This window comes from Lotus japonicus, chromosome 1, assembly GCF_012489685.1.
Source record: "Lotus japonicus ecotype B-129 chromosome 1, LjGifu_v1.2".
NCBI classification, from domain to species: domain Eukaryota; kingdom Viridiplantae; phylum Streptophyta; class Magnoliopsida; order Fabales; family Fabaceae; genus Lotus; species Lotus japonicus.
This window is the reverse complement of record NC_080041.1, coordinates 93591376-93652825: the sequence shown is the minus strand read 5'-3', so window position 1 is coordinate 93652825 and position 61450 is coordinate 93591376. Positions and strand designations below refer to the sequence as shown.

General features: G+C 35.0%; 5 protein-coding genes across 12 annotated transcripts; 4 read left to right on the top strand and 1 right to left on the bottom strand.

The window, feature by feature from the left end:
* The first annotated feature begins 10399 nt into the window (after positions 1-10399).
* On the top strand, positions 10400-19216 carry LOC130727934 (protein root UVB sensitive 5). 2 transcript variants are annotated; one of them, XM_057579247.1, is made up of 15 exons: positions 10400-10584; positions 11103-11162; positions 11324-11478; positions 11784-11884; positions 12357-12415; positions 12544-12590; positions 12676-12754; positions 12847-12919; positions 14623-14712; positions 15508-15567; positions 15665-15778; positions 16661-16721; positions 16808-16926; positions 17658-17750; positions 18513-19216. In XM_057579247.1, exons 1-15 carry the CDS (start codon positions 10439-10441, stop codon positions 18741-18743), a joined length of 1488 nt encoding a protein of 495 aa, XP_057435230.1. In that variant the 5' UTR covers positions 10400-10438; the 3' UTR covers positions 18744-19216. The 2 variants fall into 2 exon arrangements, with proteins under 2 accessions (XP_057435230.1, XP_057435231.1); XM_057579248.1 differs by having other exon boundaries at positions 17890-18653.
* A 16112-nt stretch (positions 19217-35328) lies between these two features.
* On the bottom strand, positions 35329-38949 carry LOC130727933 (high mobility group B protein 1). The gene is made up of 8 exons (XM_057579246.1): positions 38794-38949; positions 38047-38134; positions 37726-37845; positions 37589-37646; positions 37454-37498; positions 36987-37067; positions 36822-36905; positions 35329-35806 (listed from the first exon to the last, which is right to left on the bottom strand). The coding sequence occupies exons 2-8, from the start codon at positions 38106-38108 to the stop codon at positions 35735-35737; spliced, it is 522 nt and encodes a 173-aa protein (XP_057435229.1). The 5' UTR covers positions 38109-38134; positions 38794-38949; the 3' UTR covers positions 35329-35734.
* A 2402-nt stretch (positions 38950-41351) lies between these two features.
* Positions 41352-44577, top strand: LOC130727931 (uncharacterized). 4 transcript variants are annotated; one of them, XM_057579241.1, is made up of 5 exons: positions 41352-41624; positions 42313-42535; positions 42600-42687; positions 43143-43308; positions 44168-44577. In XM_057579241.1, the coding sequence occupies exons 2-5, from the start codon at positions 42370-42372 to the stop codon at positions 44282-44284; spliced, it is 537 nt and encodes a 178-aa protein (XP_057435224.1). In that variant the 5' UTR covers positions 41352-41624; positions 42313-42369; the 3' UTR covers positions 44285-44577. The 4 variants fall into 4 exon arrangements, with proteins under 4 accessions (XP_057435224.1, XP_057435223.1, XP_057435227.1 ...); XM_057579240.1 differs by having other exon boundaries at positions 41363-41600; XM_057579244.1 differs by having other exon boundaries at positions 41370-41624; positions 42615-42687.
* Positions 44578-46120: 1543 nt separating this feature from the next.
* Positions 46121-50071, top strand: LOC130727930 (protein yippee-like). 4 transcript variants are annotated; one of them, XM_057579238.1, is made up of 7 exons: positions 46125-46283; positions 46524-46681; positions 48472-48515; positions 48907-49015; positions 49129-49184; positions 49313-49430; positions 49789-50071. In XM_057579238.1, the coding sequence occupies exons 2-6, from the start codon at positions 46586-46588 to the stop codon at positions 49395-49397; spliced, it is 390 nt and encodes a 129-aa protein (XP_057435221.1). In that variant the 5' UTR covers positions 46125-46283; positions 46524-46585; the 3' UTR covers positions 49398-49430; positions 49789-50071. The 4 variants fall into 4 exon arrangements, with proteins under 4 accessions (XP_057435222.1, XP_057435221.1, XP_057435219.1 ...); XM_057579236.1 differs by lacking the exon at positions 49789-50071 and having other exon boundaries at positions 49313-49683; XM_057579237.1 differs by lacking the exon at positions 49789-50071 and having other exon boundaries at positions 46127-46283; positions 46582-46681; positions 49313-49683.
* Positions 50072-50622: 551 nt separating this feature from the next.
* LOC130712540 (F-box protein At2g26160-like) lies at positions 50623-51756 on the top strand. The gene has a single exon (XM_057562372.1). The coding sequence runs from the start codon at positions 50623-50625 to the stop codon at positions 51754-51756; it is 1134 nt and encodes a 377-aa protein (XP_057418355.1).
* The last annotated feature ends 9694 nt before the right edge of the window (positions 51757-61450 follow it).

Here is a 61450-nt window from a genome sequence, read left to right as displayed (position 1 = left end):
TTTCATAAAAAATTAGTTTCACTCAATTCGGAATTCTTTAGAGAGAGTTATGCTCTCTACAACACAGCCTGTTAGGGTGTCTACGGGGAGAAACATAATGAACTTGCAGATAATTCTGGTACTGAACCAGAAATCCAAAAATTATGAAAATATTACCCAATATAACCTTATGAGTTAGTTTTCATACAAAATTGGTTTCACTCACTTCGGAATTCTGTAGAGAGAGTTATGCTCTCTACAGCACAGACTGATATCTGCGGGCAGAACATAACCCAATTTTCCCCAGAACCTCAATTTCGCTCAAAATCAATTTTGCTCACCACATCTTAACACTCAACACAGTCTCTCAGTTCTTAATTTTCAAAGAAGTTGGGGGTTCCTTCATGTTAAACTCAACCTCTGTTATTCTACAATTATACAAGGTAAATTCAAACCCTTACCTTCTATGACACCGGTACAAAGCCTCATAGACCCTTTTCTTCTTGAAGATCAAATTCTAGGTTTTCTCCATCTTTTCTCCTCTCCTTCACCTTTCACGTGTTTCTCTGTTCTGCTGCTTCTCTAATCTTAATTTTCTTTCTTTTCTTCTACTTATATCACTCCTAACCCTAAACTAGTAATATTAGCGGGCTCCACTCCATATATCACAATAAAATCCAAAAATATTATTTATCTATATCACATAATTATTTAATAAAATCACTTAATGACCTTATCATCTAATTAAATCACATAATCATCAAATTAAATCACATAAATTCTCAAATTACCATATAACATAATAATTAAAATAAAATAATAAATAACCTAATAACGAAAAGTGGGGTGTTACACAAGTCAAATCTACAAGATCGTATGCCCAAGAGAAGACTACATTGACTGAATACATTCATCGTTTATCTCAAGATGACCGATGAAAGTGTTTTCTAGAGAATGAGCGTCATCTTCAAATTAGAAAATATCTCTGACATTCTTGGAGAGGAAGTCAAGTGCAAAAGGATCACGTGATACTCTACTAACCAAGGAAACAAGTACAACATTGTCACAATCGAGTTTCTTCCCTCTATCTCTCTCTCTCTCTCTCTCTCTCTAAAGGAATGGAACAAAGTTCAAGTGCTACCTACCGGTTGACAAGATACATCTTTGTGGTAACAAGTCTTAGTCAAAGGGTACAATGCATTTTATGCACCTGACGAAAGGACTGTTTGATCAAACGGCTAGAACTTGTTGAGCTCTACACGCTCCAATAGCTCTAAACAAACCCTAGAAGCACTTGAAGTACAAAAGGAGGACTTGAAGATTTTCAGAAACAAGAATTATCAACGCAAGAACTTTTTCTCTAACTTAGAAATCTCCATCAAGGAAAAATCGAAAAAGTCCTCACATCGTCGAAAAGAACAAACCTTAAGAGTCAAGCCTTTACATCCTATTCTCTCTAGATCTATACTCAAAGTATTTCTCAGAGTCAAATCTACTTTGTAGTTACCGTGCTCATAAATTTTCTACTGTCCCTCTTGTGAGAAGAGAAATTTGTAGAAGCAAACAATATTGAGAAATATTGTAGGAGAAGTCCTTGATAATACTTGATTAAGGAGAAGTCATTGATAATACTTTGTTAGGATAAGGCCTTGAGAATACTTGTAGGAGAAGTCCTTGAGAATACTTGTAGGAGAAGTCGTTGATACTTGATTAGTGAAATCTTGCTATAGCCAAAGATTGAACGTAACCTCATCGTTTAGGGGTGAACCAGGTTAAAAAGCATGTGTCTCTATCATTAACTATTCTGCTCTTTTATCCGCTGCACTAAATGTTTGTGAAAAAGCTTTTAAAAATAATAATATTTTGAAAAGCAAAGTTTTATAAGAACACAATTCAAACCCTTTCTTGTGTTATTTCATTACATCTCACAAAATATTTGTTAAGACATCAGGCCTATGGCACTTCGAAGATCGACCATGACATCTTCAAATTCTCTTCCACCAATCATGGCTTGGATTATCAACTGGAAATCAAAGTTCTTTTCCTGACTAGTACCTTCCTCTTCTTCCAGGTAGCTTAGGAAATTCAATCGAAATTTTTCGAGCTTGCTACTCAATTGATACAGAGCCTCTTTTCCTTCAATACAACTTCCCTGTAGAAGATGAATCTTTCTCTTTCATCGATGCAGAGTAATCTCATATTCATACTCCATCGCTCGAGCCTAGAATTTAGTCAAGCTGACTGGTGGCATTTGTTGGATTATACACTGGTAGCTTAATTTAATTATTACTCCCTCCGTCCCTAATTATAAGCTAACATTGAGACTTTTTTTGTGTCACTAAATATAAGCTAACCTTGCAAAAGTTAATATTTCTTTCCATATTCACCCTTGCATTTATTGGTAGTGGAGCACCACCATTAGTAGTACAATGATGAAAAAGTGTTATCATAAATAGGGGTAAACATAGAAAGTTGTACATTTTTTTTGAAAACCAATGCATCAATTAAGGCTTTCTTAATAAGTGTGATTTTTACAACTTTAGCTTATAATTAGGGACGGAGGGAGTACATCATAAATATGCAAGAGATACCTATATGATTACACAGATAGAATTAACCCACTAGAATGTATTATATTATCTTATTAGATCCAGTTCATCTCCAGGTTCAGTGGATGAGTCGTTTATGCATGAATAAGAATTAGGGTTAGAAACTTTGTAAGTGCTTCCTTTGAGGGCTTATAGATAGAGTGTGAGATGCTCAACCCCTAGTTTGATACTATGCTCATACTCTTGGCTCCGCTAGCACATCGAGCCGCAAAGATTTTCTAGTCGGAGCGTTCGCGTGGACTTTTGTAGAGACGAAGCTGCTACGTACTGCTTCGTTTCTCACGTCTTCAACATGTAATCCTTATTCCCTCTTGCGTGTTTGTTTGTATGAAATTTGAAATATGATTGTGCAATCCCATTTCCATATATAGAATTCTTATTCGTGTGCGGTAATCAACTACATGATTCTTTTCGGCACCCTTATCAATGACGCATGGAAGGAGGTTCCATGTAGGATCGCATCTCTGATCATTTTAAGAATCTCTTACGTTCCTAGACAAAGCTGAACTGCAACTTCTCTATGGAAGTGTGGTAAAAAATTACTCAGAGGTTCATCCCTCCTCTACCTAATTACTTGGTCAACGCACATTTCTTTGATGCATGTTTTGGCTTTGGATGCTTTCTTATAGTTTGTCTAGAAAATCCATGAAAGAATAGCTGAGTGAACTCTTCTCAATCTTCAACGGAAATGCGATAAGGGATTTGAACTAGCTCAGAGCATTTCCCTTCAATGGAGACAAGAAAGTTTTGCAAACTAGAGCATTTGCTTCATTTGAGCCCACAAATCCCATGACTTCCATACGTCCAACAAAGGAGTTCACATGCTGTTCAAACTCACCTTTCTTAGAACGGAATCAACTTACAATTTTTCGAGCTTTCCTCGTGATATTTCCAAGGATCGAATTTCTTCAGTGAAAGTTGTTCCGTAGGTAGTTTTGTATCCTTCTTCCTCAACGAAAGGGTAAGCTCTCATCTTGAAATCCTCCGCTCAGTTTAGCACCGCCCGGCCGTGGAACCGCTACCCAACGTCTTTTTTGTAGTAGTGGGAGTTCATCTTCATCTACAGAAGACAATCTAATGCTCAAGTCAGTGAGAGAGTAAGGAGAGAAACTCTGAGTCTTAGAAGTAATCAAAGTTGTGCTAGAATGAATAACATATTTTTGAATCGAACGACCAAATTGTACTTGTTTTTATAAACTCGGGGCACATTGTCATTACCTATGCATGTCCAAGGAAAGTCCTTATGAAGGAGCTTTTGAGTGCATGGTTAGCCATGGACCCCATTTCCTTACACGTTGTATCTCAGCCCTCACAAGGTCACTCAAACTATTCTCTTTCTCCAATACTCATATGTTTTTCCTAATTTAGAATTCAAGGTTTGTGTAAAAAAAACTATATTAATAATCAAATAATACCCATTGTTTAAAAATTTTACAGTTGTGTTATAAATTTGGTGCTAATATAATATTATAAACTAAAATATTAATTATGATTAAACTTGTATATGATAGTTTTTGCAAAATTATATATATATATATATTTGGTTGAGTTATTTTTTTATGCTCAATCAAAAAATGTAAACATATTTAGTTATATATAATTAAATTTATGATTCTATTGTAATGACTTGCAATTACCAAATACAATATACAAAACATCATTATCTTGTTATATTGTATTACGTTCAATTCATTTCTGTTCACTCTTACCGTTACCAAATGTTATTATGTTCTATAGTTAAGTGATATGCACAAAATTTAAGTGAAATAATTGTACGCAGTGACGGATTGAGGAATAATTTTGGACTGTGGGGGCAATATACACCTATAAACTTGTAAAATTAAATCAAAATATAACATATTACTATTAACATTTTGAAATACATCTTAATTATTCTCTAGGTCGCCTAGATCACTCACCTTGATGGACCAATATGATATTTTATAAAAATATATAAAATTTTGTGAAATTTTTTACCTTACTTATCTTAAATTCTATTAGTCTATTTAGGATGAAGTTAAATCATTCTCATAGATGATTCAGACAATTTCTTATTCCCTATGAATTTTCATATTACCAAACTTCATACAATTTTGAAAAATCGGCTCAATATTCTCCAAGCAAAGCAGAAAAAGGAAAATTGGATTGTGAAAAAGGGGATACCACCAAGATTAGTTATTGTCATGAAAACAAAAATGACAAATTATTAGCAACAAAATTCACTCTAATGGGACTAACTTATTCAAAACATTTTTTTATATGCAATTTAACTTTTTCTGTAAACAGGTTTCATAGATTTTTCATAAATAATTTCACCAAATTGAATAAAAAAACAATACCACCAAAGCAATCATAAGTGTTTTGTTTCTATATATAAGCAATTCCAATTTATTTATTTCATTATTAATTATGCAGTGTAATTGTATTAAAAAAAAAGACGTGTCGCGCGCGTAATACCAACCAGGAAATGGAAAGCAAGTGGTTAATTGAAGAAGTGAGTTGGGTAGTTAGAACTGTACTACTATAGATAAAAAAACATGAAAAGCAAAGTTCTAATTTAGTATATCTGTACGTGTAAGTTCTTTTTTTTTGAAAGTGTCTGTACGTGTAAGTTACTACTTATCAATTTTTGTGATACATATGAAATACGAAATGAGGTGGTTTTTAGAGGGGGAAATTTGGATTTTTCAACAGTGTTAGAATTGATTAAGTGGAGATCTTGGCTCTGGAACAAGTCAAATCTGCATAATTTCAGAAATTCTCTATTTAAGTGGTATAATAACCCTGTCTTATGTGTTCAAGGACTCTAATTTGTGGAGGTGGGTAGCGTGGACTTGCTTGTTATATTTGTGGGCATGGGATGGTACCATATTACCTTGCTGTTTGCTGCTTTGGACTTATGCAGAAAGAACTTTCTCTTTCCATAGTGGTGGGAAGTCTGATCCTTTGATTGGTACCTTATTTTATTGTAATGGGTCACTTATATTGGGTTTCATTCTCGTTGGGGTAGCTCATGGTTCTAGCACCTATTCCTTGTGTAACATCAGGTGGTTGGGATCAATACTTTTAGTATGTTTTTTCCTTCTAGTATGTTTCTCAGTACTTTTTGGGTTGTAGTATTTTGGCTACTTCTCATCATTCTTTTGTATTTGGATTTAGCACTTCTTGTGCTGAAATTAAATACAGTTTGGCTTATAAAAAAAAATATGAAATACGAAATTTATATCTACTAATTAATGTCTTGGTCTCCCCGCTGTTTATATTTGAGGTCTTTGTCCTCGTGTTGACGGTGGAGAACGTGAACTTTGAGTCAAATATTGAGAACCTGAATTGAACGTATGCTCCAAAGAAAAAACTTAGTCAAAGGTGTCCAAATCCCCATAGTCCCAACGTGTGAGAAAGGATAAGGATACTCCTTCAGTTCTATGAGCTATAGAGTTCCAAAACAGACTGCTGAATTTGTAATTTAAAAGATTAATATGGATTTAATTTCTTGTATATTCCCATTAATATAGTTTGTTCCTCGACAACATGCATTTATAGATACGAGTCCGTTTAAATATATTTTAGGTTCCTAACTTTGAAATAAATCAAATTAGCTAGCTAGTTGGAAAAAAATCTTTGAAGTTCTACGAACTTTTTTAATCGAATTAAGTCATTTTACTTATGTGTCATTAATTTTAACTAGTCAACCGTTAGGTGGTGAGCCTAATTTCATAAGTTTGTGCTTATCAAAATAAAAAGTGATGAACCTAATTACCTAAAGAGTGACTACATGAGCTTTTTAGCATGAGCTTTGATCCCTCTAAAATACTTTAATGAGTAAAATACACTCCCCTCCCTTCAGGTTTGCCAAAATGACACTCAGCCTCATTCTTAACCAAAATCTACACTCCACCCCACTCAATCTAACAAGTTAACTACATGTTAAAAGATGCTAACAGAATATTCTCTTTAATTCCAAACTAATAAATTTAAATATTTAAATAATAATAAAATTAAAAAATTCCGTTTATTACTTTTTATTTCAAGAAGTTTAAGATATTTACAATTAAATATTTTCACAATGTTATATAGGAATATCAATAACATTTAAGTTTACAAATATAAATTTAGACTAAACAAATACTTCTATTTTTCTTTTAACTTATTTTCATGATTAATTGTACTAACAAAATTTCATGATTAATTAGATGATATTTATTCCACTGAAAAGCTCAAAAACAAATTTATGATTGTTCTAGTCACCTTCTCAATTAGTATATTATTAGCTTCATAGATTGGTTGCACTTGCAACATGCAATATTATCTTAGCAAATAAAATGCGAAATGCAACAAATAACAGATGATTATTACGTGAGGTGCTTGGTATACTAGAATAACTGAATGAGGTATAGTTTCATATCTCAAAAAAATGGATTTAAATTCTTAGTAATCTCAATCACATGATGTTGTATGTCCTCCAATGATAGCTCAAGTGGTAAGAGCTTGGGGATATATGAGTTGGGTATGGGCAGTTGCAATTTATCTTTTCAATGTACCAATATAAAATTAAAATATAATTCATATATCTTGAAATTATATAATCCAAGATGAATTTTATGAAGAAAAAAATCATATAATATCATAAATTATATTGTGAGAATATTTGTAGCTTTCGTCAAAATATAATACAGTAAATAGTTTAAAATAGATTATTATAAAAATATTAATCGTAAATTTCTTAAACTTTTTTAAATAAAAATAATAATAATTTTTTTTTTTATTATTTGAAAATTTAAATCTATTAGTTTGGAATTAAAGAGAATATTCCGTGAGCATCTTTTAAGATGTAGTTAACTTGGTAGAGTAGGTGGGGTGGAGTGTAGATTTTAATTAAGAATGAGGCTGAGTGTTATATTGGCAAACCTCAAGGGAGGGGAGTGTATTTTACTCTACTTTAATTAATTTAAGTCCCTCCTCTTCCTCTTCCATTTCATCCATAGCTCAAATTTACAAACAGAAATTCATTTCAAGTCACCTTCTTTTTACTCCAACCTAAACCAAAACAAAACAACTTCAAACCCTCTGTTACACATTTAAACCAAGAATAACAACAAACAAACACTTTTTCTCCAAGCACCATTGTTGTCTGCGCCGCCGGCAAGGGCTTTTCAGATCACCGGTAGGAAGCCTCCGTTGTCGTCCTCCTCCATGAAGAGGAAGTGCAACTCTGAGACCTTGGGTTTCTGCCAAGTGTGGCATTTCATCTACTCCAAACCCTCATTTTGTTGGATCTTCCTTAAAAAACATTCCTTTTTATGGTAGATTTTTTGGATCCATAATTACTAACACCAAATTAATAAACCCAAAGTTGTAATGAGTGAGTGATTACAACTTTTTTGGGTTTTCTGGAACGTTGGGGATGAGATGTTGTGTACAAAAATCGTTCCTTTTTATGTTGGGCTGATGATAATGGTTTTTGGTTCTTATTTTTTGTTAAAATGGGAAAAGAGGGTTTGGAGTTGCTTTGTTTTGGTATGGGTTGGAGTAAGGAGAAGGTGACTTGGGATGAATTTCTAGAATTTTTTGGTTTGAGGATTTGAGCTATGGAGAAAATGGAAGAAGTGGGGAGAAGAAGAGGAAGACGGTGAAAGCAAAATGACTTAATTTGATTAAAACAAATTTTTAAAGACACGTAAGCAAAATGACTTAAATTGAAGACACGTAAGCAAAATGACTTAATTTGATTAAAACAAATTTTCAAAGATGACATTTTGAAGTTTTTTTTTCCAGGGTCCCAATTTGATTCCTCTTAAAAAGTCAGGATCGAAACATATTTAAACCATAGGGCTCTAGTGGGTGGCAAATGGCAATATGAAAACCTAGGTGCAGCTATGGTGGACTCTTTTCACAATCATATTTTAATTGTAGTAATTTGATCTTTTTAATTACTTAATAATTGAGGTTTTTTTATGGTAAGATGATATTTCATCAGAAAATCAACGGTAGAATATCCGAGCAAATACAAGAATACAAAAAATAGTAATATCTTCAAGCCAAAATGAGTTTGGATGAAAATAAGAGAGTTTTGCTAAATAATGAGCTACTATATTAGCATCTCTGGCCTTTAGACATGAAGTAAATAGAAGAATTAACGGATCCAGAAATTTGATGTAGTGAGGGCAATATATATATATATATATATATATATATATATATATATATATATATATAAATTCGAAACAAGTTTTTTTACATATACTATTAAAAGTGAGGACATTTTTTTACCAAAGGGGACACAAGTGATGACATTTTTTACCTAATAGATCATAAAAAAACACATACTTTTACTACTCAAGTGAGGGCATTTAGCAGTGTGAGACACAAGTGAGGGCATTTAGCAATGTGGAACATAAGTGAGGTCTTTTTTTTATCAAAGGAGCCATAAAAAACCACATACTTTTACCACTAAATTTTTTTTCGAATGTTTTTTCCAAAATTAAGTGAGGGCACTTGCCCTCATACCATTACACTTATATTCGTCCCAAGAAGAAAATGAAGTTGCTATGGTCTTGATCTCAGCTACTACAAGGGTCAAGTAGGAGTTTTGTTGAGAAATACATTTGGTTGCATTGATAACCATCATCATAGAGTCAATTTCAATGCACAACTACAACAAACCCTTGTCTAGAGCTAGAACTAATCCCTTCTTCACCGCCACCTCTTCCGCAAAATCAACACCAAGGTTCACTGCATTAGACCCAACAACTGCACACACTACTTCACCATCATCTTCCCTTATCACCGCTCCATACTCCTAACCAGTGGTTGTTTTCCCGGCATCCATGTTCGGCAACGAAACTAGATCCAAAGACTTCCATCATCGCGATAAGTCCTTAGCTAGACCTTGCACGAAGCTCGCTTCACTCGAACCAGCAGATCGCAGATTCGCCATTCGCTTGTATTCGACAAGCTCCTTCATTGTTGTAGGTGTGGCAGAACTTAGTTTAGTATCCGTACCCTCAAAACAGAGTAATATGATTGATTACATATGTAAAACTCTTTACAATGTTAGTAAATATAAATTATATCATAAAAGTTATGTGATTTAATCTTGTGAGACTAAAGAAGAACACAAATCACAATATTTTTTAAAATATTTTGAGTCATTCACATTTTACTTTCTATTTCATTTCATTTTCATAAAATTTTTTTGTACTATCCCTTTCTTCTTTATTTGTTTCATCATTTATTATATTTTTCCTTCCTCTTTTATGTTTGTATCTCTTTTGATACAAATGTAAAAAGAATTTGAACAAAAAATTGTTTTTCTAAATTGAATAAATTTGTAATAATGACTAATATTAAAGTATACAATTAGTTACCAACGGGTGGTTGGTTCATGTGGTACATGTTTGATTCCCCTTAAGCAAGGTCTCGAATTTGAGTATTGTTGGTGAAAAAACCTCCACTGAAAGAATTAGTCCACCATGATGTGGATGTTCCTAGCTCGAACAATGAAGCAGGATACCTTTTTTACATAAAAAAAAAATATACAATCAGTTTTTTTGTTGGTGTATCACCAAAATCATTTAAGCTTTTAATTTTATTGTATTAAAAATCAAAACCCGTGTAATAAAAATAGCATGCACATAATAATAAATTCATAGGCCGGGCCAGTCTCCTTAGCCCAAAAGTTTGTATAGGCCGCTGCACTATTACTTTTCGGGTCAAACTACGGGTCGTTACCGAAAACCCGACCCGCATCTTGGCTCATTCTTCGCAATGAGCTTTGGATTATCAGAGATAGTGTCACCGTGTCACTACATTGCTCATACAAAAAGAAGAAGCTAGTATTTTTCTCTCAAATGTCTCAGACCTTGCAACTTTCATTCTCTTCAAGTGCATTCAATTCTTCATTCAAGGTGAAGAGAGTTAGGCCTCACTGTCATAGAATCCTATGCTCCTATGACCAATCTAGTCTCAAAGATGAAGATGATGCTGATTATGGAAGGTCTCATAGTGTGAATTTTTTATTTCACCCCAAAGTTTGTTAGTCTAGATAATTTATCTGTTGTAGACAAGAAAATGAAATGGGTATTAATTTTCTCACCACCCCATTATTAGATATTCATACCATCCCCTTCCGCACTTTCAATTTAATTAATGTATAATTTGTGTTCCGCACTTATAAGTGCTATGGTGTGATATTGGTTCCGGCACACATAAGTGCGGTAAATTTGGGTGGTAAGGGAATGTGTTTGGATGGTACAAAAATCAATGCCCAAATGGATTATGGAATTATCTATGGGGAGGAAATTAATAAAGTTGATGAAGCATTTTGGGGCACAGTTCCACTGGCTCATTTCAATTATCAAATTTTAGATAAGATTATTTGTTGTTGACAAGGAAAGTAGTGAATTTTGTGAAATTTTTAAAGGGTTTAGTTGAATTCATCAATCCAAGCTTTGGAATTTTTAATGTATTTCTGTGTCCCAATGACCTAGTTTTCATCTTGTTATGATGTTTCAGAGGTCCAGGCTTGTCGCGGGTCATACTGGTTGAGAGATATAGCAATGGTACTTCTAAGAGGTTTTTACTTAACTATACTGTGACATGATAATCATTGTTATGTTTGCTCGTTTCTTGAAAAATTCTAGTAACTTCCTGGGCTTAATTACATAAATTTCACAATGGCTGCCATCCTCAAAACATGTTTAAATTATGACCTTTTGACCCCCTTATGACTGCAGATATGTATTAGGTGATGATTTGCAGTTGCAAACCTTTCTTGTTGAGGAGGATAAATCTACAGCAAACAGGTTCGGGGTTTTGCATTCCCCTGATCAAAGACTATCCTGGCTTCCAGAGATAATCAAAGATTTTATTCTACCAGCAGGCTTTCCTGGTGATTTACTAACATATCTCTCATTATTCATCTATAATATGTTAAACACCACATGTTCCTGTCAATAATCTCATTTTTTCTTTGATGCCACTGAAGTAGCATCCAACTCGTGATAAATTTCTAATCATTTGAGACATGCTTAAGGGTGACTTGAACAAATAGTTGGAGAGTAGAATACTAGAAGAAACAAACATTAAAAATTTAGTGGATGCTTCACAGAGAAACATATGGAGTTTTAACTTCATTGATTACATGAAGTTGGAGGGTAACCATTTGTTTACTTACCTTCATCAGTCATGATGCAGGATCAGTTTCAGATGATTACTTGCACTACATGTTACTACAGTTCCCTACCAATGTCACTGGATGGATCTGTCACACCTTAGTCACTTCAAGTCTCCTAAGGGTATGCCAATCTTGCTCAAGCATGCTGATTTTTTTCTCAAGGACATGCAATGTGAATATTTGGTCAATTTTTATGTTATGACTATGTGAATCTGGCGTGCTACATGGTAGTGAGGCTTAATTTTTAGTGCACAAAATCCCATTGTGAATGTCAGTGAGGCTTAAAGCCAAATCTTAAAAATCGTTAGTGGTAGTTCTACCATCTACTTGCTACATGAATGATTACAGTTTTCTAAATTATGTTGATGTACATTATGAACCCAACTCTTTAATAGCTAACTCTGTTCCTTCAAAAAAAATTAATAAATGTTTACTTCATGTTACAATGTGATTTTGCAGCAAAGTGTAATGCAATTCTATGTGCTATATAACAATGTTAGCTTCTGTTTGAAAATTATTTCTCTGCCACATAAATGTGAGGAATGATGATTGTGGTTCCGTCCTTTGTATCAAAGTTTCTACTTCGCTTGCAGGCTGTTGGCATTGGCTCTTTTTCTGGTACCACAGCAGCTGCTTCTGCTGCTGCCATCAGGTGACTCAAATTTTAAAGCTTGCAAATTTTGTATACAAATACAACATTTATATGCATATAGAAATGTTTTAAACACTTTCATGCAACCATTTACTTGTTACCTTCATGTTTCATGGTTTTATATTTAGATGGGTCTCAAAGGACGGCATTGGAGCTTTTGGACGCTTATTCATTGGTCTGGCAATCTTGACAAAAGCTAAAGGAAGCAGAAGATTATGTGCTAAAATTTTATCTTTAACTGAGTGTTGATACTTTTTCAGGTGGGCGGTTTGGAAATCTCTTTGATGATGATCCAAAACAATGGAGAATGTATGCAGACTTCATTGGCAGTGCTGGAAGGTCTTAGTAGTATGCCTTGGTGTTTTCCTATGGAAATATGCAAGTAAATTCTGGCTCTAAAGAAACTCTTACGCTGCTGGTATCTCATGCAGCATTTTTGATCTGACAACCCAAGTATATCCTGCCTATTTCCTTCCTTTGGCATCGCTTGGAAATCTTACTAAGGTACTTTATTATGCTACTTTAATCTGTCAAAAGGATGACTATGTTGTATTAAAAAAGTACTATAAATAGATTATTATTAATTATTATTTCAAAGATATCAAATGATTTAAAGTAACATCTAATGATTATCTCTGGGAAATTTGTCATTTTCTGTTACCCTTCTTTTCCTACTATTAACTTCTTTTATGCAAGGAGGAAAGTGTAAAAAAAAAGAATTATATCCTGGAAGAGAGAGAGAGAGAGAGAACAACAAAAGCCTTTTCCCACTAGGTCGGATTGAATACATGGATCAAATAGTGTTATAATGTATCATGAGTCATGTTTAATGGTTGCCAAAAAGAAAAAAAGAAATGCAAAGAAATAAAGACAGTGGGAATGGGGATATAGAAAGTAATGCCTGTCATCTTTTGATCGTTTTGTAGGAAAGAAGAACATGAGATAGATGCTGAATTGGTGATGTGATTTCTTATTCTGCCATATTTTGAACATAGATAAATATATGTAGCTTTGTACTAAAATTAAAAGTTTGGTACTTAACTGTTTCTTTTTTTTCGCCTGTTTTTTTTTGGGATGGGGGGGGATTGATTCTTTGCACCTAGAGCTATGAACTCTGAAGCACCGGTACTGCAAAATTGCTGAAGTATCGGTGTCGTTCCTGTATCTGATACTGATATGCGTACTATACTCCTAGATACATCTCTGAGCAGTATCTTTCATTTTTTTTATGGAATTAAGGTCCAATACTTTTGGGATATACCTTCAAGAAGTTTGAGATATATTTTCAAAAACCTGCCTTAAACTTCTAGTATTTTCTTGTTCAATATGATAAGGTTAACAGAGAAATTGGAGTCCAATACATATTTCTTTGTTCATTCCTTCGAGAGAAACAAAATGGTCCCTAATAGGGCAAAGGATTTGGCTTATGTTCACTCCGACCTCTAACTCTTGTCTAGCTAAGATAAAGAATATACTAAAGGAGAGACAATGTTATTGGATATTAGTGGAGATGTACATGATGACGGTGAACTTCTTGAATTTATAGAGTCATCTCTTGATGAACTCTACTCGACATAGAAGCTATACATTTTTTAATGATGGGAATGAGAGATGAAAATGATACAATTAGTTTTAGACAGTAAACAATATGCAATTGAATAGAGCTAAAACTTCTTCTAAATATGACTAGTTAAGCTCTGGCATTCTAACATTGATAAAATAAAAGTAATTTTTTGTTACATGTTTATAAATATCTAGGCCATATTGTATCTTGATTCCTGAGTTTTTAAGAATTCTCTGTGTCCCTATATCCTTGTCATATCATATCAAGTATCTAGGCATCGTGAACTGACTCAACTGAGAGCTTTTCCTTTTATATTCTTTCTTTTTCTTGGTCCTCATATTCCAAAGAGTGGCCACCTTATTTTTTCTTTCACCTCCTGTGCATCCTCTCAAACAAATGTTTAGCAACCTATAACTTCGAAAATGTCACCTCCTAGCCCAAATAAAAGATAATTATTGTATCAAAAAAGATGGATGGCGTAGTCTGTGTACGGATTTCTCTTACTAAAACTTAAAAGGACTGTTAACGGAAATTCATGTCTCATGGGATGAAAGTGACTTTAGTTGAATGTAACAGAGATCCAAACATTTAATAGTTGGCTCATTAATGGTTGTATAACTTTCTGAGTTTGCTATTCTAACAGGCGGTAGCAAGAGGACTAAAAGATCCTTCTTTTCGTGTGATCCAAAACCACTTTGCGATTTCAGGAAATCTCGGGGAGATAGCAGCAAAGGTATGGTCTCATATCATAAATTATGAGTAAACCTACTCTAATTTCTGGTAATAATTTTTCTTATGTGTATCTATAAATCATCAGGAGTTTAATGAAATCTGCATTGGCATTTGTTCTTTTCATGCTTTCAAGTATTAATCTTAACTCTCCTATCTATGAATACATCTACATAAAGAAAAATTATGTTTGTGTTGCTCGTTGTATTAAAGTGATGTTGTAAGTTAATTTTAATTTCATGATTTATATTTTCACTATACCCTTGTTAACTCGAGTAAAAACACTTATTCAAGGCTCTTGGGTAGGAGTTGACCCACCAATCTAATGAGACGGTTAATGACAAAACTAGGCTGAGATTATGCTATTGGCAAGAAGCCTTGAATAATGAATCAAGATATGATGTTAAACAATATATATAGTATATACCTCAGTATTCATGATAAAATTATAATTCGATATCAATAGTAGATGCTTCTTATCATTTTTGTTTTTTAATTTCTTGGTTACATATATCAGGCCAGGTTATGCCTAAGCTTTTAAGATGTTCTTGAGAAAATGATTGAGCTGGAAAGCCAAGTTGAGACGTTGGACCCAGAGGGAACTGGTTAGTACAAATGTTCAGCAAAGTGTTAAGTAACTTGATTCACCAATTATCATTCATAAGTTCCCTTTAGGTTCAACATCTTGGCTTGGCATGACTTTTAAAGAAGAAGCTACAAATGATAGTTGTTCTCTCATGTAAACTGTTTGGAAAATGCAAAGGGATCTCCTCACGTTTGTTTCATAAATAAATCTCAGGAAGAAGTTTGGGAAGTGGTTGCTCAACTGATTGGCCTTGCTTTGGGTATATTGATACTGGTAAAATAATTTTTCAGGATGGCTTTATTTCTTATTGTAGCAGCACCAAGATACTGTTGGTAGGCATGCTACTTTTAACTTTAGCTTTTGACTGCAGGATACACCTGGCGTTGTAAAGTCGTATCAAGTGCTTTCATTAACTTGGTTGAGTATGCGGCTTCTGCATCTTTGGCTACGCTATGAATCACTTTCAGTCCTCCAGTTTAACACAGTGAGTATGCAGTGCATCAACCAACATTGAATCTATTTCAAATAAATCTGTATGCATGAAAGCTGGTATGAAGACATTTAAAATCTGAGTTCATGCATGCCTTTGTGGGAGAAGATATCACCTTTTACTACCGTTAGTAATGATTATTCTGTGTTCTTGCTTTATGGGTTTATGTGAGGGTGAAACTTATCCCAATCCTCGCACCTTGGTCCAGAGCGAGGATTGGGATAAGTTTTTCCCGTTCTCTTTAGTTCTATTTGAACTAAGCCGACTACCGACTTGGTAAAGTAATCAATTGCCAGAATTCGAAACTTTCTCTGACCGGTGGCAAGAGGGAAAGGGCCTCTCATATCCATCCCCCACTGTGCAAAGGGCCACGGACTTAGGATAGGGCTAAGTGGGGCTGATGGTTGATGTTGGAGGTTGGCCTGCCTTTGACATTTTTCACACCGGTGGACAAGCGCTGTAGCATCTTCCTGATGACTCGGCCTGTAGTAGCCCCCTGTCTCGATTTAGGAGGGGAAATGAATTTAGGAAGGATCCGATACCAAGTGACTAGAGAGTCTTACTAATGGCATACTTTTTCAGTGTTGTCGGAATAGGACCTTTTGGCACGGAGTAGGAGCATTCATATTGAGTGTGACTCTCCGAAAGCCATCAAAGTTGAAACCCATGCTGTTCGGCAGGGATGTTGTGTGTTTTACTTTTTTCTTTCAAGTGCAGGTGGGTTCCAAATATTTCATATGTATGAGGCACACATATATAGGAACAATAAAAGAATTTTACAACAGCATTTCCTCTAAATAGTAATGGATGAAATCCGCCAATATCTGTTCTAATATTGACTTGTTTGATTTCTCATTGTGCAACTCTTTCTTACAGATAAATCTTAAGCGTGCTCGCATACTGGTAAAATCACATGTATTACACTCCACTGTTCCAGGTTACATTCAGAAAAATTCAGTGATTTTCTGTGTGAGTTATTACCCTTTGCAGAAATATCCAATTTACTGGATGGGTTTATTTCAGGATGCCTGGATTGCAACAGGGAAGAGAATATATTAGCATGGCCACAGTTCTTGAAGCCAAAAATCATATTTGGCTTGCCCTTGGAGAAGATGGATGGCGTGGGAGGATCTCATTTCATGGTATTGGATCATCGATGCTGCTATTGTCCCAATTTTATGAAGGAAATCAAGATAATTATAATAATTTTGATAACTTTTGCAATCAAGATAATTAAACATCATAATCATTATTACATAAATAAGGGATCATAGTCACATGATTTCAGGACACCAATAATGAGAATAAAGGGATAATAAAACATGCCTCTTAATTCTATTGTTACTACTTGACTTGAGGATTTTCCTCCCCTTCTTTCTCAAATTTGATGGGAATTCTAATTTGATAGCATGTGTAGTTTCTATCTATCATTAATGCGTTGGAGAATGGAAAGTGAAAGAAAGTTCCATATTTTAATCCACCACAAACTTCAAGTTGGTTCTTATAAAAAGGAGTGAAGGACCAAAGCTATATCTCTAATTTGGTTCTCATAATAAGAAACGGGGGGAGCATTTTTTTAGGCCTCATTTTCAACTGTGAAAATAAGTTATATATATGCATGTATGTGGTGATAACTAGGGTTTGTGTTTTTTTCATGCATGAAACTTATTTGTTTGGTTCTTGAAAGATACTTTATATGCATGTTGCACTTCTAAATCATGTTGGGTAATGGTTGATCTAAAAAAAAACATGCACTAAAATGTTCCTTATAATGGAGAAATTATGAGAGCACATGAGGATTCACATTTATAGATTCATTTGCATCCAAAGGCACCCAACTGGAAATTTTATGATTAATGTTACAATGGGGCAGGTGGAGGCACTTATCAAATTATATGCGAATGAGAAATATATCCTTATGGTGAACCAGCAGCCAGAAGATTTGGAGTTTTATGTTTCTTTCAAGGTATGCTTTAATTCTCTTTTCCGAATTGCATAAAAAAGACCTAATTTGACATAGATTTCATTATTATTTAGACATAAACACCGTTTATGATACTTTACAACTTAAGCTTATGGAATAATTGTTTCTGGACATGGTTTAGAGCTTATGTGACCAACTGCTCAGGAGATTGATCAGTCCCACCCCCATGTTTTAAACAAAGATTGAATTTTGGCACATGATAAGTGGGCTAGTGCTTTGTTAATGCTCCAAGCCTAAAAGGGTTCTTGCATTTTGGGGGGGGGGGGACTTGTAGCTGCTGCTTCATTGATTCTTCTAGCTTCTGCTTATGTGTTTGATTCCGCAAGATGCTGCTTCTCCAATTTTCAAAGAGGACGGCACAATTATTTCAAGAAAATGAGCAGCTGCTGCTCACTTGAGCAATTTCCTCTTACTTCCCCTTGTCCTAGTATAGAATGTTGGAAAAGGACATCTTTCTAAGTACAGGAAGAGGAACCATATAAAAAGTGTTAACAACTCACTTGGCAATGTTAGCAAAGGTTGTAAAGAAACAGGGAAAAAGCATAAAGGGCATGAAGAAAAGGTAGAAGTAATCGGAGAAATAACAACTTAAGGAAATGAAGACAAAGCAGAAAATCAAGGAAATACTGATTGTTCTAGCAATTGTTAGGGGAGCTATATAGGAGATTATTATGCAGTTCGTGAGTGCCTGTGTTTGTGTTGAACAGCTTTACAGCACCTTCTCATTTAATAATCACACTGCAGGTTGGAGCTTCAAGTGTCTCAGTATTGCGAAGTGTGTGGCAGGCATTTTGGCTAAGTGAGAACTGGGATAGCAAGGGTAATGTTTGTGATCAACTTGCTAATAGCCTAATGGAATTGGAAGATAGGTTTGAAGATTTCATTCAAAAGTTGAAAAGTGCTGGATGGGACACCCAGCAATTAAAATTGAAGGTTCCCAAAGAAATCTCAATTGATGATATCAATCCTCTCTAACTTCTAAAATGGCATGTTTTCATCATTACTATGACCATGAGGTTCTTGAGAGTTGAAACCTAAAATATAACCACAGCCAAATAAAAAACTGCAAGCAGAGTGGCGATCATTCAGAGAAAAAAAATCTATTATTCACATGTACAACAAATGGAGAAAACGTATTTATGGTGGCCAATTGGCTTATAGTTTTAACTCATTGAATACCTTATACTAGCTTTGATACTGCATTCCTTGGAAGGCTCCTTCTGTATAAAAAAGCTTTTGTCAATATTGTTTAAAATAATTCATGTTGGCTATATTTTTGGGGAAAGTTCATGCTTGCTATTCAGGACTTCTGTGGGTGTACAGTGTAATCCTACAATCTGTAGTCATACAATTCATTATTCTTTCTTCATAGAGAAGTTCCTTGGTTTACCTTGAGAGGGAGCTATTGATGCTGATTTAATAAAATTGAATGCATATTAATTGGAAAATGAGGGTATTTGGTGTTAAATCTAGCTTGATGGGTGTCTTGGATGGTACTTTTTACCATGTATGTGCTGCCCTTAATTATGTAGTTGCTTGTGATGCTTTCATACTTGCAAGCAAGGAACCACGGATTGGTATCTTCTCATGTCAGTGAAACATTGTGTCTATTTCTCTTCATAAATATTCAAAGGATTCGACCTATTTAATACCTATGTAAAGAGAAAATAAACACAAAATTTTAACGTGACAATGTCATGTGAAGCTTCGACGTCAGAGGATCCTGATCGATTGGTTCCTTCCCAAATCCTTGAAGTTGCCTACTTTTCTGATTTGCCTCCAATATGCTGTCATATATCTCTGGACAGTCCTTAATTAGCATAATACAAAAATTGATATGCTATACTTTCTTTACTGAAGTGTAAATGTATCATCCCCATTAGATCAATGCCTTATGTGGACGGGAAGGATCTCTAACTATAGCTGGTTCTTACACTTCAATGTAAACTTTCTAGGAAAATAGATGTATGCACTTTCCAAGCTTAATTGTACTGGTATGCAATTGAAGTTTCCAATTAGGTGTTCCAATGTTGCACGCAACAGGTTATCATGTCACATAACGATAATGATATAGCAATAATCCAAATACTACCATGTGGACAAAGTAGCTCCTTCAATTAGGCAATGCACTTAGGCCTTAGCTTCTTGGTTTGCTGCTATTCCATTCCAGCCTTGAAAAACTTTTGAATTACTTGAGTGATTGAAGTTTCAGTTGTTTATGTAGTGTTATTACATGTCTATAGAAGCAAACTAATAGGAAAGCATTGGAAGAGAAAGAAGGGAAATTATATATTAATACATGTCGTATGTACTATGAAGGGTGTAGAGCATTTAAAGACTGGGCCTAGTTAAAGTTTCTTGGAGGTCCACGTTGATTTCATGCTGTCATGTACTCATGTGCATGAAAAAAATTGCATAGCTGAAGAAGCGTATGTGGGAAAAATGATATGTCTATCTGTTTGGTTTTCATTTGTATTTTCTGTTTTTTTTTTCCGTTTCATTCTCTTCTCAGTTTTTTTTAATTTATCATTATCATTTGTATTATAACTCTCTCCTTTAAATTTTAATTTAAACAAATTATATTTTCTGATTGGCGGAATTCAATGTGATGGCTACATAAACAAAATTTACACTAATGATGCATATACTGTTAATTGTTTTGATACATCTATTAGGCATGATAATATAAGATTATACAATACATTATGGACATCATTTACTCACATTGTATTGTATAGTGCATCAATTCACTCTTATACATTAAAACAATGAATTATTTAATCCACCTTATAGATGATGGATAAGGCATGATAAGAATATGATGTATAAACTATTTGAATATATGTAATTAACTGCCACCACCACCACGCTTCACCACTGCTACCATTGTTGCTACCATCATCATTATCGCTACTACTACCACCCCCGCTGCCGCCTCCCCTGCCGCCGCGACTACCACCACCATGCTTCACCACTACCACCATCGTTGCTGCCGCCACTACTACCACCGTTATCGCTGTCACCACCACCATCCCCACCGCCATCACTTTCCAATACCACCATCACCACCCTCACTTCCTCCATCGCCGCAACTACTCAGCATCACCACTGCCACCTCTACTACACTACCACAACCCCCACCCTCCATTACCGCCTCCACTATTGTCGTCGCTGCCATCACCACTATCTTCATCGCCCATTAATATCATCCTCATTTTAATATTACCTTTCATTATTCAATATTTCACAAAGCAAAGAGTTATACTAACTTAAACAATATAATAAATTATACAGTGTATGACAAAACACTGTATAGTATTAAATTTTTATCAGACGTTATACTATAAAGCATACTAAATAGCCTTAAATAAAAATATAAAACATCATCGAGATGTTTTGAAATATTAGTTCTTAAAGTCCAAAACGACAACTATTTTAGGAACATTGTTTAAAAACAATTTATATCGAAGGAATTTTTTCTTTTTCTGTTTTTAAAAATAAAAAATTAATTATAAAAATTGTAATTAACCAGCTTTTAAAATTTTGATGAAATCTATTTTCTCTAAAAGTTAGTTCTGAACTTCTGATATGAGAATTTAAGCGCATGGATCAGGTGTGCTCGTTCTAGCTTAAGGAGATATGTCGGTGTTTCATAATGTTATACTCCCCCTAAACAAAAATGAGAGTTACTCTATTTTTTATTAAAAAGTTAATTATATCTCAAGACACACTCTCGAGTATTCTAATGTAAGCAATACTTAACTTCCACCTGTTTTTTCTTGGTCAAGAACTTCCACTTGTCTTCTGCCACCTTATCGTCATTTCTTTAATATTTTGCTTTCTATTTATTGAGGAGTTGGCATGTCGTTATCTCCAAATTAAATTAAAGCTTTATTTAATTTTCTGTTTTTGTCTGCGAATTGAATTAGTTTGAGTAACCACTTTTCAATTAATAGTAACTCTAGCCTAGAACTATGGTCAGTAAGAGCCTACTTGGGCAAGTATCATCCAGGAGAAAGTGCCAACACTTCATGCTAAACACCCACCCAAATGGTATATCAAAAGAAAATGGTTGTTGTTTACCACATGAATTGAAGTTTGAGAAGTTGTATGGCCAATCAACGATCAATTTAAAATTCATGGAATTGTAACTTCTTGAACAAAGTATTATATATATTCTATCAAATTCTCCAATCACATATATAAAATGCCAAGTGTTTATTTTTTTTAAAATTTTCTTTCAAAAAAAATATATTTAAAATTTAACAATTAAATTTTAATAAATATCATTTATTTTTAGAAATAAAGTCAATTTGTCATTGTTTCAATGAAAAACTTGACAAAATGAAGATAAGGAATTTAATTTAAGTTTTTTCTTTAAAAAAAACCCACAATGTCATTTTGATGTATAGTTCTAAACCGATAGTTAACAATAGTAGACATACAGACAAGTGAGACGCTAAAGGACATATAAACTCGTGGCGGTTTTTAATTACCACATGTTCTTTAACGCACGTAAATTATGACGGTTAAAAATCTCTCACAAATCTCTATATGTTGCTAGAGTGTACGCCACTTTGCATACGCCTATCAATAATTTCCAGTCCCAAAATTATATCTTTTCTTTTGACAGGGAATCTAAATTGTTCTAGATAAAGGTAAGTTTCATTAGGATTAGATTCTGTCGTGACATGAAAACTAAACAAAACTAATATTGCATTGAGAAAGATAATTGAGCATAAGATATTGCATACTCTCCAACGTACTCCCTTAAATGATAAGGTTTTCCAGCAAGACAAACCATTCTCCTTTTCTTGTTTCACTATCAAAATGAGAGGAAATTATATGCAAGAACAAATATTAACAATGGTGAATCTCTTTGTGATCAGTTTCTTTACGCAACTGCAGCCAACGAGTTTTTTTTTTAACGTGGCAGCCAACAAGTTTTTTGTTAGATATATAGCAAAGTCACTATCTCTTCGGCCAATTACTTTCTATTATCTCTTTGTAGGAGATTTTAGTTACATTGTATTGACAAGTTTAACAAAATTTTACCATATATTTTTACATTGCTAATCATTTCTATTTGACTGAGCCTTCTTCCTTGCTTGGTCAACATTTTGTGAACTTTTAATTTTTTTATTATTTTAATACAGACCGACCACCCGACCTAAATCACAAATCACATTAAGTTTTTATACAGTTTGGATTTAGATCCTCTACGACGTGTTCATCCTCTCCCACCAATAAATCATCTTAAGTTTTTAATCTTCACAATTAATAACAAGAACCAATAATTTTGATTGTGCAGTAGAGTACTGCAGAGTATATCTGCTATGGAAGATTCATTCTCGGTTTACTTTGGATCAACCTCAACATATTCCCACTCGGCTTTTCCTACAATTTATTATCACCTTATTTTTCTTCATGTCTCTTATATATCTCCCATTTCTCACTCTTCTCTTTTTAGATGTGAGAAAGTTTTATTCACATATTGATAGAAACAACGAAAATAGAGAAAATGAGTAATACAATATATAGGTGGCATGATAAAAAAATAACAGTGTTATGAAGATAAAATGTGTGGGAAATAAAGAAGCGTGAAAGTGAATCAAAATTATTTCTTGTACATGCATCGCCAAGCAAAATTGATACTTGTAAGACCCGTGATTAATTAAGGGAAATAAACTTGGTTAATTTTTCAGTTTAGTGCTTTAATGCTTGTATAGCATGACCTTTATGTGTGAATTGGTATGATGAATTTAATCGAATGAAAATAATTTTTTGATTATTAAAATCGAAGTGTCGTCGAAGAACTCGATCCTGTTTCAAAAACGATGTATTGTCGTCTAGAATGTTATTTAACCATCGAATTATTGTCTGGATGAGAATTAAATATTTTTCTTATCATTACCATAATGTACTTGTGTTAAATGAATGAGTATCCTGTGATAGTGTGATATATGTTCATGTGACTTGGGTCCTTGTGAAATACCTGCTTGAGAATATATCGTATCGCATAATATATATACATATACACAATCATAACTGTGTAAGTATGATATATATATACACCCTTGCACACCATGTTTGTATGTTGAGTTTGGACGACGGATGATTGCCAGACGATGGATAACGACTAGATCACACACTATTATACCTCTGGGAATGTCCAACTGGTGTTGTCAATGAGGAGAGCTCTATGGAGGAGAAGTAGAGTCTTGTTTAAGGTTAGAACATTTTAGTTAGAAAGCTTACCGTTGTTGCATGTACGACGACCTACGAGTCTGTTTCACTTAAGGGTAGGTTACGACATCTAGCTGTTGTGTGGTCTACTCTGCGTGGAGATCACATAGAGCTTGTCGGGCATATGAGATCTTTGATATTTCTAGTAGGAGTCTTTGATTGTACATATATTTATGGATGTAAGGTTATCCATTATTGGATAATTATTATGCATTTGTTAGAGCATTTTTTAGAAAAGAAAGAAAGATGTTTCAAAAAAAAAAACCTACATCTTTATGGTTTGGAAAGACAACCAACATGTTTAATCTACTTTTGAGTCACTAAATAACCCCTTAATAATTACAAACACCTCGGGTCACCCTTCATTTGATGTAATCAATAAGTCGTGATGTCATCTGACCCTCTTTCCATCGTTGATCTTTACATATGTTCTGGATGTCCAAATGTGTTTGTCACTACTATAAGTGGCCTACATATCAAAACCCGTCTCTAAAACTATAGGTGGAAGGTATTAGAATTTGAGAGATCTAACTCAACCCTGAAACTAGTTCAAGAGTTTAGGATTGCACTACTCTTTATAAACACTTAATTGACCATATCTCTAGTTAATTTGGGACTTCTCAACACACCCACTCACGCACAACCCACATTTGGAGCGTGGAATATCCAGGAATGAACATGACATAAGCTTTGATACCATATTAGAATTTGAGATGTCCAACTCAACCAAAAAACTAGCTCAAGAGTTAAAGATTGTTTTACCATTTATAAACACTTATTTCGCCATACTTGTAGTTAATGTGAGACTTCTCAAGAGCCTCTGTGATGATCAAGTGATCAAGAATTCGATCATTACCGCCCCCTATTATTCTAATAAAATGTGAAATTTCAACATATAATAGCTAGTGAGCCTCTTTTATGAAGGGACGTGTTAGAAATATAATATACAATTATTTTGTATCTCCTAACCAATAACTTAAGTTTTGGAATAATTGGTTAGTTTAGAATGGAGTGTTAAACACTCCTTTTTCCATTTAGGAATTTCTAGATGTCGGGTTCAGATTTGGATCAATCAAACAACCGATGAACAATCCTATAGGGAAGCGAGCAAAATGAATCTCGCCTGAATGGCGATGAAAATGATAGTGGCATTTTGGTAATTAACAATAACTGACACCATGACGTGTTATTTCCCATTAATATGTGTACAAAAGAAATGTGTTACGTGTAGTCCAAGTGAAAACCCACCCTGCAAACTACCCAACACATTTTTGCGTTCCCCAACTCTCTCTCTCTCTCTCTCTCTCTCTCTCTGCCACTCTCTCTTTCTCTCTCTCCATCTGAAACTGCTCTGGTTTGGCACGAGGATGATGTTGTTGTTGATGTTCTTCGCAGGTAACAATACGAGGTACTTTTCCTATAGAAATGGACTATGATGAAGAATTTGGTCATGTTATTTTTTTGTGGTGTTTCTAGTTTTGCTGCTGTGAGGGTTTATGAAGGGGTTTAGTCTGCAAAGAAGGAAGAATCAACATAAAGGAATAGGAGAGATGCGCAAGACTTTCAAGGATTCACTCAAAGCTCTTGAAGCTGACATACAGTTTGCTAATACTCTGTAAATTTTTCTTCTATCCCTTTTCCTTATCTAGAACCCCAACAATTTTTTTAATTTTTTGGTATGAATGTTGAATTATGTGATTTTGGATAATACCCATTTCTCAAATAGCTGGTTTCTTTAGGTAGATGCTAAATTTCTGATTTTTTTAATTTTTTTTTTTTGCTGTGTTGTTGCTGAACCTTGTATAGAACTATACAGTTCAAATTTCTGTTTTTTCAACTTGTATTTTACATTTTATTTTTATTTTTAATCACTCTTATGCTTAAGCTGAAGAAAGAAAATAGTGAACTGTACGCTTGAGGTGGGGCTTAATAGGAGAATAAAATATGGGAATTGAGTTGAAGGAAAGGAAATGAAAGGTGGAAGGGGGGGTAAGAGTAAGAAAATGCAATCATGCTCTTGTTGAAGCAAAGGTGTTAAAGTGTTCATTTTTTCTATGGAATATAGATTTGTAAACCCAAAAAACTTATCATTTTGCTGGCTTTATATGCTTTTTTCAACTGAACCTCTTTTTAAAATGTCTTTTGATTTTGTCATTTTGAAGGAAATGGGGCGCTTCAATTCATTAGTGTCTTTCCCATCATGTGGCAGGGGTGCCTCAGTTTTTGGAAATTTTGTCTCTCCTTTTTGTAAAGAGGTTCCCAATCATGTTAAGTAAAGTCTAGCTTTTTTTCATTTTTTTTTTTGGTACAGTGGTAGATTGAAAGACCCTACTATCTTATTCTGTGTTTAGCAGATAAAATTTACAATTTGTGTGGATGGGGATGTAAAAGAACAAAGAAAAGAAACAACGCATCTGAGATATGTTTGAAATGTTATGTAAACAACAACAAAAATGCAAAGAAAGAAACAAGAGTACAATAAGTTGCTTGTGTCACTTCTAGCTTCCGAGTTTGTTTTGTATTTTAATGCTGTAGGATCTGGCCTTCAATTTTTTGTTTGAACGCTACTGTTTGAACGCTACTGTAGACTTGGATTATTGTCACAACATGAGATGAAGAAGCTTTTATGTGCTTACTTTAAATTTAGATGCTTATCAGTGAAATTCAAGAGACCATTTTCTTTGATGTTTCAATAATAAACAAAATTCAAAAGAAAACTTGTTGTTATCCTATGTTTTTAACCCGTTCTTTGTGCCGAATATGTTTTGAAACAGTGCTTCTGGTTATCCAAGTGATCAGGATGGTGCCTGCCTCCAGATGAGATTGTCTTACAGCCCAGCTGCTCAATTCTTCCTTTTTCTGGTTCAGTGGACTGATTGCCACCTTGCCGGAGCCTTGGGATTGCTTAGAATTCTTATATACAAGGTGCATACCCTACTTCTTTTCGGTGCTTATCAACACTTCTATAAACATGTTTGGATTCACGTTTATATCTTCCAAAATCACTTTTGCTAGCTACCATAAAATCTACTAGGAGTAGCTTCTCCCAGAATCGATCCACCGTTAGAATCTACTGTGTATCCAAACATGAACTATCTTTTCCTTTAGACAACCTATTCTAAAACATGTGATCTTCTTGATAGCATGTTTGGATCCGCTTATTTTTCAGCAAAACCAATTTTGGCACCCAGAAGCTTTTCACATACACAAGCGTCTCTCCGAAATTGATTTTAACTTTAGAATCACAGTGCAGAACTGCAACCAATGTTACTATTTTGTTCTCATGCTAGTGAATGATATACATAGAACATATTCGGTTTGTCACAGGCATATCAGGATGGGAAGACAACCATGTCCATTTACGAAAGAAAAGCCAGTCTGAAGGAGTTCTATAGTAAGTCCAATTCTACTAAGTAAATTGTCTTATTGAAATATAGCTGTCAATATCTGCTTGAGACCATGCCATGTGATAATTAAGTTTTGTTATCTTTACCATTTTATAGGAAAGTGCTTGGAAATCCAAATGTAGTTATGGATTACTTTACACTCTCTATTAACAGGTGTGGTCTTTCCCTCTTTATTGCAACTTCACAGAGGAATCACAGATGTTGAAGAGAGGAAACAGAAACATCTATGTGCTACTAGGTACAAGCGTAAAGATTTAACAAGCAAAGGAAAGCTCTCTGAAATCGACATAGAGAGAGAAGAAGAGTGTGGTATTTGCATGGAGATAAACAGCAAGGTTGTATTGCCCAACTGCAATCACTCAATGTGTATGAAATGCTACCGAGACTGGTGAGAAATGTTTCGTACAGAATACTTCTGATGATCTAATGGTAATAAGGCTAAATAATTGAATGAAGCATGCCCATTGAAAATAATGATTCAATAGTTATGGTAGAGGCCAAAGAAGTTCTAGTCTACAGAGTAATAGAAATGAATATTGAAATGAAAATAAGCCACTGTTCTACAGGGTATGATGGGGAGTCTTATTCATTGCAATATACGTAACCAAATTATTATGGCATTTGAGGTTTTTGTTGAGAAGTTTCACATTGACTAGATATTTGGCCAAAATAGTCATTTTAAAGGGTAAAGCAATCCTCAATTCCTCACCTCTAAGCTAGCAAGAGGTAGAGTTCTGAAGCAAATGCCGAATCTGTAGGCTTTCTCATGTTGTCTAATTTTTCTCATTTGGTTACAATATCACATTGGAAGATAATTACATTAATCCTCCTGAAACACTTCCAAGTGACCTCAATATCCACTGATTGTTTCATAAGACAACTGTCATTTATTTGTTTATCTTTTTGGAGATGGTCAAGTTGAGTAAAGTTACATATATTTTTAGTTAGTACAGAACAAAATAGTCGTTTTTATCAGCCAGCAAATTTTTACTACATTTCATTATGGCTGGACTCAAGTTTGGAAATCTTTCTGTTGGAAAATATATCAGTATTTATTGTTTTCCAGTCAATTCTAGAGATTCTATTATTGACTTTTTTATATGTAATAATTTTCTCCTTAATTCAAGGAGTAGTAATTCTCTCCTTAATTCAAGGAGTAATAATTGTATCCTCTCTATAAATACCAGCCTTTGGCTGAGGAATAAAACAGAACAACATTTACCTATTATTTTCCAATATGGTATCAAGAGCCCTAGGTTGGGACTTCTACTGTAGAGCTTTCCACAGCTAGTCTGATCAACCTATTTCCTTCCCCGACCCGTTTCACATACCCATTTAGCCTCCTATGGCAGGTCGCAATAGGTGGCCCTCCATAGCAGAGGCCTACACCGGATCCACAACCAACCACGGCGAACAATCACTTGACTCGGGCGTCAACAGCGGTGATGGCGGTGGCAAAGGAGACGGCGGTGGCCGCGGTAATGGTGGTGGTCGTGGAGATGGCACACCAAAGTTCGTCGCAAACAGTGGCGGTAATGGCGGCAACAATGAAAACAGGAACAACAGTGTTTATGGTGACAGTAATGTCAATATAGGTTGCAATGACCAAGAGGGTTCCTCATACTCCCTCAAGGTCAATATTCCTAAGATGAATGGGAAGAACTATAATGAATGGGCCCAAACCGTTCGCTTGGTATTGGATAGCAAAGGGAAGCTTGGTTTTTTAACAGGAGCAGTAGCTGAACCAACAAGCGGAGACCCTCGTTACAAACAATGGAAATCTGAAAACTCCTTGATTATTGCTTGGTTGGTAAGCTCTATGGAAACTGGAATAGGTAAGCCTTACATGTTTTTGCCTTCTGCAAAGGATGTGTGGGAAGCTGTTAAGGAAACATACTCTGATATTCAAAACTCTTCCCAAATTTTTGGTTTAAAATCAAAGTTATGGCAGGCTAAACAAGGTGACAGGAGTGTAACTGCTTATTACAATGAGTTGTTGACCCTGTGGCAAGAATTAGATCTCTGTTATGATGACAATTGGAGGTGTACAGAAGATAGTGTTCTGTTTCTCAAGAGGCAAGAAAATGATCGTGTCTTCATGTTTCTTGCTGGGCTAAATACAGACCTTGATGAGGTAAGGGGTCGAGTTTTAGGAAAAATACCATTGCCAACTCTTCGTGAAACTTTTGCAGAAATCAGAAGGGAGGAGGCACGACAAGGAATTATGATGGGCAAGACACCACGAAGTTCTGAATCTGAAGGCTCTGCTCTGGCTACTAGGAACCTCGGCGAGGGAAAAAGGTCAGACAAAGTTCCTTGGTGCGATCACTGCAAGCGCGAATGGCACACGCGTGAAAATTGTTGGAAGCTCATAGGAAAACCTCCTAACTGGAAGAAGAAAGGTGGTCGTGCATTTCAAGCAAGTAATTCTGATCAAGGGCAGCAATCCTCTACGACTCAGCTTCCGCTCACTACGGAACAACTAGACAAACTGCTCAAACTCCTCGAGTCTTCAACCCCTTCTTGCTCTATAGCAACAAAAGGTAATTCTGCATGTCTTAGTGTCAGTTCCAGTCATACTTGGATATTAGATTCAGGTGCCTCGGATCACATGACAGGTGAATCCACCTTGTTTTCTTCATATAGTCCATGTGCAGGTAATCAAAAAATAAAAATTGCAGATGGCTCTTTTTCAGCCATTGCAGGTAAAGGGTCAGTTGTGTTGTCTCCAGTGTTAACTCTTAACGATGTCCTTCATGTTCCAAACTTATCCTGTAATTTAATGTCTGTTAGTAAATTAACCCGAGATATAAATTGTCAAACCAATTTTTTCCGTTCTCACTGTGTCTTTCAGGATTTGAACTCGGGGAAGATGATTGGCAGTGCTAAGGAGAGTGGAGGACTCTACTACCTTGACATTGGATCTGCATCACAACTACCTCCAAAAACAATAAGTTCCTGCTTTGAATCTTTTTTTGTTTTGAATAATAATGATGACAACGTTATGTTATGGCATTTACGATTAGGTCATCCTAGTTTTCATTACTTAAAACACTTGTTTCCTAAGTTATTTTATAATAAGAACCTTTCTTTGCTTAAATGTGAAGCATGTGAGTTTGCAAAGCATCATCGTTCCCAATTTCCAATACAGCCTTATAAACCATCAAAACCTTTTTCTATTGTTCACAGTGATGTTTGGGGCCCTAACCGTACAAGTACACTTTCTCTTAAAAAATGGTTCATCACATTTATAGATGACCATTCAAGAGTATGTTGGGTGTACTTGTTAAAGGGGAAATCAGATGTTTGTCAGGCTGTAAAGGATTTTTGTACAATGGTGCAGAACCAATATCAAACAAATATTCAAGTCTTTAGAAGTGATAATGGCAAAGAATATTTTAACACTAGTTTGGATGATTTTTTCCTAAAAAATGGGATTGTACATCAAAGTTCATGTCCTAATACCCCTCAACAAAATGGAGTTGCTGAAAGAAAAAATAGACATTTATTGGAGGTTGCTAGAGCATTACTTTTCTCAAGTAAAGTACCAAACTATTTGTGGGGCGAAGCTGTTTTAACAGCGGCATATTTAATTAATAGAATGCCCTCCAAAGTTCTCAATTTCCAAACTCCAATTAATACTTTCAAAGAATGTTTTCCTAGTACTCGTGTTTCAACTGATTTGACATTAAAAATCTTTGGTTGCATAGCCTTTGTTCATGAACATAAAAATGTTGGAAAACTTGAACCACGTGCTATAAAATGTGTTTTTGTTGGATACTCCCCAACCCAAAAGGGGTATAAATGTTTTGATCCAAAAAACAAGAAAATGTTTGTCACTATGGACGTTACGTTTTTTGAAAATAAACCTTTTTTTAATGACACTCATCTTCAAGGGGGGGATATAAAGGAAGACTCGTTTCAAATTGAGGACATGAGTTTTTTAAATAAATTATCTTTGCCTGTACCACAAAGCTCTAAGACTTATAGTTCTGCACCAACAGAAAATGGCCAAGATACTCTATCTGATCCTACTCCTGTTATGAGTAAGGAACTTGGGGAATCAGAGCCTACATTTTCTCATGAAGAAACCAATGAGAATCTTGACAATAGGGATGATGATGATCTAATTAAAATGCCACAAAATAATGAGTCACTTAAAGAGAACAGATTTGAAGTAGGAAACAGGACTTGGAAAGGGAAGGTTTATGTGAAAAAGCACCACAAAGAAAGGAATGAGTCCACATCTCAACACTGTCAGGAATCTGAACCGGGGAATGATCAACCTCCTAAGAAAATGAAAGGTAAGTCTATCTCTGTTTCTGAGAGTCGTATTTTGTATCCTGATATAGATGATCCTGTTGCCATTAGAAAACCTGTTAGATCTTGCACTAAACACCCTATTTCCAATTTTATATCATATTCAAATTTGTCTTCATCTCTGTCTGCCTTCACCTCAAAATTGTCTAGTGTAGAAATTCCAAAAAATGTCCAGGTTGCTCTAGAAATTCCAAAGTGGAGGGAAGCTGTACTTGAGGAGATGAAAGCTCTTGAAAAGAACAAAACTTGGAGTGTTATGACACTACCAGATGGCAAGAAGACAGTTGGATGCAAATGGGTGTTTACTGTGAAGTATAATTCAGATGGGTCAATTGAAAGGTACAAGGCTCGCTTGGTGGCGAAGGGCTTTACTCAGACCTATGGTATAGACTACTCAGAGACATTTGCTCCTGTTGCAAAATTGAACACTGTCCGAATTCTCTTATCTCTTGCTGCCAACCTGGATTGGCCCCTACATCAATTGGATGTTAAGAATGCGTTTCTTAATGGTGATCTAGAAGAAGAAGTATATATGGAGATTCCTCCTGGCTTTGAAAGCAAATTTGGACCAAATGTATGCAAACTAAATAGGTCTTTGTATGGATTAAAGCAGTCCCCTAGAGCTTGGTTTGAAAAATTCACTCAGTCCATGAAGAAACAAGGGTACATTCAAGGACAGGCTGACCACACCTTATTCACAAAATTCTCCCACGATGGGAAAGTTGCTGCCCTGATTGTTTATGTTGATGATATTGTCCTTACTGGAGATGATACAGTTGAAATGGCAAGAGTAAAAGAGAAATTAGCAGTAGACTTTGAAATCAAGGACTTAGGACCCATGAGATATTTTCTTGGAATGGAGGTTGCTCGATCAAAGAATGGTATTGTGGTTTCACAGCAGAAATACATTCTAGACTTATTGAAAGAAACAGGAATGAGTGGATGTCGTCCAGCAGATACCCCTATGGATCCTAATGCTAAACTTTGGGAAGAAGGAAGTGTTCCCGTTGATACTGGAAGATACCAAAGATTGGTTGGGAAACTGATTTATTTGTCACACACTCGACCTGATATTGCTTTCTCAGTTAGTGTAGTGAGTCAGTTCATGCATTCTCCTCTTGAGGAACATCTTGAGGCAGTCTATAGGATACTGAGATATTTGAAGGGAAATCCCGGAAAAGGCTTATTTTTTAAGAAGACTAGTGAAAGAAATGTGTCTATCTTCACCGATGCTGATTGGGCAGGCTCAGTCACAGATAGAAGATCAACCTCTGGATATTGTACCTATGTTTGGGGTAATCTTGTGACATGGAGGAGCAAGAAACAAGGAGTTGTGGCAAGAAGTAGTGCAGAAGCTGAGTTTAGAGCTATGGCTCAAGGTATTTGTGAAGGATTATGGATTCATAGAGTCCTAGAAGAACTTAAGATGAAAATTGAGCTTCCATTGAAATTATACTCCGACAGTAAAGCTGCTATTAGCATAGCTCATAACCCAGTTCAACATGACAGAACCAAGCATATTGAGATTGATCGACATTTCATAAAGGAGAAGTTAGATGCTGGAATCATATGTCTACCTTTTGTGACTTCGAGTCAGCAAACTGCGGATATCCTGACCAAGAGCTTGGCAAGACCTACCTTTGAGCATTTGATAGGCAAGTTGGGCATGATAGATATCTATGCACCAACTTGAGGGGGGGTGTTGGAAAATATATCAGTATTTATTGTTTTCCAGTCAATTCTAGAGATTCTATTATTGACTTTTTTATATGTAATAATTTTCTCCTTAATTCAAGGAGTAGTAATTCTCTCCTTAATTCAAGGAGTAATAATTGTATCCTCTCTATAAATACCAGCCTTTGGCTGAGGAATAAAACAGAACAGCATTTACCTATTATTTTCCAATACTTTCTATATATGATTCTAAAGCCAAAATCAATTCTGAGAAGTTTGTGTAAGTAGCTTCTGTGTATCATATTTGATTCTGAGAAAAGAGAAGCGAGTTATATTACTGCTATAGCATTTAGATATCCAATAAAAGTTAGCTTCTTCACTTTTAAGGATTCTTATTTATTTTGTTGGTTTAGGCATGCAAGATCTCAATCTTGCCCTTTCTGCCGGGACAGTCTTAAAAGAGTAAACTCTGGTGACCTTTGGATATACATGAGGAGCAGTGAGATAGATGACTTGGCTTCAATCAACAAGGAGAATTTGAAAAGGCTATTTATGTACACAGAAAAATTGCCTCTCGTAGCAAGACCTTATATTCATGTCAGATCGTCACAATTGGTGATTGCCACCTAGTGTAGAAGGTCATTCAAAATTTAGATTTGTAAATACATGCTTCATTGTCAGCATAGTCCAATACTATACACTCATTTCATTGAAATTAAATTAAGGTTCCAAAAGTCTCAATTCCCAAAGGTTTCCTTGTTTTTTGGTTTTGATTTAAGGAGTTTTCATGCAATATAGCTAAATATAGTAACCCTTCTCAAAAGGCCGAACTCACTGAGACCAATCTCTTATCTTTATTTCATTTGGTGTGTATAATTGATTCTCTTGATTATGTGAATTGATATAATGTATTATTTGATAAACCTCTATTTATCAATTTAACTTAATCAACTCACAATTTTTTTAAAGCTCCCCGAGCCTTTGATTTTGCTTCTACTTGTAGATATGTGGAGTGTTTAATTCTTTGTCCTCATTGAAATATCAATAAGGTTGGTTTATAAGATGCACATCTAGAGCAAAGTCTTCAAAGTGTCGGAACCTAGTATCCCTATGTCAAGCTTTGATGATAACACATTTCAGTTTTTGTAGTTAGTATCGCTTTAAAGAATTGATTGCAGGAATCTCTCAAAAGAAAGACTTACGGGAAGAAGACTTTGATCAACTCATGCTAAAATGAAGTTACGCCAACGCCAAGAAGGTCACTTTGGAATTTGGGCCAAGCTACTCAAGTTGATCAAAGAAGTTTGGAGCTGACCAAGAGAAGAAGTTAGAAAATGAAGCCTAACATGCAAAGACTTTCCACGAAGGTGATAGTCTAAAATGAAAAGACTCAATGTAACACCCCCGATTTTCAGGATCACAGTAGTGAATCAACCATAAATTAAGGTTATCCTTCGAAAACATAAAGATCCATAAATATACGCACTAACAAAGACTCAAGAAAGAAGTATCAAAAGACCTCTTATCCCCGACAAACTCCTTGTAATCTCCACGTATGGTAGACTACACAACAGCTAGACATCAGAACCTACCCTTAAATTAAACCGATGCAGTTCAAATTATTCCATCATAATTTTTATCTAAAGAAAATACTTATTAATTTTTATCTAAAGAAAATACTTATTAAATTTCTAGGTCAATACTTTGGATCACTCTACTATTTTATTCCAGGCAATTGCACAAACATGGTTAAGAGTGTACAAGGGGATGGTGTAGGACTATATGTGTTGTAATACGTCTTTCATTTAATCCTGCAGCAACCAACTCATGATGCATATTATCTAAACAATTTGAATAAACAGAAAAATAAATAGATAACCATGACCCAAAGCAACATCAGTATAAATATATCATAACAAGAAAATGAGAGGTTATTCCAACTTCTCTTTTGAATCGCATTTGCTTCAAGCACTTCAATGGACAGCTAGAGAGATTAAAATGGTTAAGTTCATGCATACGATGTTCCATATGTACATGAAGAGTATGCCACTTCACCATATACAATTATGCCAATGCATTTATCAAAAAGGAAATTATATCACTTCAGCCAACACATTTTAAGGCACAGTACCGAAAGAGAGTCTAAGCACAATAACTAACCACTGAGGGAAGCTCAAGTAGCTAGCAAAATATCATGCCAGTAACAGAAGACACATTTTCTACCAGCACAAATATCCAAAGTAGCCTACCATGCACAGACAAAATATATAATAGCTTCCCCCACCAGTGAAACATCATATTAAGTTCTGCACACAAATCTCAGTCATCATCCTCATCATCATCATCATCTTCATCGTCCTCGTCATCATCCTCTTCATCCGGGTGGCCCTCCTGTTCAATGGCAGAAAATGGTAAGGAAACCAGACATCAAGTTGAGATTCAAATGGTGAATGGCCATGTTAAATTTTGAATAGCGGATCATAACTCATATATGTAAGATTCAAAAGCACAGTGAAAAATAGTTAAAATATATCATATAAAGGATGAATAGTTCTTGATGTAGTAATTTTAAGTCATGCATTGACAAAACAACTTAACCATAAGTCTCAAAAAAACAAAATCTAAGCTATATGTCACAATTCAAAATGAAAACGGAGTTAAGGTAGTCAAATTAGGTATGTGTTGAGTGACCAAGTAATCGTGTGATGCTCCTATGTGAGCAAGTGATTGAGTGGCTTTGTGAACCTCCTGTTTTAGAAGAATGAAAATGAAGAAATGAAATAACTAAAGAAGGTGCATTCTATAGTACTTACTTAGTTTCTCGACATTTGACAATATGAGCTTATTTAACACCATTTGATCTATGTACCTTACTCCACCCAGTGGACAAATACTTTGCTAGAAATTTTTGTTGATTTTTCAATTTATTTGATGAGAAGTGGTGAAAGAAAAGCAGGGAAGAAAAGAAATAAAAGAAATAAGAACTCATTGGATCATGCGATTTGTATAAGTGATTAGAATGGCATTGATTCATGCATGTATCAAACAATTCAAAGTCCTTCTGCAATACAGAGGGGTCAATGCAGATATGGGGTTTCCCCATATTATCCTTTCTCAAAATTTCATTTTACTATTATATAATCATAAATAAAGGTGAATCAAAAGATCTAATTCACAACCCATCAGAATAAACAGAAATCATCAAATATCATTTAGTCCATTTTGAGAGCTTTCCTTCTCACTTTCGATTTGAGTTCATACATATGGTTGAGTTAGATGTGAAACCAAACCAACTCCATATGTAGCAATTGTCAACAATATACCAAGCCTTTTCTTATGATGATCAAAGTTAATACTCAGTAAATAACAAAATGAAGGTATAAGAAAAAGTGAAGAGCGAGACTACCTGTCCACTGGCTTCGTCCTCTTCATCATTTATTTCAGATTTGGACTTGTCCGATTCCTCGTCTACATCATCCGCTGTACTTGCCTGGAAATATATATCATGTGAAGCATATAAACAAGAAAACCAATGCACAAGACAACAGAACAACCAGTACAGGATGCTTACCTGTTTATTATTATAAGCATTAATAAGTTTTTCATACTCAGCTTTCCTTTTTGCAGCCTTAGCTTCATATGGAGCTTTCTCCTTTCCATTTGAAATAGAAGAGATAAAATAAGTAACAGAATAACGCCCTTCTTCAATGCAAAGGGGTCAATGCAGATATACTGATACAATGGAATTTAGTAGAAGTAGCATTTTCTTACAGTATATAAACCGCTTTTACTTATAAAATTGTTGCTTATATTTTTCTTGAAAAGCATCTAAAGAAGTTATGAAGAGTAACTCGAGTTTTGCCACATGTATTCAAGATTGCAGTGCTTACAAGCCTCGGTCATGTATTCAATCCAATGAGTTCAGTATAGATATATTGATACAGTAGATTTCAGTAAAAGCAGCTAAAGACATAACAAAGAGTAAAATATTTAAAAAGATCAAGTTTTGACACACGCATCCAAGATTGAAGTGCTTACAGCCTTAGTCAAGGATTTCCATTTTTCTCCTCCAGCTTTCCCAACCTTCAATCAATATACAACAAAAAGAACTTAGATGCATATTCAAAAAGGATACATCGGCAAACAAAGTGGAACAATTAATATGTTACTTACAGCGGATACACCCTTTACATTAGGATTTTCAGCCTTAAAAGTCTTTCTGAAATCCTCACTATGACAGAGTAGGAAATAAGTCAGATAAATTTTCTAAAGGAGCTATAGCAGAAAGGGAGAAAGACAGAGATACAAACAGGAACACAAAGAAAGCGCTGGGCGGTCTTTTTGGTTTGTTGGGATCTTTCTTGGCCTTCTTTGCCTTCCCTGCAGTACCCTTATCGGGTTTAACAGCCGCCTTTCGCTTTCCTACCTTTCTGTAAACAATAGAGATATACGTTCCATCACTACACTATTCCTGTAACAGCTGTTTCCGCCAATCAGATACCAACAGAACTTCTATATTTAAGGATGTAAATCGCCAGAAAACCAACACCGGACAATGTCATGTGAAGTTCTATGAAAAATCAAACTGATCCACATTAGTTCATACTATGTGTGAAGATATAGGAACTAACCGGTCATCAACTGGTTTCAATACTTCCTTTGAAGTCTTTCCAGCTTTCTTTCCCTTTGTCATGTTCTCAGTTCCCTTACCAAGACAGTCTATTTTACGAAAAAAGATCAAAAAAATAAGAATTAGCAATTTCAGTAATAAAAGAGAGAGCAGATCAATAACATTGCAAGATTAGCCCAATACATGATACAAGATCCTCAACAAATTTGGGATAAATGCACCCATTAGGGTTAACTGTTCCCCCCAAAGTGTCACATATCCACCACCAATATCAATTTCTCATGATTTAGTGTTTGTGTAGCCAGTAGCCACAACATAAATTCATACAAACAAATCACACACTTTCAGATGACTTCCCTTTCAAAACTCATATATCAGAATATTGAGGTAAAATCATACAAAAAAAGAGGTATAATTCTCAACAACTACATGAACAAACATCACATAATCCTCAATTCAGATATTTGACCAATTACATATATCTCAAACACACATACACACAAAGAGAATCCTGGTAACAGAAGCTACCAATTACAACCAAGTTTAACTTCTTTTTCTATATTCCTAACTCATCGATATTTCATTTACCTTTAAAAAAAAATCAATATTTCATTTTGAGGTCCTAAAAAACATAATCCAAACACACATAAAACAGAAAGAAAAAAAGCAACAGAGTTGATAATTTGAGATTTTCTGAGGAACCAAACAGATATTGAAGCAGAGAAAAAACAAGAGCAAAAGGTTTTACCTTCTGAAAGATGAAGGAAAGAGGAGAAGACCTTCAACACACAAAGCAGAACAAAACACAAACAAAGCTCTGGAGAATCCAAGCGAGAACAAAACAAGACCAAGTGTGACCGGAACAGCCGGTAAGGTGTGGAGAGAGACTTTGCTGTAACATGAGTCAACTGTGCACAAGGGAATGGTTTTTACCTGCGATAGCAGGTTTTGATTGGAGAAGATATTGTAATGAATGATTAATAATGATTAATTATTACAAGTTTCCAATTATTAGGTGAATAATAATAATTAATTTTGCAAAGACACGACCAGGATTCGCAGGTACTTGGCATTTGTGCGCGTGTGTCATCACTGAACTCAATCCAACGATCAAGAGAGTTTGTGAACTGTGATTGAATGCCACCTACATCCGTATGGTACACTGTGAATCAGGGGCGGATCCAGACTTTATATATCAGTGTGGCTAAACATAAAGAAATTATAGCCTAAATATATTGAATTTTTTTTTTGAAAAAGAGAAATATTATAAATAATACATGAGAGAAAGTTTTTCATGGAAATAGAAGAGTTTACCGTCCAAGAAGGACTAGGCTTACAACGAAATATAACAAAAGAAACAAAGTGAAAACAACAGTACAGTAAAGAAACAAGAACAATAAAACAGGGAAAATACAATAGAAAGACAACAATCTATACTACACTAATAGTGGAGGCCGAAAAATAGGAGGTGCATGAGAAATCCACAGCAATACATAGCAGGTTACAACAAAATTTCTTCTAATGAATTTTTTGAGTAGCTTGCAATGTGCTGAGTGAAGGTTTTGCCGTTTATTATAATTTATATGTTTGAGTATATTCTTCTTTATATATGTATTGTATTCGATGACTTGATTAGCACAATAATTTGAGTGAACATTAATTTCATGATAGATATGAACAACAGACACAGTATCAAATACATTCAGGAAGAAAATAGAATGAAAACAACACACAATTATGAGAGCATATAAATTTTTAAAAAAAAAAAAAAGAAAAAAAACTGGTGTGGCTAAGCCACACCTAGCCCCAACATGGGTCCGTCCATGCTGTGAATATTGTAACGTCAGTGGAGCCGTTGGAAAATATCTGAGAATAATAAATATCGGATAGCTATGTTTATGATGCTGGTATAATATACGATATTTGAATTTAAATTTAGTACATTATTGAATAAAGATTTGATTTTCTTTCTAGAACAAAAGTTAATTGAAAGCAAATTCGAACAACATTTCCAAGTAGGCTAATACAAAGTATCACAAAACACCCAATAGAGTCATCTCTGCCACACCTTTGATTTGCTAAAAAAATGTGTCATTACATTTTCCTCCCTCGACACATGCTTCACCCCCAATACAGGAAACTAAAGACATTAAAAAATCTATATGACTAAAACACTGATAATTTTCAAGGTCTCATATCACCGTTCATCGTCCAACTCACCGCTAATAAAGAATCACTTTCAATAATAACATTGTGACAATTATATAGATGGTAAAATTAGAAACCATGTAAAATTACTTGAACTTTCGTCTCAAGAGCTCATAATGTCTCGTTGATTTCGCAAAGTAACTCAGCACATGACCATTGCAATCTCTGAAAACACACCAATTCCACTTATACCCATATAAGAACATCTCCAATGCAAGGTTCTTAGTTCTTATTTTGGAGTTAAGAACTAAGAACTAAGAACTTTACCATTGGAGGTGCTGACATGGACTCCTTAGTTCTTAAAAATAAGAACTCAGTTCTTATATAAGATGTTTTGCTTTTTGAGTTCTTAGCTTAAAATATTAATTATTTCTCTCTCATCCAAATTACTTTATTACTTTATGAGTTTTGTTTTATTACTTTATGGAAAAAAAATATAAATAATGTGGTTGGTGGGACCAAATGAATAGTAGTAAGAACTAAGAACTCATGGTTGGAGCAAAATTACTTGAGAGTTGCTTAAACACATGTGGCAATATGGGCCCACATGAATAGTGCTAAGAACTAAGAAATTAGAACTAGCATTGTAGATGGTCTAACATTTAGATGCTCCGTTAACATTAAATTTCAATAACCTCCCAATAGGTGACACCGAAGCAATACTTTGAAGCACATGATCATTGGAATAAAGTTGTTAACTCATCCTCCAATTATGGAAATAGTCTTATTTTAGTCATAGTTGGAGAGTTTCAAACACACTCTTATGTGTCATCGCAAGTCCTATGTGACCCTTATTTTCATCATCCCACATAATCACGTAATCAAGCAATTAATTCCAAATTATATAGAAATATAATGAAAACAATATTATGGTAATATGAAAAGACAAGTCTTATAACGTTGTCCTCAAGCATAGAGCTCCAACCGCCCTCAAACTGACTTGCTTAGTCGTTGGCGGCTCTGGAGGAATAAAGTTGCTAAAAACCCTAGTAGAAGGAAGAAAAGCATTTTTCATGCTGTCATATGTCATTTATGCTTTATACACTTCTGTCGTACATATTAAATAATTTTTTAATTTTATTTGTTATTGAATTTAATTTTAAAGTTAATTATAGGTTGGTTTTAAATCTTTAATCAAATTATGAGCATATTTTTCACCATCGCAACCTTTGAGCGGGTTTGGGGTCAATTTGGCTACTAGAGCTGATATTGACAAATCTCACTTGGGCACTTCGCTGTTGCTCATCACACTCTTCAGGAAACCGTGTCCAGTTCAAGTCAAAGTGTTATAAACAGTGATAACTACAATAAAGCATAGCACCGTTCTCCTCTCTCCTTTGTTGTTCGGTATGTAATCTCCCCTCTTATGTTGTAAGCGTTTTCTCTTTCTCTAGCACTAGAGTGATGCCTTCTTTATCTTTATCTTATTTCAATTCAAGTTTGGTATTTGATGCCTACCCTTTTGCCTCTGTGCCGATAAGGTGCTTGATTTAATGCCTGACTCAATATTGCTTCCGTGGTAATCGTAGCCTATCTTGATTATTATTATTTTTTGGGCTTGGGTCCTTGGGTTTTCACCGGTTACGATGCGATTGACCGGGTAATTGTCTTGCGACGACTCGCGAGGGGACACAGCCGTCCAAACCCTTAAGCGTGTGCGCTTGATGGGCTTAAGAAAAGTTCTTGGGATCGATCCGGTAATCGTTTGGCGATGACTCAGGAGGGACACTAGTTATATGCATAAATAAGGAGATATGCTTAGTTTCAATTTACTTGAATTTTGTTAATTTGATTATTGGCTTTGGCATTGGAATATGTTAAACTGATAAGTATACTCTTAGTCTGATTATGATATAAGTTGAACTTACATTTTCTTATTGTGTAAAGTGCTGCCTTGCTAGTTGCTTGCTTATTCTGTGTATATTTTCTGTAGTTGTTGATTGTTCTTAGAGAATTGAGACTATGGGAGCTTTTTAACTGCTGTGCCGCAATATTTGTTGGCAGCAGTATCAGTATGTGGTCTTTAATTGTGTTTTTTACATTTTCACATTGCTGGCAGGTGGAAAGCAGGGTTCAGATGGATGATACTTTTTGACATATATATGCACCTAAACATATGGGGCCAAGCGGCTTTCTGTGGAATTTTACTAAAAAGTTTGTCACATTTGGGCTCATATCTGTGACTGTGTCCGATCGTTACATGACTGTTGTTCCTGTTCGAGGTGGCTCTATGTCTCCCACATTCAATCCTAAAACTCACTCTTTGATGGGAGGTGTTTCTGGTACTTTTCTTCACAGAGGGGTAAAAAAATGTTTTTAGAATTGCAAATTTTATTGTTTTGACAGTTGTTTGTGCTGCAGATGACTATGTCTTTGTTGAAAAATTTTGCCTTCAGAAGTACAAGTTTTCACATGGTGATGTGGTGGTCTTTCGGTAATACTGTTGTCTGTCCTTTTCCATGTATTGTATTCTTATGAATTATGTTTGCATTTATATGCCATATATTCCTTTGCTATATGATATCTGAAAGCTAATTTATTAGGTATCTGTATATAGCTAGGTGAACTTGCCACCACGAGCCTTGAAATTGTTTTAAGTTGCAAAGCATGTCTTTGGATTAATATAACATTTCTGTTGAAGTTTTTGCCTTTGGATGGTTCATCATATGAATGTTTACTATTATATATATAATAGTTTATTATTGTAATAAACAACCTCCTGTTCTTTAAGCTGTATTTCATTGGTTGGCTTGGCTCTTGTTCAATATGAGTCTAATTTATGGTATTGAACGCTACTACTCAGATAATTCATGTTTTATCATAATTTACATTGAAACTAAGTTACTGTTTTTTGGATGTTTTAATTGGCACATTCTGAAACTTCTGTAGCTCCCCATTGAATCACAAGGAGACACACATAAAGAGAATAATTGCATTACCTGGTGAATGGATTGGCGCTCATCATAACTATGATGTGCTGAAGATTCCAGAAGGACATTGTTGGGTTGAGGGAGACAATGCAGCTTCTAGCTTGGATTCAAAATCATTTGGACCTGTAAGTTGCTATTACCATTATGAGTTCTTTCATGATACTGTTGTGTGATATGCAAAATGAAGCAAGAAAGAAGTATCATATGGACCAATAATTGAAATGAGTGTTTGGTTGCAACTCAAAAGTTTTGTCACCTTCACCATTTTTTGTGGTCTTTATCGTTTTAGTGCTCTAATTGATTGCGGATTTGGAGTTGAAGTTGGTTATGATGACTTTTCAAACATATTTTAGTATTGCACGGTGAAAAACCTCAAGATTTCTATTACACATGAGCAAATGAAATCAAGTGTCATACGAATTACTGTGTGAGACTTGACTAGCTAGGCTTCTATTACTACAAGAATAGTGGACCTTAACTATTTGTCCATATCAATTTTGTTGACTTATTTCAAGCAATAAAGGCTAGTAGTAGCAATTTTGCATTACTTAGTGTATTTAAGCAAAGTGCTCTTTCACTATAGTTTCACTACCGGATCAACTTACCAGTCTACATTTCCCATTTTACTTGCTTACTAGCCATGCTTGTTTGTGCATCTGGGCAAGACCCCGACACTAGGCTATTAATGTATTAGTCACTTAGCAAACATTTTTTGTAAATTAATTTTTACATGCAGCATTCACTCTCTAATCTTCATTGAAGAAGTTAGAAGTACCGCATTGTTAGCCTTCACAGAGAATATTTACTGATTGGTTGTTATGGACATTTTCTATGCTGTGTAATGTGGCTGATGCGAGATGGTTTTTGTTTTAATTTGTAACCTGATATTATTGTCATGAACCAATTATCCCAAAAGTTTAAGCTACTAGGTAAATGACGCATGAATAGTTTTATACATTATATTTCTAACAATTATTTTGGCAGATTCCTTTGGCTCTCATTCGAGGAAGGGTTACCCATGTCGTGTGGCCTCCACAAAGAATAGGAGCTGTCAAGAGTACTCCACCAGAAGGATTATCTCCTTCTATAGTTGGATCCTAATGTTTTTGTGTGGCCTCCTCAAAGAATAGGTGGCGAGAGAAGAACTACACAAGAAGTATTTATCTTCTGATCTGTATTAATGTTGTTCCCTTGGGTGGGAAAAACCATTCTTTATTCAATTTTGTCATTGTGAAGAGGAGAGTGAGTAACCTATTTGTTGATTGGATTAGTTGAGGCCTTGAATCCTTCAAATGTTGATTACATTCTGAGCTAGGTAACATCCAAAGTTGATACAAACAAGATAAATCATATCTTAATTGCACCTTTTTAAGCAGAAAAGATTAAGATTGCAATGTTTGGAGTCCTTTTAGTTCCAAATAGAGGGGTACTCATGGGTTGTTTGGTTCGAAGTTGGGGTAAGATAAAATCTTGATAAATGGGTTTGGTGCGATTTTGAAAAAAAGAAAATGTGAACGAAATCAATCTCATAAAAAGGAGATGAAATGGTTTTCGGTCTTTATTTTTCAAATATTTTTGTTTGATGTACACGTCCTTATGGTGATAAAGAAAATTTGAACAAAGTTAAAGAAGTAACTTTTTTGCAGAACATGATATAACAAAAACTATTTTACGATCATAATTTATAATTGCTTCTGATTCATTAATTCTCATGTCCTCAATTGGCTCTTCTTCTTCATGCTCTATTTCTAAGTGTATGGCATCAGGCTTTGATGGTTGTGCTTCATGAATCTCTAGCTGGTTTTCCTTATCTTCCTCACAGAGTGCCTCGTAATTTAAGTCCAACAAAAAATGGCTTATAGGTTGGTTTAAATCAAAGTTACATTCACGACAATGCAGTCTTTGTTCACTAAGATGTTCATCTTCGTTACTGCAAGAGAACTGAGGGTTAAGAGTGGGGCATTCTTGGAGCTTGATCCTTTCATTTGGTTAGATAGGCTATGTTTGACATGTCATCTTGTTACATGGGATATGATCGAAGTAAGTGGTGTATGTAGCAGAATCAGACACCTCTCGAAGTCCTCATAGCCCACATGCTGGAAGCGAAGGAGGAGATCTTTCGTTTTCTAGCCTAGTCGTCGACTCCTCGTGCTCCGAGGGTTGTTTCTTGGACACCACCTTTGACAACTTTTGTTGCCCTCAATGTGGATGGTAGTGTGTGTGCCCAGCCACAACAAGTTGGTTTGGTGGTTGTTTTCAAGACTCTGGAGGTATTTGGCTTCAGCGAGCTCCACCTCCTCAGTATTGGTATGCCTCTTTGATTACAAACATTCGTGACTTGTTGGATCGTTCCTGGGAGGTGCACTTGCGGCACACTTTGAGGGAAGGGAATGCGTGTGCAGATTTTCTTGTCAAGATTAAACCTCGCCAAAAATCAGGCTCTGCAGGTTATTCAGGGTCCTTCGCCAGAGTTGGAGCCTCTTTTGTTTGCCGATGCGACCAGTACCTCGATTGTGAATGAGTAGTTGTTTCGTGCTCTTTTTTCTCCTTTTTGGCACCTAGCCCCGCCCTTGCACCAATAAAAAATGTTGATGCGGCTTAATGAGAGACTGTGTCTGAGGAGTGTCCCATTGATCAGAATTAGGACTCTATTTTATTATATAAGATAGTGGATTACAATGATTACAGTTAAAGATAAAAAGTTTGAAGTCTAAACACATTGCAACACTCTTTACCACTATGTTCATACGAAAATAGTTTTAAGAAAAAATATTCACTTAGAAAAATGTTAAATTTATCTATTTTATTTTAATTTTAAATTGATAATACAATTTTCATTTAAAATAATTATTGTGAAATTTTATTTTAATTATTTTAAAAAATATTTTTCCTACTAGTGCATCATATAAAACATATAGCATAGTCCCCAGTTGGACAGAGACATGTGTACATAGAAAGGAGCCTTACAAACTTTGTAACTAACCAGTGTCGTCATTTCCAGGGCCAAAGTGTACCCTTTCATTTCACATTGTAATTTACAAATTCCAAATTTCTGAGACCTGTTCTGGGCATGAATCACACCCTTTTCAAATCTCTCTTGGTAAGTTTCCCATCAGACCCATTTTCTCATTCACCTTCACATTATTATTATTATTATATATTCTGCATTTTCACTAAATTTTTCCTTTTTTGTTCTTTTTGCATGCTTTCATTTTCTTAATTTAACTTTATCAGATTGATTATCTATTTATCTAGTCTAAATGTTATCTGGGTTGTCTTTGTTTTCTCAATGACCTTTCTGGGTTGGTGTTTTTCATTTCTTTTTATCATTGTTGGGCAGTTTACTGAAGGGAAATTGGGTAACTGTTTTCTGAGTGGTCTCAAATTGATGAAAACAGAGACATGGGAAGACTTTTCTTGATCAATCTTGATGGAAACTTCTATAGATGCAAGCACTGCGAAACACATTTTGCTCTTGTTGATGATATCATTTCCAAGGTCTTTATTTTTCTTACACGTGAATTTGATTTCTCAATTGCTGAAAATAGTCATAATACAATGACAATAATTTTGGTGTTTTTGCTATGGTATATAAGGCTCCTTAGTGGTTGATCATGATGAAAGTGATGTAGTGATTCGTCCCGAAGGTGGAAGGTTACAAAAAATAGGATCAACTCAAGTTTAGAAAAGAAACATGATCCTAGGATTAGATACATATGAGTACTAATTATAGATTATATCATGTTGGGTTTTTGGAGTAGTAGGCATTTATAGAGTGGAAATATGTCTCTGTGAAACATTATCAATACTAATTCCTAGAATGGCACCTCTAAATTGTGCTATTTTAATAATCAAGACCTTCTGTCACTTGTGGGGTAGGCTACATTGATCAAACATCCCATAAGATCCTATCATAAATTATGTCTTAAACAGAACATTTAGATCTAAATTCTTTTTAATAGTTTGATTTATTGTTTTTCTTGAATTCTTCTCTATGTGATCTATCTTCCTTACTTGTGCTTTGGATATGCTCCATGACTGATGAATACATGTACCAGAGATGCCATAAAATCCTGTCATAAATTGTGTCTGAAACAGAACATTTAATTACATTTTTTCTATCTTATTTATCCTCCTTAATCGTTGTTTGGGTCTTCTACACACATGTTCCAAAACCACCGCTTAAGGTACCGCCTTTTCGTCAATAGGTTCTACCCTTTCTAATGCTTCCATCCCTAATATCATCTTGTCTTTCAGTTGTTGTGATTCTTGTATGATTAGAAACTTGGGAGAGCCACTCACAAAAGTTAGTTGTTGTTTGATGGCCCAAGGTCCTATAAACCCCATAGCAGAACCTCGTACTTCCAATGTGGGACTCTAATCCTATACCTTGTAACTGGATCCTAACATCCCACTATGGTCGGCAGCCTCGCGTCCATGCAGGCTGTCCCTTTGGTTAGTCCCACGCAGCCGTTGCGATGCCAGTGTCAACACCCGTGTTAGAGCCCAAAGTTAAGATGTGGGTCGGGTTTTGGATCATGTTAAAAATAAGCCTAAAATGTGGCTTGTGTGTACTCTAGGAGAAATTAGATAGAGCCAGAATTAGTAGTAGGACAGTTATGCAGCAGTTATTAAACTATTGGTATGTTATAGGGCAGTTATGTAGTAGTTATTTAATTGTATAATAGGGAAGTTGTGATTTGGGTAGTTATTCAGCGGTTATTAGCAGTATGTGGTGTAGTTATAAGGTGGGAAATGGGGACAGTTTCTGTTTGTATTCTGTTTTATTGAGTGCAAGGCTGAGAATTATCGTCTCAGAGGATTGAGGAGAGCCTTGGCTCTAAGGGTGATACATAAAATTCTCTACCATATTTGTGTAATACAGTAAATTTTGGTTGCAAACCCAATCAACCCGCGCTGTTCGTTTATGAGCTGAGAGACATGATGGAAATCTTTGATATCGATTTGTAATTAGAACCTTGGCATATATTAAATGGTGCACCCTAGGAATATGCATGATATGGAAACAACTATATGAATCAGAAACAAAGTGGACAAATTGGAGGATGAAGTGTTTGAAAGACTATTTCAAATAGACTATGTATCTTAGACGACATCTTAAATGTTGACCTTTTGGTCTATTCTCCTAATCTGACATTTCATCCATATTTGAATGGTTCTGTTCCCAGTTAACTTGATAAAATCTTAGACTGTATATGGCATTTTGCAAACTACATGCATAAGTAAAAATGGGACCTTTTGATGATCTAACCTTGCTGTTCTCTTAGTCTTTCCATTGCAGGCATGGGAAGGCTTATCTTTTTGATAAAGTGTAAGTGTCATTTGACTTTCTCAGTACCAAATTAACATAAGCATTACTGACTGCCAATGTATGACCAGCTTTAAAGCTGTTGTGTCAAATATTTAGCTTTGAACATCAGAATATAAAAATTGTGCCAAATATTTAACCATGTTACATGTTATGCATGATGATGCCCAGTTGTATCTCCCTGCTTTACCGCATATAAAATTAGTTTTTCTATAAAAATATAGAAGGTTAACATTATCTTTTGAGAAAATCTTGATACTTTTATGCTTAATAGTTCTTGAATGCACCACAGCTGGTGCAATTGTTATTGGGATGGAAACGCAAGATCGCTATAAGACTTGAATGTGTATGAAGTGTCACTGAAATAACATCTTGTTAGTCCATGTTATGACAGTGTGAATATCACCGTTGGCGTGAAAGAAGAACGGATGATGATCACAGGATTGCACACTGTGGTTGACATATTCTGTGTTGCATGCGGTTCCATTGTTGGATGGAAATATGTAAGGACCAGTTTTAAAACTCATGGGTTTTGAGTTATTTGATAACTTATCTAGGTGCTGTTGGCATTGGGGAACCTCTTGTTTTTAATATAGCTTATTTTATTTCATTTTAGGAGGCTGCTTATGAGACGACTGAGAAGTACAAAGAAGGAAAGTTTATCCTTGAAAGGTAAGTTGGTAACCAGTTAAATAATTATCTATTTTAGGCATGCTTTGTAGTTTTTGTTTCATTCTTGTCACTCTTGAGTTTTTAATTAGTCCACATTTTGATGCACTTGCTTTATTAATAATGAGTAGGTTTAAGGTGTTGGGACCTGATGGCAGCCTCTACTTGACAGCTCAAGAAGCTCATGTTGCTGAAAGTGATGCTGATGATGTTTGATGTTCTCATTTCCGGATCATCTATTTCTTAATTGTACATTCTTTACACTTCCTGTTGTGAAAATCTGCTTCTATTAGCTATTAGAATTGGTATATAACTATATATGCAATACCCCTCATCAAAGAACTTCTAGAAACAAGTCCTGATTTCAATTCGGATTCAACATTTGTTATTGCATCTGTCTCATCTTCATGTCTGTTAAACTAAGCGATAGATCTATGTTCCCAAGCTCCTTATATCATGTAATTCACTTTGGTTGGGTAAGAGAAGGTTAAGTAGTTAACAATGGGACAATGAAGAGCTAGAAAAACAAGTCAGCATTTTGGACTTGGAACTAGCGTACTGGTTATATATATATGATTTGACCACCCAAGTTCGTTCACCTGTGCAGGTACTGAGTAGATTGGATGAGAAATGTTGGAATCCATTAGAACTGAAAAGCAGTTGCATGTTTGTTTGGTTGGAATAGTTGAGAATATGAATCCATATCTATTATTAGAGTTCATTACAATCTATTTGAATTTCTTTTGTTATGAGGTTTAATTATAGGAATTGTGGGTGTTAGTGGTATATGTTAGTTTTATTTGTGTATTTTCATATTGATATAGGTAGATTTTAATCAATTGCAAGTTATGTAATTCATGTACTTAAGGGATCGAAGTATGAAAATAATCCATACATGATTTTTATAAATTTAATTAAGATCTAAATAAATCTCATAAATCAATACATGATTTTTTTCCATAATAAGTTTCAAAAGATGACTGTCAAAAAAAAAGTTTCAAAAGATACTCATTTTTTTTTTGGTTACAAGATACTCACTTTTTTTGTTCTTATCAGTTTAAGATACTCACTTTTTTTATAACAACCAATTATATAATTCCAAAAAATTGTACGCACTGACAATTTATTTATATATCAAATTTGAATCTTCATATTTTAGTTTCCCTTATTAATATTCCTAATACGAACAGTTTTAAAATTAAATATTGATAGCCTTTTAATCAAATCACATATCAATCTGTAACAAAAAAAAAATTACATATCAATCAAATCAAATTGATTGGTTGAATATCTTAATTTAGTTTTCATATTATATAACAAGGGGAGATTGATTTGTCCATTAACTATGGTTTTTATATAAGAATATGCTCATATTTTTGGTATTGTTTTTCAACCCTGGGCGAGAAGCAATAGTATTTCACTATTTCATTGAATTTGAGATATGAAATACAAGAGTTCCGATGATGAGGTTGAGACCTTAAGCGATATTGAATTTAATGATAGTGTTGTAATGGAAAAGGGACGGATAGTAGAATGGTTAAATCTTCCTCCAGAGTTGTGGACAATGATAGCCAAACATCTAATCACCCTAGACAACACTACATTTGAAATTCGCAGATTTCGAAGTATATGTAATACATGGCGCTCCGCTCACCCTCTCCCGGAACACACGCCATTTGCCATTCCTCTCGGAAGATCTTGCCTTCTCCAAAAGAAAATATATGGTCTAAAACCATTATCACATGAATCTCACATTGATCAAGACCCGTCTATTTCTTCTTCAAAAGGGTGGATAATAATGTCGGAATCCGTGCCACTTCCTCTCTTAAATCCTTTCACCTGCTCTCCTATCTCTAACACCCCTCAGATTTTCTCAAGTGACACTTCGCCAAGGGTGTTGGATATCATGAACTTCAAGGCTGTGGAGTTGTTTGAAGTATTTAATCTCTCTGGTAATTATGACTATGACGTTCAAAAAGCGGTATTGTTCCCTAGTTTTCATGTGGAGGGTCGCATGGTGTTTGCTTTATTTCGTGGTAGAAAGTTGTGTGTTCGCAAGACTGGAGATATGAAGTGGACCATGATGAAATTGGGTTGTTATTGCTGCCATGATATAATCATTCACAAGGGGAAACTTTATGTTATAAATGACTTGGGAACAATTTCTTGGATGAATCCTTCATCCTTGAAGTTGGTACAGTTTACACAGCCATTGTGGGGGTGGCCTAATGGCAAGGAGAAGAAAATGGTGGAGTGTGGTGGAAGTCTCTATGTGGTTGATATGCCTATTAAAGCGTTCTCTTTGAACGAGGAAGTTGATATTAAAGTTTACAAGGTCAATGAAGAATCAGGTAGATGGGAAGTTGTGAAAAATTTGGGTGATGTTGTGATTGTTTTGGGTAATAAGTCGAATTTTTCTCTGTCAGCTCAAGATTACCATGGTGCTGAAGGGAATTGCATCTACTTTTCTTACACTAATTCTCGTGGAGTCAGGATATTCTGTTTCAGCTTAAAGGATTACATCTTAAAAACTCCTAATCCTTTCTGGCCTTGTCCCAGTTTGTTCAGCCATTGAAGACTTGATATATTAGGTTTCTTTAAAAGTTTGAATATGCATAGTTCCTTGTTGATTGATCGCATCGCCCCATCTGAAGCATTGGAAGTAATTATGGAACTAAATTGCTAGTGTTGGGGATTGTAGATTTGTCAAGGACATTTGAAAAGGATTCTTTCTTACTATACCTGTTCTAAACATTGTTCATCTAGTTGTCAGCACTGTTCGTTAACTTATACTTACAAGGCAAAATTGCTAATGCTTTAAATAAGAGAAAGAAATTAAATATGTAAGCCAGCTCGATTGTGAAGAAGTAGTTGTTTTGTGCTCTTTTATCTCTTCTTTTAGGGGCCCGGCCTCGCCTTTGCACCAATAAAAAATGTTGATGCGGCTTAATGAGAGACTGTGTCTGAAGAGAGTCTCATTGATCAGAATGGGGACTCTATTTTATTATATAAGAGAGTGGATTACAATGGTTACAGTTAAAGATAAAAAGTTTGAAGTCTAAACGCATTGCAACACTATTTACCACTATGTTCATATGAAAATAGTTTTAAGAAAAAATATTCACTTAGAAAAATGTTAAATTTATTTATTTAATTTTAATTTTAAATTGATAATACAATTTTCATTTAAAATAATTATTGTGAAATTTTATTTTAATTATTTTAAAAAATAATTTTCCTACTAGTGCATCATATAAAGCATATAGCATAGTCCCCGGTTGGACAGAGACATGTGTACATAGAAAGGAGCCTTACAAACTTTGTAACTAACCAGTGTTGTCATTTCCAGGGCCAAAGTATACCCTTTCATTTCACATTGTAATTTACAAACTCCAAATTTCTGAGACCTGTTCTGGGCATGAATCACACCCTTTTCAAATCTCTCTTGGTAAGTTTCCCATCAAACCCATTTTCTCATTCACCTTCACATTATTATTAATGGGACCTGATGGCAGCCTCTACTTGACAGCTCAAGAAGCTCATGTTACTGAAAGTGATGATGATGTTTGGTGTTCTCGTTTCAGGATCATATATTTCTTAATTGTACATTCTTTACACTTCCTGTAGTGAAAATCTGCTTTTATTAGCTATTAGAATTGGTATATAACTATATATGCAATAAACCAGTCTAGAACTCTCCGGTAAGGGCCAAGCAATTAGGAAACAATAGCAGAACAAGAAGAAGTAAAAATGAGTAAAAAGTATTGGATCCCCCTGCCGCTTGGGCGGTGTGTGAGAATATTTCCAAAATATATGGACTTAGAAATATGCATTATCTTAATGGTTATAATAGTTAATGTTCATTTTTATATCACTATGTTGATTGGCTACATTCTTGCATGTCCATGGTTCAAATCCTGGTTTCTCATTTTTATTCGTGAATTAATGGAATTAATTCAAAATTTTAGCAAAAACCTGCTAAAGGCAGGATTGGAACCCGAGAGGTGCGTCCCATGTGAGGGGACTTGTTTGCCAGTTGGACCAACATGATAGTTGGAAATTATTCTGAACATTAATAATATATAACGGCTTTCTGGAAGTTGTTTCTCAAATAGATATATCTCTTCACCAAGAGATGTTAGTATCTCTATATAAAGAGATATTTGGGCAGAAAAACAAGACAATTCTGATGCACGAAATTGGACTTCCTTTTGGTCAATTTCTCCTCCATTTACTATATTCTAAATCATCCTTAACTTCACTAATGCATGAGTGAAGTGTGGGAATCATACTTCTGTAAACTATTATCAAAGATACGCTTGGTGTGTTAGTGCAAACCACATCAAGGAATTCAAAGTATCCTGAATGGAATTCGCCGGTTATCTCACTTGCATCCAATACACAGTAATTGGTGGGGGCGAATTGAACCTAAAGGTTAGTGCGTATGCACGCTTTGAATCTTCGTACTTCCATCATCAACATCTTCATCAATCCAAGAGTTGCAGCATCTTCCCCAACACAGATTATTTCCCAACAATCTTTAGGTTCAATGTTCGTAATCAATGGCTGCATCACTCAAAGATATGGGGTCTAATTTTGTGAAATTGGACAAGTTTGATGGAGGCAATTTCAACCGATGGCAGAAGAAGATGCAATTCCTTCTTACAACCTTGAAAGTGGCGTATGTTATGAACACCACAAGACCATTGGAGAAGGAAAATGAAACCATGACTGAAACAAGAGGAAGATCAAATTGGATCATTTACACTTATGAATAGAGGTTAGTACCCCACAACCATTTGTATTGTGTGAAGACCATGAATTCTTAAGATTTGATATATCTTCTACATGCTTTAATATGATTAAGTTTAATGTGGTAGCAAAGCATGAGTTAAATAATTTGTAGTTTTTCTTTAATGGTGATTTGATCCATGAATGATGTCTTAAAATTATTCTTGATAATTTTGAGAACTTAAGAATATTGATTTTCCGCTGCATACATATGATGATTTAAACAAACGATTGAGATTGTGTGATTGCTTCAATCTAAATTATTGTTGTTCATGTAATCATGTTTGATTGCCTTGGGTTTAATTTAGTATGCAAGTAATAAGACATGTATGATGTTTTAAAATTAGAGTTAATTTTGTTTTATTGAATCCTTATTTATGATTTCCGCTTCATAAGGATGGTTCCTTTATGTTCGTAATTATTGGATATTGAATGATGATAAATGATGATCATATGCAATTTTATGATTTATGTGACTTCTGTTGATACTTGTTTCTGGAAATGAAAAACCCATGTGTTTGGCTTATATGTATTATGAAGTCTGTATGTATGAAGACGTTGCATGTGTGTTAGCGCTTCATGCTTTATTTAAATAAGTTAAATCATAGAAAATTGCGTGAAGTATATGATGATCGATGTGGTAGTGCAATTCGTTAAGTTCTATGGGGCATGGGTTCGAACCCACACAACACCTGTTTTTCGTTTTTGAAATTTAAAATAAATGAATCTAACAAATGTGTTTATAATAAATTTCAGAATGAAAAATGTGTTATGACTTGATTATATGTGGATGATATGTTAATCTTTGCTCTGATTTAAATGAGGTAGAAAAGACCAAATCTTTCTTATCCAATAGTTTTGATATGAAAGATCTTAGGAAAGCAAAACTTGAGTTGTGTCTTCTTCTGGAGACAAAACTAGATGAAAAGAAGCTGAGAATTGGGGAAAACTTGGCAAATTCTTTAAACATGAACTGTGTTGCTGTTCCCGCTATAGGCAGTGCTGGGGGGGCTAATCTCTTGTTGGGCTCCTTCTACTATTCTTGTTGATGAGGTGCTGAAAGATCAACGGGCTATCATTCTGATCGCAAAGGTGCATGCTCTTCCCTTTCAGATAGCTATTTGTAATGTCTACTGCCCAAATGTTGTTACTGATAGAAGAGCTTTTCTGGAAAACCTGGGTAATTTACTTTCTGCAAGAAGAATTGATCTGCAGACTCTCTTGCCAAAAGAGGTTCAGTTAAATCATATGATCTATATTATTTCAATAGCAATGTGGACTTTTGAGTGGAGCTGGGCCAGATTGGAGACCACGAAGGTTTAGAGTGTATTAATTCATGTGAAGGTTTTCAAATGCTTTCATAGAGCTGATATACTGGTCTAGAATTGACCTAATACTTTGCTTGGATAATTTGGTATTTCCTCTGATTCGTTTTTTGCTATTATTTGCTGCATACTTGTCATCTTTGAAGTTGGAGCCAATGTTATTTTATTTGGAAAGCCTAACCTTTGTAAGTGCTTTGTTGTGACTTTGTTGGGGTACTCTTTTTCCTCCTTAGGATTTTTTCCCACTGGGTTTTTCCTTTGGAGGTTTTAATGAGGCCCCTTCATTATCATCAATTTAGCACTTGGGCTTAGGAGGTTTTTGAGATGTATTGAAATGAGTTGTACTGATTATTTCTGGATCCTTTTTTTTTATGTGTACTTTTAATAATCTACATGAGAGGATTGTTCTCATGACTATTCTATATTTCAATGCAAATTTCAGTTCTCGAAAAAAAAAAAGATCTAGGTGAAGCAGATGCGATTTTAGGAATTAAAATCATAAGAGATGGTGATAGTATTGGTTTATCCTAATCTCACCATATTGAGAAAGTGCTTAAGAAATTGATTATTTTGATTGCAAATCGGTTTCTACCTTTTTGATCAAAATACCAATTTACAACCATATAAGGAATGTCTTGTGGCACAACTTGAATATTCAAAAGCAATCAGATGTTTAATGTATGCCATGACCTGTACTTAACCTGATATGGCATATGATGTCGGTAGGTTAAGTCGGTATACATGTAATCCAAGTAAAGACAATTGGCATGTTGTTAATAGAGTTTTGAAATACTTGAACGAGACAATTAATTATAGTTTGACCTATAATGGTTATCCTTTAGTTTTGGAAGGATATACAGATGCCAGTTGGGTAACTTATGTAGAAGATCATGCTTCCACTAGTGGATGGATCTTCAACCTTGGTGGAGGTGCAGTTTCTTGGGGTTAAAAGAAACAAACTTGCATTGCCTACTCTACCATGGCTGCAGAGTTTATTGCTCTTGCTACATGTAGTAAAGAGACTGTATGACTAAGAAATTTATTGTATGAGATACTTATTTGGCCAAAACTAATGAGACAAGTATCCATACATTGTGATAGTCAGTGCACACTATCAAAAGCATACAACCAAGTATATAATGGAAAATCCAGACATATTGGTTTAAGACATAGCTATGTGAAGGATTTAATTTCAAATGGAGTAATCTCCATAGTGTTCGTAAGAACTGAGAAAAATCTTGTAGATCCTTTGACGAAAGGTCTGACAAAGGAAATGATGTTGAAGACATCATTGGGGATGAGTCTCAAGCCCATATCGAATTGATCACCAATAGTGGAAACTCAACTCACACTTAAGTAAAATTAAGTCTTGAGTTCAATGGTGAAAGTACACTATAAGAGTGATTGCAAGTACTTAATTATCGATACATCCCAAAGAGTAGAAGTACTTGGACCATAAGAATAAAGTGGTAGGATAAAGGTTTCTTCTTAATGGACATATAACATATATTTGTTGGAATGCATAATTATGGGTGTATTTCTGATATAGTCTACCTATATGAGAATGAAGTGATGCCGCTTCATAGAGTTAAAGGGCTTGACTCTTAAATTCTCATGAAAAGGATATGTGACACAAGGCCTTATGGAATGTGTCAAATTTAAATTCTTTTGATAATAACGAGATTTCATGTGTAAGTTATGCACACTTGTTCAATTGAATAGTTGGTTCAAAGCTTGTCTACCAATTTCTATTCGGGATAAGTGGAACTCATCTCTTACTAAGTAATGGTTCAAATCGTAAGATACCATTATCTGAAACCATGATATTTCCAGAAATATGGATTTAGTTATATTTTGTAAATGGCGGGGGATTGTGAGAATATTTCCAAAATATATGGACTTGGAAATATGCATTATCTTAATGGTTATAATAGTTAATGTTCATTTCTATATCACTATGTTGAAAGTGGTCTAGTGGATGTGTAATTGGCTACATTCTTGCATGTCCATGGTTCAAATCCTGGTTTCTCATTTTTATTCGTGAATTAATGGAATTAATTCAAAATTTTAGCAAAAACCTGCTAAAGGCAGGATTCGAACCCGAGAGGTGCGTCCCATGTGAGGGGACTTGTTTGCCAGTTGAACCAACGTGATAGTCAAGAATTATTTTGAACATTAATAATATATAACGGCTTTCTGGAAGTTGTTTCTCAAAGAAATATATCTCATAAGGTTTTGACCCGTTTGTGTCATGGGTCGCCTGACCCGATATTACAAAGTTAGTAAGCCCACTATGTTACAAAGGTCATAAGCCCAATACCAGTACACCACTCATCAAAGAACTTCTAGAAACAAGTACTTATTTCAATTCGGATTCAACATTTCTGTCTCATCTTCATGTCTGTTAAACAAAGCGATAGTTCTATGTTCTCAAGCTCCTTTTATCATGTACTTCACTTTGGTAGGGTAAGAGAAGGTTGAGTAGTTATTAATGGGACAATGAAAGAGCTAGAAAAACAAGCCAGCATTTTACACTTGGAACTATCGTACTGGTTATACATATATGATTTGACCACCCAATTAAGTTCATTCATCTGTGCAGCTACTGAGTGTATAAGATTGGATGAGAAATGTTGGAATCCAGCACTTGCTAGTTTGTTTGGTTGGAATAGTTGTTGAGAATATGAATCCATATCTACTATTTGTCTGTTACAATCTATTAGAATTTCTTTTGTTATGAGTATTAATTATAGGAATTGTGGGTGTTAGTTGTCTGTTACAAACTTATGAGTAGTTTTTTTTGTGTATTTTCATATTGATATAGGTAGAGTTTTAATCAATTGCTAGTTATGTATTTCTTGTACTTAAGGGATCTAAGTATGAATGAAACAAAGCAACTACCAAGCTTAGTGTTCCTTGATATATCATAATCGGACAGACCACAGATCAAAGGTGGGCTCAACATTACAAACTTTATTTTACCACATAGTAGTGAAGGTACTCCCACTAACACAAATGGAGTTCATAATCTAAGATTTAAGTACAACAAGGAAATAAAAGCCTGTCAGAATGCAACCTATTCGTCTCACTTCTCCTTTTATTCCAAACTTGGGTTTGCAGATTTTTGACAATCACAAGAGACCCAAATCAAAGGCAGAAGCGTTCCAATTAAGACAAATGGTGTTCATGATTTTAAATTTAACGATACCAATGAAACTTAAGCTCCTCATTCCTTAGTGTACCAATTCCGGGACTCGTTACCGATTAAGCAGAAAATTTAACTATATACTCCATCCAGTCTTATTTATAAGCAACAAAAAAAAAAATTAACATAGTTTAAGAAATGTAGTAAAATTAGATAAAATGTATTAAATTTGTCTTGAATCAAAATAAACTTTTAAAATTACCCTTTGTTATTCGTGTTGGTAAGTGGAAAGAGAGAAAATAATTAATGAGACACATTCTACAAGTTAGAATTAATAAGGGCATCATTGGAAAAAAATAATTAATATAGCTCAATTTTTCATTTAATTCTTATAAAAAATGCCAAGATTTTTCTTCTCTTTCATGCTTATAAATAGGACTGGAGGTAGTATAACAGAACTAGCCCCAATTAAGAGTTTCCTATATGGGCTAACTTCAAATTTCAAACTCAATATAACAGTTTCTGCGACTACATGCCCAAACCGGTTACAATTTAATTCATCATCCATTAAAAAGTCCTTACCTGGCTTGAAGAATATGGGGATTTGGATTCCAAATATGCCCTTATGTGGTAATCTAATCCCACATGACCATGTCATCTGATGTTACTGAATTTTTTTTTAAATGAGTGTTAGGAAAATAAAAACATACTCAAAGTTTAAAAGAATCGCAAATCTTATTTGTTATGAAGACTGAATTTACTAAACGCAAGAATGATTATAAAGAGTATTGTTGTTTTCTTAGTTTGAAATGCGAAGACACACGCAAAAATTTATTGCACAAATCATAGCATCGAACACTGGTAGAAAATAGTCAATAATGCATATTCTAACTTTTAAAGACACTAATATATTAAGTCTTTAATAGCTGAACAAACTAGGGCAAGGCCATAAAGGATTATGAGTCTTTAAGATGTAATCCTTTAAGTTGAAGCATATTATCCTGACTCCACGAGAAGTATTGTAAGAAAAGTAGACACAATTCCCTTCAGCACCATGGTAATCTTGAGCTGATAGAGAAAAATTCAAGTGATTACCCAAAACAATCACAACATCACACAAATTTTTCACAACTTCTCATCCACCTAATTCCTCATCGACCTTGTAAACTTTAATATCAACTTCCTCGTTCAAAGAGAACGCTTTAATAGGCATATCAACCACATAGAGACTTCCACCACACTCCACCATTTTCTTCGCTTTGCCATTAGGCCACCCCACAATGGCTGTGTAAACTGTACCAACTTCAAGGATGAAGGATTCATCCAAAAATTGTTCCCAAATGATTTATAACATAAAGTTGCCCCTTGTGAATGATTATATCATTGTAATAACAACCCACCATGGTCCACTTCTTATCTCCAGTCTTGTGAACACACAAATTTTTATCATGAAATAAAGCAAACACCATGTGATCCTCCACATGAAAACTAGGGAACAATACCACTTTTCGAACGTCCTAATTACCAGAGAGATTAAATGCTTCAATCAACTCCACATCCTTGAAGTTCATGATATCCAACACCCTTGGCGAAGTGTCACTTGAGAAAATATGAGGGGTGTTAGAGATGGGAGAGCAGGTGAAAGGATTTAAGAGACGAAGTGCACGGATTCCGACATTATAATCCACCCTTTTGGAGAAGAACACTACAAAAAAAACGTTATTTAGTGGGGGGTTATTTAGCGGGGGTTTTGATAACCCCCGCAAGTGTGGGTAATTGTTAATAGTTAAGGGGGGTTTTAATAACCCCCGCAAATGTTTTATTAATTTACTCTGAACTCCCTCTCACTCTCACTCTCACACTCTCACTCTCACTCTCAAAACTCGATCTTAGTCTCTCGTTCTCGTTCAACCATGAAAGCTCACGATTTCAAGCGGTTTCCACCGATTGCAACCTGATTTCCACCGATTTCATGCTCCATAGATTTCAACCACCGCACGCCGCCGTAGCAACAGCCTCCTCCGCCGTCGGTATGACCTCGTTTTCCACTGATTTGATCTCGTTTTGCACCTTTGCTTTTCGTTGCTATTTAATTGTGCTAACTGACTTGCCGCTTCTTCTTCTTCATTCGCAGTTCTCTCTGCGATTTTCTCATGGATGCATCGCTCAGAGACTCAACAACCTTTACTCTGTCTCATGCTGCATTCTCTGGTACCGATTTTTTCTTAATTAACCTATTCAGATTTCTAAATTAGGTTTTCATTCTCTGGTGTGAAGTCTGGTTGATCGGTTATTCTTTAGGTTTTATTTCATTGAGCACATTGATCCTGATCCTTCACTTGGCTTCTGCTATTTTGTTTTGAAGTTTATGCCTGTATTTAGGACCTAATGGAAATCCTTTTTGAGTATTCGATATAAAACTTTTCCATGTACGTGTGATTCTGGAAAATGCAGAGCCTATGTGGCAATTGGGGCTGGGTGGTGCTGCTTCCGACGAATCGTATCCTCAACACCCCGATGAGGCTGATTGCATCTACTATTTGAGAACCGGTTTCTGCGGCTTTGGTTCCCGGTGTCGGTTCAATCATCCCCGTGACCGTGGCACGGTGAATTCCTTGTTTGTTTGTTTAGTGCTTGATGTGATCATCATCATGTGCATCTATGAAGCAATTTGGTTTGATCTTACTCATGACCTTGCTAAATCAGAAAGGCTTTTTGAATTTTCCATCGTAAACTCTGATTCAGTGTTGTTTTGTAATTTGGGGATTTCTGTGTGTGTATGTTGGTTAGGTTATTGGAGCTGCCAGAACTGCAGGGGATTATCCAGAACGAGCAGGCCAGCCTGTGTGCCAGGTGCTTTATGTGTTTCACTTTCACCTTTACCTGTACCAGTACCTTCACCCTTGCATACCATCCTGACAGTGGTTAACCTTAATAGCAAATCCAGAATTGTCAGAAATTTGAAACTTGTCTCTTGGCTATTACCATTAACTCATTGGTGGTACTTA

Excerpts from the sequence above, each read along its gene's own strand:
- LOC130727933 (XM_057579246.1), bottom strand. The coding sequence starts at position 38,108 with ATGACAAAGGGAAAGAAAGCTGGAAAGACTTCAAAGGAAGTATTGAAA. Across the intron at positions 37,846-38,046 it reads TTGAAACCAGTTGATGACCG|AAAGGTAGGAAAGCGAAAGG; the intron begins GTTAGTTCCTAT and ends TATTGTTTACAG. Across the intron at positions 35,807-36,821 it reads AGGACGAAGCCAGTGGACAG|GAGGGCCACCCGGATGAAGA; the intron begins GTAGTCTCGCTC and ends GCCATTGAACAG.
- LOC130727931 (XM_057579241.1), top strand. The coding sequence starts at position 42,370 with ATGGGGCCAAGCGGCTTTCTGTGGAATTTTACTAAAAAGTTTGTCACA. Across the intron at positions 42,536-42,599 it reads TTTGATGGGAGGTGTTTCTG|TTGTTTGTGCTGCAGATGAC; the intron begins GTACTTTTCTTC and ends TTGTTTTGACAG. Across the intron at positions 43,309-44,167 it reads ATTCAAAATCATTTGGACCT|ATTCCTTTGGCTCTCATTCG; the intron begins GTAAGTTGCTAT and ends TTATTTTGGCAG.
- LOC130727930 (XM_057579238.1), top strand. The coding sequence starts at position 46,586 with ATGGGAAGACTTTTCTTGATCAATCTTGATGGAAACTTCTATAGATGC. Across the intron at positions 48,516-48,906 it reads GCTTATCTTTTTGATAAAGT|TGTGAATATCACCGTTGGCG; the intron begins GTAAGTGTCATT and ends ATGTTATGACAG. Across the intron at positions 49,185-49,312 it reads GGAAAGTTTATCCTTGAAAG|GTTTAAGGTGTTGGGACCTG; the intron begins GTAAGTTGGTAA and ends AATAATGAGTAG.
- LOC130712540 (XM_057562372.1), top strand. The coding sequence starts at position 50,623 with ATGAAATACAAGAGTTCCGATGATGAGGTTGAGACCTTAAGCGATATT.
- LOC130727934 (XM_057579247.1), top strand. The coding sequence starts at position 10,439 with ATGTCTCAGACCTTGCAACTTTCATTCTCTTCAAGTGCATTCAATTCT. Across the intron at positions 16,722-16,807 it reads ATTACACTCCACTGTTCCAG|GATGCCTGGATTGCAACAGG; the intron begins GTTACATTCAGA and ends GGTTTATTTCAG. Across the intron at positions 17,751-18,512 it reads AGTTTTATGTTTCTTTCAAG|GTTGGAGCTTCAAGTGTCTC; the intron begins GTATGCTTTAAT and ends ATCACACTGCAG.